Genomic DNA, 72,089 nt, shown 5'->3' on the forward strand with positions numbered 1-72,089 from the left:
GGCCATCATCACCACACCAGGGCATGTGGTGCTGGATGATGCCATCAACATTACACGAGGGCCTGTGCTACTCGTTGATGCCATCCAGATTTCACCAGGGCCAGTGTTGTTTGCTCGGGCCATCCACATTACACCAATGCTAGTGCTTCCTGTGATGCCATCATTACCAAACCAGGGCCTGTGGTGCTGGCTGAGGCCATCCACATTACACCAGGGCCTGTGCTACTCGTTGATACCAACCACATTTCACCAGGGCTTGTGTTGCTGGCTGAGCGATCCACAATACACAAGGGCCTGTGCTTCAGGCTGAGGACATTCACATTACACCAGGGCCTGTGGTGCTCGCCAATACCATCCACATTACACCAGGGCTTGTGTTGCTGGCTGATGCGTTCCACAAAACACAAGGGCCTTTACTACTGGCTGAGGATATTCACATTACACCAGGGCCTGTGGTGCTGGCCAATACCATCCACATTTCACCAGGGCCACTGTTCTTGGCTGAGGCCATACACATTACACAAGGGACAGTGCTTCCTGTGAGGCCATCGTCACCACACCAGGGCCTCTGCTGCTCGTTGATGCCATCCACATTACACCTGGGCCTGTGGTGCTGACCGATATCATGCACATTTCACCAGAGTGTGTGGTGCTGACCAATACCATCCATATTTCACCTGCGACAGAGTTGTTAGATGAGGCCATCCACATTACAACAGGGCCTGTGCTACTGGCTGAGGACATTTACATTTCCCCAGGGCCTGTGGTCATGGCTGAGGACATTCACATTACACAAGGGCCTGTGGTGCTGGCCAATACCATCCACATTTCACCTGGGCCAGTGTTGGTAGATGAGGCCATCCACATTACAACAGGGCCTGTGGTGCTAGCCAATACCATCCACATTACACCAGGGACAATGGTGTTGGCTGAGGACATTCACATTACACCAGGGCCTGTGGTGCTGGCCAATGCCATCCACTTTACACCAGGGCCAGTGGTGTTGGCTGAGGACATTCACATTACACCAGGGCCTGTGGTGCTGGCTAATACCATCCACATTTCACTAGGGCCAGTGTTGTTGGATGAGGCCATCCAAATTACACCAGGGACAGTGCTTCCTGTGAGGCTATCATCAACACACCAGGGCCTTTGGTGCTGGCTGATACCATCCATATTACACAAGGGCCAGTGCTGCTAGCCTTCCACATTACCCAAGGGCCTGTATTGCTGGCCGAAACCATCCACATTTCACAAGGGCCAGTGGTGTTGCTGGCTGATGCCATTCACAATACTCAAGGGCCTGTGCTGCTGGCTGATGCCATCTACATTAAACCAGGGCCTGTGGTGCTGGCCAATACCACCGACATTTCACCAGGGCCAGTGTTGTTTGCTGAGGCCATCCACATTACACCAGGGACAGTGCTTCCTGTGAGGCCATCTTCACCACACCAGGGACTTTACTGTTGGCTGAAACCATCCACATTACATCAGGGCCATTGGTCCTTGCCGATGTCATCCACATTTTACCAGGGCCAGTGGTGTTGGCTAAGGCCATCCACATTACACCAAGGTCTGTGGTGCTGGCCATTACCATCCACATTTCACCTGGGCCAGTGTTGGTAGATGAGGCCATCCACATTACAACAGGGCCTGTGCTACTGGCTGAGGCCATCCACATTATACCACGGCATGTGCTCCTTGTGAGGCTATCGTCAACACACCATGGCCTGTATTGCTGGCTTAGGCCATCCACATTGCACCAGGGCTAGTGCTCCCTCTGAGGCCAACTTCATGACAGCAGGGCCTGCGCTGCTGTCTGAGGTCATCTACATTTCACAAGAGCCTGTGTTGCTGGCTGATGTGATCCACATTCGAAGGGAGACTCGGCTTCGCACCCTTCATTCACCCGTAGCTAGCCAGGCCCCTGTAACTGGTGCAGCCGAAGATAGCGTAGGCCCCGCTAGCTGTTCCCCGGCAGACCCCAAGCAGCTGGGGAAAGAGGGCGGCTGGGTGACGGTGAGGAGGAAGCATAGTCCTAAACAGAAGCCCCAGGTACACCACCAACCCGTTCATGTGTCTAACTGTTTTTCCCCACTCGGCGACACGCCCGCCGGGGGTCAAACTCTGGTAATTGGTGATTCTGTTCTCAGACATGTGAAGCTAGAGACACCGGCAACCATAGTCAATTGTTTTCCAGGGGCCAGAGCAGGCGACATTGAAGGAAATGCAAAACTGCTGGCTAAGGATAAACGTAAATTCAGTAAAATCATAATTCACGTCGGCAGTAATGACACCCGGTTACGCCAATCGGAGGTCACTAAAAGCAATATTGAATCGGTGTGCAACTTTGCCAAAACAATGTCAGATTCTGTAGTTTTCTCTGGTCCCCTCCCCAATCAGACCAGGAGTGACATGTTTAGCCGCATGTTCTCCTTAAATTGCTGGCTGTCTGAGTGGTGTCCCAGAAACGATGTGGAATTCATAGATAATTGGCAAACCTTCTGGAGGAAACCTGATCTTGTTAGGAGAGACGGCATCCATCCCACTTTGGATGGAGCAGCTCTCATTTCTAGAAATATGGACAAATTTATTAAACCCCCCAAAATATGACTATCCAGAGTTGGGACCAGGAAGCAGAGTTGCAGTCTTACACGCATCTCTGCAGCTTCTCTCCTCCTGCTACCCCCCCCCCCCCCCCCCCCCCCCATCTCCTTACACAGAGTTTCTGTCTGATTTCTCAGACTTTTTATCTGATTTAGTGCTCAGCTCAGATAAAATAATTATTGTGGGTGATTTTAACATCCATGTAGATGCTAAAAATGACAGCCTCAACATGGCATTTAATCTGTTATTAGACTCAATTGGCTTTTCATAAAAAGGAAAAGAACCCACCCACCACTTTAATAATCACACTCTAGATCTTGTTTTAACATATGGCATAGAAACTGAACATTTAACAGTGTTTCCTGAAAACCCTCTCCTGTCTGATCATTTCCTGATAACATTTACATTTAAAATAATTGATTACACAGCAGTGGAAAGTAGACTTTATCAAAGTAGATGTCTTTCTGAAAGTGCTGTAACTAAGTTTAAGAATATAATCCAACCACTGTTATCATCTTCAATGCCCTGTACCAACATAGAGCAGAGCAGCTATCTGAATACTACTCCAACAGAGGTCGATTATCTTGTTAATAATTTCACCTCCTCAATACATACGACTCTGGATACTGTAGCTCCTGTGAAAACTAAGGTCTCAAATCAGAAGTACCTGACTCCGTGGTATAATTCTCAAACACATAGCCTAAAGCAGATGACTCATAAGCTGGAGAGGAAATGGCGTGTCACAAATTTAGAGGATCATCATTTAGCCTTGAGAAATAGTGTGTTGCTTTATAAGAAAGTCCTCTGCAAAGCCAGAACATCTTACTATTCGTCACTGATTGAAGAAAATAAGAATAACCCCCGGTTTCTCTTCAGCACTGTAGCCAGGCTGACAAAAAGTCAGAGCTCTTTTGAGCCAACCATCCCTTTAACGTTAACTAGTAATGACTTCATGAACTTCTTCACAAATAAAATTTTTATCATTAGAGAAAAAATTACCAATAATCATCCCACAGATGTAATATTATCTACAGCTACTCTTAGTACCATTGATGTTATATTAGACTCTTTTTCTCCAATTGATCTTTCTGAGTTAACTTCAATAATTACTTCCTCCAAACCATCAACGTGTCTTTTAGACCCCATTCCTACAAAACTGCTCAAAGAAGTCCTGCCATTAATTAATTCTTCAATCTTAAATATGATCAACCTATCTCTAATAATCGGCTATGTACCACAGGCCTTCAAGCTGGCTGTAGTTAAACCTTTACTCAAAAAGCATCTCTAGACCCAGCAGTCTTAGCTAATTATAGGCCAATCTCCAATGTTCCTTTCATATCAAACATCCTTGAAAGAGTAGCTGTCAAACAGCTAACAGATCATCTGCAGAGGAATGGCTTATTTGAAGAGTTTCAGTCACGTTTCAGAGCTCATCACAGCACAGAAACAGCTTTAGTGAAGGTTACAAATGATCTTCTTATGGCCTCTGACAGTGGACTCATCTCTGTGCTTGTCCTGCTAGACCTTAGTGCAGCATTCAATACTGTCGACCATAATATCCTATTAGAGCGATTAGAACTGTCACGGTCGGGCGGATCACACACAGTAATTCGGCGTGCCCGTGTGGCGTGCTGGCTAGACCCAAGCGCGGCGAAGGCTAGCGGTGGGTTTGGAGCAGACACGCAGTTATTCTAGTAATGATCAGTGCACGAAGCGTGGCTTCGGAACTGTCGTTACAGACAGAGAGCGAGCGGAGCCGGGAAGAGACAAAGGATTGAAAGGGATTGTCACTCACGGTTGCTGAATCAGGCGGAGACTGACGTCGGCAGAGTTTCGGAGCTCCTGACACGAAGAGACTGATGTCTGAGCGGCGAACAGGTGGGTGGCGTCTCTCTTTAACCCCGGCCCCGTGATCAGCTGATCACAGCCGATCACCGGCTGACAAGAACATGCTGTAGGTATTACAGGTACTGCAGTGGTTTGTATCATATCTATCTAATAGACTCCAATGGAGAGTCCTCTTCACACACTGAGGTTAATTATGGAGTTCCACAGGGTTCAGTGCTAGGACCAATTCTGTTTACACTATACATGCATCCCCTAGGCAGCATCATTAAAAGACATAGCATACAATTTCACTGCCATGCAGATGACACCCAGCTCTATCTGTCCATGAAGCCAGATAACACACACCAATTAGTTAAACTGCAGGAATGTCTTAAAGACATAAAGACCTGGATGGCCGCTAACTTTCTGCTTCTTAATTCAGATAAAACTGAGGTTATTGTACTTGGCCGTGAAAAGCCTAGAAATATGGTATCTAACCAGATTCTTACTCTGGATGGCATTACCTTGGCCTCCAGTAACGCTGTGAGGAACCTTGGAGTAATTTTTGACCAGGATATGTCCTTCAACGCACGTATTAAACAAATATGTAAGACTGCGTTCTTCCATTTGCGCAACATCTCTAAAGTTAGAAAGATCCTGTCTCAGAGTGACGCTGAAAAACTAGTTCATGCTTTTATTACTTCCAGGCTGGACTACTGCAATTCATTATTATCAGAATGTCCAAAAAACTCGCTGAAAAGCCTTCAGCTAATCCAAAATGCTGCAGCAAGAGTCCTGACAGGGACTAGAAAGAGAGAGCATATTTCTCCTGTTTTGGCTTCCCTTCAAACCCAGAATTGAATTCAAAATCCTGCTCCTCACATACAAGGTCTTGAATAATCAGGCCCCATCTTATCTTAATGACCTTGTAGTACCATATCACCCCATTAGAGCACTTAGAGCACTGATCCTGAATCCTCCCGTAGTTATGCTGCGATAGACGTAGGCTGCCGGGGATTCCCATGATGCATTGAGTTTTTCCTTTCCAGTCACCTTTCTCACTCACTATGTATTAATACAGCGGTCCCCAACCCCCGGGCTTCGGTACCGGTCCGTGAGTCGTTTGGTACCGGGCCACGAGAGTTGAGAGTTGAGAGTTGAGGCTCAGGTGTGAAATGTATGGTTTTCAGGATTTTTATCGTTTTTTTAGCGTTATTTTGTTATCGTTTTTATCGTTAACTCTGTTTTCCTGGGTCTTTTCACGTGTGTTATGAATAAATCTTCTTTTTTACGGTACTAGGCCGGTCCGTAAAAATATTGTCGGGCATGAACCGGTCCGTGGCGCTTAGGGACCGCTGTGTTAATAGACCTCTCTGCATTGAATCATATCTGTTATTAACCTCTGGCTCTCTTCCACAGCATGTCTTTTATCCTGTCTTCCTTCTCTCACCCCAACCGGTCGCAGCAGATGGCCCCGCCCCTCCCTGAGCCTGATTCTGCTGGAGGTTTCTTCCTGTTAAAAGGGAGTTTTTCCTTCCCACTGTTACCAAAGTGCTTGCTCATAGGGGGTCATATGATTGTTGGGTTTTTCTCTGTATCTATGAAGCACCTTGAGGCGACGTTTGTTGTGATTTGGCGCTATATAAATAAAATTGAATTGAATTGAATTACGGACTAAACCTGGGACATTTGTGGCCCCAGTGCATGTGCCCTATCTGCCTTGTTGGTGTCCTTGATTTTTAAAAGTAAAATGTCTTATTATGCTATAAATAATGCCAGAGAGTGAAATCTGTGCTGATCCTAATACAAATACCTGAAGATAAAGTGCCTTGGTTGTTTTCGATTGTTCTTTTCATCAGACATAATAACTACTCAGATCTCCTGGACTTCTTTCTTTCTTTCTTTCTTTCTTTCTTTCTTTCTTTCTTTCTTTCTTTCTTTCTTTCTTTCTTTCTTTCTTTCTTTCTTTCTTTCTTTCTTTCTTTTCATTCCTGAAGACATGCACATCTTCAGGAACAAAGCTACAACCCAGATGACATTGTCAAAAGTGTCTTTAACTGAGCTTTGAGAAAAGGTGGACTGCTGAATGAAAGTAAGATTTGCATTTGGTTTGGAAATCAAACTCCTCGACCAATACTTAATATTCCTTTTCCATATTTTCTAACACACACACACACACACACACACACACACACCAACAGATATTGTGTATATATAAATGGTGAATGCTCATATCGAACATGGGCCAAGTTTCAAATAATGAGGTCAGTATATGTACAAGTAATCCCTGCTCCAAGCACAGAAGTACCACCCACCTGCTATTCAAAACTTCTGAGGAGCAGCCAATAAGACAAAGGTTGGCTCAAAGAGAGGACAGCTAAACTGGCATATTTCAAATGGAAGATAAATTGAAGGACTGCACCAAGACTCAGTATAGGATAAATAAGCATATTTTCAGCAATGAATCACACAAATTTGCTGTAGTGCACAAATTAAAGTATGGAGCTGGAAATAAACATAATTAGCTCTCTTTAAGGGACTAAAACATCTCTAGATTGTATTTTGAATAGATCATGAGTGGTCCATTTTTTTTGTCATTTGCTATAATAAAATCCCCCTCATAATGTAGTGAAGAGTTGCCAAGGCCATCTATCTGCAGCCGTGGTTTTTAAGATGCGGTACTTTTTAAAATACACACAGTGGGACACTGCCATAGACTGGTGACCTGTACAGGGTGTACCTTGCTCAGTCTGTGACAGCTGCTCCAGCCCTTCATGACCCTGAATCAGATACACCATTAAAAAGGGGGTGGATGGATTGACAGGGGATCAGAGGTATGGTGGACTGTAACTAAATAATTAAATAGAAAAAAATTAACTGTAAAAATAAATCTGTTAGGGTGCCTGGGTTCGTTGACCCAAAATTTTGAGTTTTACATTATTATTGAACTTTGATTTTGCCATTATTTATCATTTCTAGTCTTTTGGTTTCTTAGAGTTCTGTCTTCTGGTTTCTGTCTCTGTGTTACATAGTTGTTCTGTCTCCCCCTGTCTGCTGTATCCCAGTCGTCAAGTCCGCGTTGTCTGTGTTATGTTTCCTGTTTTACTTTGAAAGTCCATGTCTCATGTTAATGTATCTGGATTTGCTTCCCTTGTCTCGCTACCCTTATTTGTCCCAGCTGTGTTTCTCTGTTGTCTCCCATTCCCTGATGGCTCTCTCTGGGTATGTAAGCCCTGAGTTTTCTTTGGTCTTTGTTGCGATCTCCCTCATCCTATGCTGTGTGTTCTGTTTGGCTGCCTGTGTAAGTTTCTTTTGGTATTCTTGCTTTTGTTATATTTGTGTTTAGCGTTAAAGCTGTTTTGAGTTCACACTTTTACCTCCAAGTGTCTGCACATTGGGTCCGCAGTTCCTGCCTGCACACAGCACATGACAAAATCATTGTGTAAAAACAAAACAAAATGCTGTCTTCTTTATTGACCATTTACCGTCAAACACATTTCAACTATAAGCTTTCATCAGTGCAAACCAAAGCCACATCCCCAGATATAGAACCATGGGAGGTTTAAACACTAATTAGTGTGAATGCTTGAAAAGTTAAATCAGAAGAGCAGGCTGTCTTTACACTGTTACCACATCCATATAATAAACTCCACAGGCATGAAAAATGAGAATTCAGTAGACATGACATATGTGAGTGAAGTTGGCCCCCCCACCTTCTTCAAATCCAACAAAAGTGGTATCAAACGTTTGTGCTGGTTTGTGCTGCAAAAATTGTCGTTTGTGCTGCTATCATTTTAAAGATATTAATCAAAATTTCTAGAGGTCATCAGAGGTCAACCAGCCCCCCCACATTAATTAAATCAAACAAAATGGGTGTCAATCAACTGTGCTACGTTTGTGCTGGTTTGTGTGGCTTCTGTTTTAAAGATATTAATGAAAATGTAAAGGTCAACCAGCCCCCCCCCCCACACACACACACATTAATGGAATCGAACAAAATTGATGTCATACATTTGTGCTACGTTTGTGCTGGTTTGTTCTGCAAAAATTGTCGTTTGTGCTGCTATCATTTTAAAGATATTCAAGAAAATTTGTAGAGGTCATCAGAGGTCAACCAGCCCCCCCACATTAATGGAATCAAGCAAAACTGGTGTCAATCAACTGTGCTACGTTTGTGCTGGTTTGTGCTGCTAAAATTGTCGTTTGTGCTGCCTCTGTTTTAAAGATATTAATGAAAATGTAAAGGTCAAAAGGTCAACCAGCCCCCCCACATTAATGGAATCGAACAAAATTGATGTCAAACGTTTGTGCTGGTTTGTGCTGCTATCATTTTAAAGATATTCAAGAAAATTTATAGAGGTCATCAGAGGTCAACCAGCCCCCCCACATTAATGGAATCAAACAAAACTGGTGTCAATCAACTGTGCTACGTTTGTGCTGGTTTGTGCTGCAAAAATTTACGTTTGTGCTGCTATCATTTTAAAGAAATCCATACAAATTTCTAGAGGTTATCAGAGGTCAACCAGCCCCCCACATTAATGGAATCAAACAAAACTGGTGTCAATCAACTGTGCTACGTTTGTGCTGGTTTGTGCTGCCTCTGTTTTAAAGATATTAATGAAAATGTAAAGGTCAAAAGGTCAACCAGCCCCCCCACATTAATGGAATCAAACAAAACTGGTGTCAATCAACTGTGCTACGTTTGTGCTGGTTTGTGCTGCCTCTGTTTTAAAGATATTAATGAAAATGTAAAGGTCAAAACTTCAACCAGCCCCCCCACATTAATGGGATCGAACAAAATTGATGTCAAACATTTGTGCTACGTTTGTGCTGCTAAAATTGTCGTTTGTGCTGCCTCTGTTTTAAAGATATTAATGAAAATGTAAAGGTCAAAAGGTCAACCAGCCCCCCCACATTAATGGAATCGAACAAAACTGGTGTCAATCAACTGTGCTACGTTTGTGCTGGTATGTGCTGCAAAAATTTACGTTTGTGCTGCTATCATTTTAAAGAAATCCATACAAATTTCTAGAGGTCATCAGAGGTCAACCAGCCCCCCCACATTAATGGAATCAAACAAAACTGGTGTCAATCAACTGTGCTACGTTTGTGCTGGTTTGTGCTGCCTCTGTTTTAAAGATATTAATGAAAATGTAAAGGTCAAAAGGTCAACCAGCCCCCCCACATTAATGGGATCGAACAAAATTGATGTCAAACATTTGTGCTACGTTTGTGCTGCTAAAATTGTCGTTTGTGCTGCCTCTGTTTTAAAGATATTAATGAAAATGTAAAGGTCAAAAGGTCAACCAGCCCCCCCACATTAATGGAATCGAACAAAACTGGTGTCAATCAACTGTGCTACGTTTGTGCTGGTATGTGCTGCAAAAATTTACGTTTGTGCTGCTATCATTTTAAAGAAATCCATACAAATTTCTAGAGGTCATCAGAGGTCAACCAGCCCCCCCACATTAATGGAATCGAACAAAACTGGTGTCAATCAACTGTGCTACGTTTGTGCTGGTTTGTGCTGCATCTGTTTTAAAGATATTAATGAAAATGTAAAGGTCAAAAGGTCAACCAGCCCCCCCACAGTAATGGAATCGAATAAAAGCCTTCAGTTTTCAGGCCCCTCTTCTGTGGAACCAGCTTCCAGTTTGGATTCAGGAGACGGACACTATCTCTACTTTCAAGATTAGGCTTCAAACTTTCCTTTTTGCTAAAGCATATAGTTAGGGCTGGACCAGGTGACCCTGAATCCTCCCTTAGTTATGCTGCAATAGACGTAGGCTGCCGGGGGATTCCCATGATGCATTGAGTTTTTCCTTTCCAGTCACCTTTCTCACTCACTATGTGTTAACAGACCTCTCTGCATTGAATTATATCTGTTATTAACCTCTGGCTCTCTTCCACAGCATGTCTTTTATCCTGTCTTCCTTCTCTCACCCCAACCGGTCGCAGCAGATGGCCGCCCCTCCCTGAGCCTGGTTCTGCCGGAGGTTTCTTCCTGTTAAAAGGGAGTTTTTCCTTCCCACTGTTGCCAAAGTGCTTGCTCATAGGGGGTCATATGATTGTTGGGTTTTTCTCTGTATCTATGAAGCGCCTTGAGGCGACTTATGTTGTGATTTGGCGCTATATAAATAAAATTGAATTGAATTGAATGTTTCATTAGAGTGGGTGTGGCACACTTAATCAAAATGATTTGCCAGTGGGACTGTTTGAGAAAAAAGCCTCATCGGGTGAGGGATTTCTACGTGCGATCAATGGCACAACTTGTCAAGTCCCAATCCTTGGAAGAAGCAAAGGTCCTAATACGTAGCATTGCTATTGTGGCATTAAGTGAGACAGAAGGCTGTGACAGTTTTGGAAACCCCATTATGTCAGAAGTGTCCAAATCAAATCTGAAAAGAAAAATTGCAGATGAGACTATGTTTCTGATGATAAGGAAGAAGAAGACATTAGATTGGATCCATGCACAGAAATAAACACCGACTTAAGGCAGAGGGTGGCAGATATTTGTGAGGGGAGCAGGTGCCATGCTGAAGATCATGGTGATCGAGACAATATGCACTATCTACCTGAGCTCGTCCCACACCTAATTAGATTGGGAGGATACCTACCACTCTGGACTGGAGAAATGGTTCCCCTATTTCAGAGCGAAAAACTCACTGCAACTTCAGCTAATGTTGAAGCAGAGTTCAAGAACATTAAACATGGTCTGTTCAAGCATGAAAATCTCCCTATAAGGATAGATAAATTCATTGCATGTCATCTTGGTTTTATTGAAGGGAACATGCGGATCTGTTCTGCAAAACAAATACGAAAAGAAGCAGAGGTTGCCAGACAGGATGGTACAGTGAAGCGTCAGTATCCACACAAAGCCTTTGTGGAGTAGGAAGTGGATGATAACCCCTCTCAGGAGCCCAAAAGTGACACAGACATAGACATACAGGAAGGGCACGAAGTACTGCAGTGCGTTTCACGTTGATATCAGGCACCTCCTAAAAAGGGAAAAGAAAAGTTCATTTAACGCAAAGTTTTCAGGTGTCATTCTTTGGGGAGAATACATGTTTATGAAACTGCATGACATCAGACTCTACCAAATTTTGGAGACTTTTCTTTTAAGATACAACCTTTCTGTCTCTTGTGACAGAGAGTCTGTTTCTTAATCATTTGACAAAAACCCTACACAGTATTTTAAAATAGTGTTCTCCAGATCAGAGCTGTAATCTATATAGAACATGGGGTTCAAAGCAAGGAAAAATTGTGTGTTCATCAGTGAAACCTTTAATTTGTGTTAATTTTATCATTATCAATATATGAAATCTTCACCTTAAGGGACTTAATGAATGGTTTCTTCTAAAAATTAGAAATGATTGAGTCATTTCACATCATATGAAAATATTAATTTTTAATACAAATTTGGCCCTACAAAAATGGAAACTCAGTAACAAAGATGATGGAGATTCTCTAAACACGAGCGAATATCACAGTAAAATTGTTGATTGTGATTTACACATTGGATGTATCCTCAGTGATTTGGTACAATTATACAACATTTTATAAGAACTGAACAACTGATGAAACTAATTATAGGCCAATCTCCAACCTTCCTTTCATATCAAAAATCCTTGAAAGAGTAGTTGTCAAACAGCTAACAGATCATCTGCAGAGGAATGGTTTATTTGAAGAGTTTCAGTCAGGTTTCAGAGCTCATCACGGCACAGAAACAGCTTTAGTGAAGGTTACAAATGATCTTCTTATGGCCTCTGACAGTGGACTCATCTCTGTGCTTGTCCTGCTAGACCTTAGTGCAGCATTCGATACTGTCGACCATAATATCCTATTAGAGCGATTAGAACATGCTGTAGGTATTACAGGTACCTACAGCAGGTGTTACAAATATAGAAAAATGTTGTCGTAGTGAAATGCAAAGCACGAGCAGAGCAATTTCAGTTAGATTAAAGAGAATGAAACGTGTCTACTGCAGTGGTTTGTATCATATCTATCTAATAGACTCCAGTTTGTTCATGTAAATGGAGAGTCCTCTTCACACACTGAGGTTAATTATGGAGTTCCACAGGGTTCAGTGCTAGGACCAATTCTGTTTACATTATACATGCTTCCCTTAGGCAGCATCATTAGAAGACATAGCATACATTTTCACTGCTATGCAGATGACACCCAGCTCTATCTGTCCAAGCCAGATAACACACACCAATTACTTAAACTGCAGGAATGTCTTAAAGACATAAAGACCTGGATGGCCGCTAACTTTCTGCTTCTTAATTCAGATAAAACTGAGGTTATTGTACTCGGCCCTGAAAAGCCTAGAAATATGGTATCTAACCAGATTCTTACTCTGGATGGCATTACCTTGGCCTCCAGTAATGCTGTGAGGAACCTTGGAGTAATTTTTGACCAGGACATGTCCTTCAATGCACATATTAAACAAATATGTAAGACTGCGTTCTTCCATTTGCGCAATATCTCTAAAATTAGAAATATCCTGTCTCAGAGTGACGCTGAGAAACTAGTTCACGCATTTATTACTTCCAGGCTGGACTACTGTAATTCATTATTATCAGGATGTCCAAAAAACTCACTGAAAAGCCTTCAGCTAATCCAAAATGCTGCAGCAAGAGTACTGACAGGGACTAGAAAGAGAGAGCATATTTCTCCTGTTTTGGCTTCCCTTCATTGGCTTCCTGTTAAATCCAGAATTGAATTCAAACTCCTGCTCCTCACATACAAGGTCTTAAATAATCAGGCCCCATCTTATCTTAATGACCTTGTAGTACCATATCACCCTATTAGAGCACTTCGCTCTCGCTCTGCAGGCCTACTTGTTGTTCCTAGAGTATTTAAAAGTAGAATGTGAGGGAGAGCCTTCAGTTTTCAGGCCCCTCTTCTGTGGAACCAGCTTCCAGTTTGGATTCAGGAGACAGACACTATCTCTACTTTCAAGATTAGGCTTCAAACTTTCCTTTTTGCTAAAGCATATAGTTAGGGCTGGACCAGGTGACCCTGAATCCTCCCTTAGTTATGCTGCAATAGACATAGGCTGCTGGGGGATTCCCATGATGCATTGAGTTTTTCCTTTCCAGTCACCTTTCTCACTCACTATGTATTAACAGACCTCTCTGCATTGAATCATATCTGTTGTTAACCTCTGTCTCTCTTCCACAGCATGTCTTTTATCCTGTCTTCCTTCTCTCACCCCAACCGGTCGCAGCAGATGGCCGCCCCTCCCTGAGCCCTGTTCTGTGCTTTTTAACACAACAGCGCATTCGAAATCGAAGTTCTTGCCTGCAACATATTAATATACTTGCTTTTTTACGGAAAAAATAAACATAACGAAGGTTCCGTTTTACTTACAAGTTTCTCCAAATGTGCTCTCCAGTCGCTCGAGAAGGGCAGCCATATTGAACAGAATTTTCTGTCAACGTCGTTCAGGTTAGAGAGAAAACGTCATGACGTAGTTGACATACACATGCGGAGCTCGGAAAAAAAACATTTACTCAAAAATCATAATTAAGAAAGCAGTATTTACTCTTAACTTCTAAGCCATGTACAATTATAACTGTTTGAATCGTTAACAGAACAAAAGTTTTAAGTTGTTTCAACTTTGAGGAATTTCAATTGTTATATCCACAAACTTTATAAGTCAGGTAGACTGTTGGGGTTTACAGTGCAGTAAAACTTGGCAAAGGACAATACTGTGTCATGAACACCTGTGCCTTTGATGCCTTCTGTCAAAGTCTGTGCTGCGTTTACTGTGACAGTCGTACTGCTCAAAACATGTTGAATAGTTCAGAGGAGAACAAAGTATTCCAGCTTGTGAAATCCCTTGCTTCAAAGGGTGTCACTCAACATGCCTATTCATTGAGGGCAGAGGTGCTGAGCTCAATATTCTGCCCTGTTCAGTTGAAGACTGGTGTTCATCGTGTTGATGCACAGTGCCATGTGTCCACAGTAATTCAAAAAACAATGACGGAAAATCCAAGTGTTCACTTCACAAGACAGTGTTCCTCCCAGTACTGCAAACTTTACACACCAAACACAAGGCAAATACCTTTTGTTTCCATTGATCTGTCAGTCCTCTCAGCTTCTGGCATAGCTCACCTTCAGTCTGCTGTTGAACAAGGGCTCAACCTTCCAGCATCGCCATGCCTAAGACCAATCGAAAGTCCTGATGCATCTCCAACAGCATTTAAAACAGATTCATCAGGAAAGCAACTTTGCACAGGGACTGTTTGTCACAGTTTCACCCTGAGAGAGCTTGTATGGATTGTGTTAATGGAAAATTGTATTTAGTAGTCAGTATAATCTTTTAGTGATATAAGTTTGCATATGGTAGAATACTGCATGTAGTTATTTGTATTAGGAAATATTCAACCATGTATACTTAGAGGCATATAATTAATTGTGTGTGATCTTTAACAGGCTGCAAAGGCTTGGTGTGTATTCCACACTAGAATGCACACCCACATCCTGGGAGCACGAGAGAGGTCATACCTTCTCTTATTGTTTTATGGTAGGATTGACGTAGTTACATCTGTTTTAGTCTAAGTGCTTTAACTGCTTGACTTCCTCACCAATGTTATCTAGGGTGAGGGAGGTCTACCCTCTTCCTGACCAAGGATCTGCCTTTTATGACCCTTTGATCAGCAGGACACACACACACACACACACACACACACACACACACACACACACACACACACACACACACACATACGGGTCTATGTGGTATGGAGGGACTATCCTACGTCAATCCGCCCGGTGGTGGTTTAAGTGGACTACCCTTTTCAATGGACTTAGAGCCAAGGGAGCGAGGTTAAAGTGTTCGAAAAAATCTGAAAAAAATTTGGGTCACTTCAGACCTCATACACTCCCTATAGAAGTCTAGATACACTGATACACACCAACCAGACTCTATTGTGTTTTCTGGAGACATTGTCCACTTGACAACAATGTGTTTTATGAGGTCCAAAAAAAACAATATTGGGTCTTTAAAGGGACAATGATGTAATATTTAAATAGCTCATCATTACCATGAATACACATCTGACAGGACACAGGATTACTGGAACATCATTTTATTAGTGTTCTTGGATCTGAACATTAATTTTAACCATAAATAAAAAAAGAAATCTATGGACAAAAATGCCCACGCTTCCCACAGAAATATAAAAATATAGAAAACAGAAAAATTAAAAACATTTAAAATGAATTTTAATAGTTTAAAGGTAAATATTAAGGGGAGAAAATATGCATTTATAATTTTTTATTTTAAATATAACCCGTCAAAAAAAAACCCTAAATAAATTAAATGTAAAAATTATGAAATACAAACTGCTTCTGTATTTAACAAGAACTTTTTTTTTTCTTTAAACAGAACATCAGTGTTAACAACAATTGGCAATCTGACCAAGATGTAAAACCACATCTGGCTAAACAGTTATTTTAATTCATTTTTTTCTGCCTTTTTGCAGTTAATCCTCTGTTTCTTACAAAATCTCTTATGTTTTGAACTGTTCTTCCTGCCAACACCGGATCTTCTACCAATTTGCAATGACTGCATTCATTTTTGGTGGCTAGTTTCCCTTCGTTTATGTGGTCTTTAAAATGCCTCATCACTGCAGCAACCTCAGCCTTGGACCACATGTTTTTGGGAGCTCTTCAGGAATTGTGGGATTGAGCAGCATTTTTCTCTGGAAGATATATAAAGTAGTAGTAGTTAAAACAAACAAAAAACCAAACAAAAAAAACAAAAAACATTTGCTTGTTAAAAGAATGGATGCTACCCTGTACTAACTTCTGAAATGTGTTGCTACCATCAATATCAAAACGAGCTAAAATTCTCTTTGAAAATTTATCAAATTTCTAAAATGAGACAACATTTAGTGTTCCGCTGTGAATAAAAGACTGAATAAAAAGTTGAATAAAAGTCTCTTGATGCATGCTCAATCATCCAGGTAAGTAAATCCCAAAACGTTGATTCTGTTAATCTGGACGTAGCGTTTTCAGTTGGAGAAACATTTTGTCACTCATCCAAGTGACTTTTTGCCACCACTCTGCAGTTTGCCATATGTTGCAAAGTGATGAAACAATAATAAGCTTAGAGAACCAACTGCACCCCTTACCTTCAGAGGGAGCAGCAGTCTCACTTGCTGCAGGCATTGTGAGTGGTCCTTCATCTGCTGATTACACAATTTGATTAAGTTTTAATATTTGTAACAAACATTTTATCCACAGAAACCAAGCTAGTGGTAACTTACCACAATCTACAGTGTCTTGGAGCTGCGCTGTGTTTGTGGAATCAGCTACTGCATGTACAGGCTCACTGGTGCCACACGCCGACATTGTGAGTGCTGTGTCATCATCATCTGATTCACTCTCACTGTCCTTTGTTTCAGCATCACTTAATGCAATTTCATCTGAGAAATTGTGGGGGGGGAAAAAACAAAACAAAAAAACAAACAAACACAACCCCCCCAAAAACCTCACATTAACAACGAGATATGACAAAATACAGAACAAATACTGGAAATTATAGTACATAGTTTTACTATTTAAGGCCACCACTCTGCAGTTTGCCAAATGTTGCAAAGTGATGAAACAATAGACTTCAAGAACCTTAAATCATGGACATTTAACAGAATGGTCTGTGCTTTTAGGTTTTAATTCTGTTGATAAAGCATAATATTCAACTACTGCCCTAATATTTGCTCCTTTCAATACAAACCTTCTATTTTGATCTCATCCAGTGATTTCCCCTGGATCTGGGAAAGATGTCCTTTTTCCAGTGTTAAAAGCAGTTTGGAAATCTTGGCCAGCTGTGTTGTGGGAACTGGTAATCTGTAGAATTCGCGGTGAACGTGGATATCATGACCCAGGAAATCTGCAACCTGATCAAGTTCGTTGTTTTTCAAATTAAGGACTTGTGAGAGTGTGGCAACATGTTTTCTGAGCTGTGTCGATCTTAGATACTCAGGCTGCTTTGCTCCACACTGGTGTGCATGAACACGCAAGGAGTCCATTCCTCTGTAATGACTCATTGATCGGGGTCTTGCAAAGAGGTAGATATTAGTGGCACAAATACCACAGTCAGGCCTCCTACTAACCAATAGTGACAGAGCATCCAGCATGCTTGGTGTTAGCAGAACTGGAACATTTCTGTCCCTTTTTCCCATTATTTCTATTCTACAGAAATAGTTACAGAGTCTCTGTTCCATTTCTGAGAGCCCCATGGCAACATCTGTGTGGAGTGCTGTTTTGTCTCTTTCAAGAAAACTTTTGAGGCGCATCTTTGAAACCCCTCCAGAACGTCTTCGGTTGAACACAATGATTTGTGAGAGTGTAACTTGTGCAAGTTGGGCATAATTCTGAGCTGTGGCTTCGTTCTCCAAGCTGCAAAAGGCACTTTCTGCAGATTTTTGAAGGTAGTGATGGAGAATCCGAACATCTTCTGTAAAGGGCAATGTTGATGGCTTGTTAAACTTTGCCTCACTCAATGTGTTCAAGGCACGGTGAGACACCATCTCGGACCATTTGGAGACATACAACTTCTTGAACGCATCAGTGGACTTGATTAGGGCTTCATCCTCTGTCATGAGGGCACGACAATGGATAATGTCAGACATTTTATGCAGTGTATGTCCCAGTTTCAGCGCAAGGCTTGGAGTTTTGTATGACAGTGTCTCTTCATCAAAACCTGAAACTTTCTTTACTGCTTGCACAACTCTCTGGAAATTAGCAGGCTTAATAGCTTCTTCCATGTTATGCACTGAGAATTCTGTGCGCAGACACAACAACAAACGTCCCGCTTCACGAAGCTTCTGTCGTATATAATCATACTTTGTAGGGTCTTGTCCATGTTTATTGTAGAGGGACTGGGCAAACTGAATAACAGTAAAGTCATTTCGCACAGCTGAGGCAATCTCATCTTGTTTCATAACAGCAAGAACCTTCCAGACTCCACTTGACACCTGCGGATAACACTGAGACTCCAGAGTTAAAGCCAGGCCGAGTACTTTGGTTCTTCCAGGTTCTTTATCCGTGTCATCTTTTGGTTTGTTCGGACATCTGCGGACATGTCTCCAAAGATCCTTGCGAACATACATCCCTTGACAATAAAAGCAATGAGCGAACTTTCCCTCTACTGCTTTAATCTTGGGTCTTCTCTTCACTTTCAGTGGTCCCACTCCACCATGCAAAACTGCAGCATTATGCTTAAAATTTCCCTTATTTCTCAATTTCTCTAACAGACTTTTACGCTCGTTTGAGTCTCTAGGCAGGGAAAATGCATGCACAACATCAGGAGCCGTTTTGTGCGTTTTCAGGTGGCGGGAAATTTTAGCTTGTGGTTTGCCACAAAAATAGCAGTAATTTCTTTTACTTAAAGTCATTTTTTCTGATTCAGTTTCGCAAAGCTCATTTTTATCTTGTGGCTTGTCCTTTGTCAAGTTGTGGATTAAATTCATTGAATCTGATTGTTCATGCGCTTTGGAGATGTCATTTTGGCATAGCAGACCTTTTGATGTGCTTGGCAATAATGAGATGTCTTCATCTGAATCTTCATCATATGACTCTGAATCTGGCACATATTCTTCTTCTGATATGCTGTGGTTGCCATCATCATCGCTTGATATTTGATCCAGAACTGAATGTGGCAATCCATCCTCCCCTGAATATTCAGAAATTTCTTCTTTCTGGAATGTAAGAACAAAAGTTATTTTAATTGATCAATACTTTAGACAGGTAAAAAATAAACTGAAAAACAAAGTCAAGCCAAATATGAATGGGATACACACCTGTGTTGACTGGTGGCAATTCTGATTTGCCAATTTTGTAAGGCAAGATTTGTGCCAGACCCCTAAACAAACTGAAACACATTTTGATAGACTTAATTTAGCTTTGCAGTTCTATTTAAGTGAAGTAGTTTTTTGTCAAAGCATTGCAGTAATGTCAAATGCTGAAAAAAAAAAAAAAAAACCAAACTGTTCACACTTAAGGATATTTTAATGACTACACATACACTGCTAATCCCCCCCCCCCCCCCCCCCCCCCCCAAAAAAAGGACATCCCAGATGTGAATGAAGGAATTATTCTTATTAAATACTTTGTTCTTTAGGTAGTTGAATGGCATGAAAGTGTGTAGTTGAATGTGTGTGGCCTCCAGATGCCTGTATGACTTCCCTACAATGCCTGGGCATGCACGGGATGAGGTGGCGGATGGTCTCCTGAAGGATCTCCTCCAAGACCTGGACTAAAGCATCTGCCAACCCCTGGACAGTTTGTGGTGGATGGAGTGAGACATGATTTAGGTCTGGGGAACAGGCGGGCCAGTCCATAGCATCAATGCCTTTGTCATGGAGGAACTGCTGACATACTCCAGCCACATGAGGTCCAGTGTCGTCTCGCATTAGGTGGACCCCAGGGTCAAACGCACCAGCATGTGGTCTCACAAAGGGTCCGAGGACCTCATCTTGTTACCCAATGACAGTCAGGCTCTCTGGCAGGTACAGAAATGCCACCCCTCACCATTACTGACCCACTGCCAATATGATCATGCTGGAGGATGTTGCAGGCAGCAGAACGTTCCCCACGGCATCTCCAGACTGTCACGTGCTCAGTTTGAACCTCCTTTCAGCTGTGAGGAGCATAGGGTGCCCGTGCCGAAGTTGCCAAACTTTGTGTTTTCTGGCAAATGCCAAGCATCCTGCATGGTGTTGGGCTGCAAGCTCAATCCCCACCTGTGGACGCTGGACCCTCAAGCCACCCTCATGAAGTCAGTTTCTGACCATTTGAGCAGACAGATGCACATTTGTGGCCTGTTTGAGGTCATTTTGCAGGGCTCCTCTTGTTCCTCCTTGCACAAAGGTGGAGGTAGCGGTCCTGCTGCTGGGTTGTTGCCCTCCTATGGCCTACTCCACATCCAGGTAGCACCTCCATGCTCTGGACACTACACTAACAGACACAGCAAACCTTCTTGCCACAGCTCACATTGATGTGCTACGCTAGATGAGCTGCACTACCTGAGCCACTTGTGTGGGTTGTAGACCGTCTCATGCTACCACTAAAATGAAATCACCGCCAGCATTCAAAAGTGACCATAACATCAGCCAGAAAGCATAGGTGCTGAGAAGTGGTCTGTGGTCACCACCTGCAGAACCAGTCCTTTATTATGGTGAATTGACTATAATTTCCACTTGTTGTCTACTCTATTTGCAAAACAGCATGTGAAACTGGTTGTCAGTGTTACTTCCTAAGTGAACAGTTTGATTTCACAGAAGTGTGTTCTGACTTGGAGTAACATCGCATTGTTTAAGTGTTCCCTTTATTATTTTGAGCAGTTTATGTTATGGAATGGGGAATTGAGGACAATCCCAAGTATACCATTTTTACAAGGTCCTGCACCAATGAGGTAATACTACATTTCTTTAATTAGACGTGACCACCCATTAATTAAAAAGGGAGCAGTGTTCATTTCAGCTAGTCTTAACTTGTTGAACTCTATTAATGCTTTTTACTATACACTGTACCTATTCACTAAATGTCTCACCTTTGCACTTATACCCAAGCCACTTGAGGGAGGAAACCGGTCCCACACACTGAATGCACTTGTCCAAAGATGATATTGTTGTGCACACCAGACGATGATTGTGAAACTGTTAGCAAAATATTGCAACATTTATTTGTTTTGGACAGTTGGAAAGGTGAGGTGTTTTCAATTCAGTTGCAGATATCAACTAATAAACTTCGTCCATGTAAATCACATCACACCCAGGTGACTGCCAAACACACACACACACACAGCATCCATAAAGAATGATGTGTGTGTGTGTGTTGGGGGGGGGGGGGGTATTTTTTCTTCTGAAAAAAATACTGGCTACAATAATTAACAACTGATTCCTTTGCAATCATCCATCCTCTTCCACTTATCCTTATCAGGATTGTGGGGTAGCAAGCAGGTTTGGGGCCTATACCAGCTACCATAGGGCAGTACAACCTGGACAGATCACCAGTCTAACATGGAAGGACAAGCATTTGCATTCACACCAAAGGGCAGTTTTGAATCACCAGTTAACCTAACCCCATAAGCTACATCTTTGGACTGTGCACTGTAATCCCTAACAGTTGTTCTAGCTCATAACTAATAAGCTCATAACACTCAAATGTTGTTTTGTAGTTGAGCAAACTATAAAGTATTGAGCTCTGTTGGCTTTTATGCAGCTTTAATTGAATAGGGCTCAATATTTTTTAGCTAAATTTTTTGGAACGCTCAAAAAGTTTAAGAAGCATATATTAGTGACGTTCTGGTGGGTGGAGTCTTGTCGCTCCCTCAGGAAAGCTTAGTCAGCCATCTTGAATTTACCTTGATACGGGGAAGTTTTGGCCAGCCCGTGTGGATTAAGAGTCCCCAACTTCAACCCACCACGACCACCACCTTATTTTTTTTCATCAACTGCCCTAAATTTGGTAAGTCTAACGTGTTTTTGTTTTGTTTAAATTTAATTTCGATAAACATTCTTTTTTATTTTTTACTGGAAATATATTCGTACTTTGTGCACAGTGAATGTTTGTTATAAATGAATTCGAATCCAAGTAATTGTAATTTTAGAAGTTTTCTAATGTGACAAATACGTAATGTTATTTCAAATTAGAATGATGTAACGTTTTGGCGGTTTTCCGTGGGGGACAACATTTCCCATAATGCATTGTATTCTTGCCCGGGAAGTTGACGGTGGCAGTTCTAGCTCCATGCATTTGAACTTTCTACTAAAACTTTCCACTGGTTGTCGTATTCGCCGGTAACGTACGTGCGTATTGTGAGTATACTTATTTCAATAAGTGTCCGTGTTACACAGTCAGTAGTTTACGCTGTTGAGCTGTGTGTGTGTGCTAGCATGAAGCGAACAATAATAAACAACATGAGTGTGTTATCATGATGGTAATTAGACACGTTTGTATTTTTTCGTAGTCTCAAATGTGTGGTTGTGAGATAATCTCGAAATCCTTTTAACAGTTTAGAGGGGTATTCCACTAAGCGAGCTCTACAAGTCAAGGCTTGCGGAAAAATGCATCGCCTGATTCAGCCTAACATTATACACTGGTCGAACTCGGTGCTACGAACGAAGTTCAGCTAAATTGTTCGCGCTAATTCGACAAGGCTCAACCAGCCAGACTGAGGCGCCTCCTTGACACCTTTAAGCCAGACCCTATCGATCTTTGCTAGATAAATTGAAATGAAATGAAAATAAAGAGCCGCGTTCTGCTCCCAGGCTAAGAAAGAATCATTGATGCAGACTGTGCGGATCACAAATACTCCCTAACCTGTAAGGCTGGGGTGTCCAAACTTTTTTCACTGAGGGCTACTTACTAGAAATTAGGTAAATAACCTTAACTTTAGTGTATTAAAGTGTATTAAAGATCACAAAATCACTTAAAAGTGGTCGAATATGTTATATTGTTGAATATAATTAAAGACAAAACTGCTTTCATCACAGCTTTCCATAAATGGATCTTTATTGATTCATTCAGAAAAAGCTTTGGTAGCTTATTTTCAGAACAGCAGCCTCAAATTTCTTCTTAGACAGAAGATTTACAGCACAGAGAAAAAACAATAAAAGGGAAAATAGGACGGGTAAATTTCAAGTTTGTTATTTAAGTTATTAAGCTTAGCAACACACCTATCAACATTAGTTTGAAACGGTTAACATTAACAGACTGAACTGGACTTAATAACAGGAGTGCATATAATCTTAGTAAATTATTGTGGTGAGTATCAGCTGCGCTGGGTATGTAAATCGGGCCATCCAGCTGCGGTGCTGATTCGACGTCACTCGTGCCAAAAATCCGGACAAATGTCACTTGATCAAGGAGCAGATCTGCATCAGATGAGATCAGCTGACTACTTGTGTGTGTGTGCTGTGCAAGAAATGTTTTTGAACATTAATAAGTCGTCTTTGTGCACATATTGTTTACAGATATCAGACTGCAAAGAGCGCTACAGAGAGTCAACATTTCACCAGTTGTCAGTGGGTGAGTTTTATAATTTGTGTCCCAATTTAAATAAAAAATAAATACAAAGAAACTAGAGAATTTTGCCTTGAATTATTCAAAATTTTTAGATTTTTTTTGGGTTACCCTTCTAGATTGACAGGTTTAGCCCGTTACACAAAAAGTTTGGACACCCCTGATCTATAACAATGACAATCAGAACATGGCTATCCAACACTTTGTTTTTACTCTGCATTTGTGTAAATACTATTCTAATAGATATTGTGTGTTCATCTAGGAACAGCATGATGTAAATACAAGACGGGCCCTCGTCCTTCGTGCACTTCCTGTGTACCTGCGTGAAGATGCCTCCACGTTATTCAGGACTTGTGATGTAAGTGTACTGGCCTCAGCATCAACCATATGACATTGCTCAGAACTCAAGGAGAACCAGGGTGTACAGTGGGGCAAAAAAGTATTTAGTCAGCCACCGATTGTGCAAGTTCCCCCACTTAAAAAAATGACAGAGGTCAGTAATTTGCACCAGAGGTACACTTCAACTGTGAGAGACAGAATGTGAAAAAAAATCCATGAATTCACATGGTAGGATTTGTAAAGAATTTATTCGTAAATTAGGGTGGAAAATAAGTATTTGGTCACCTCAAACAAGGAAAATCTCTGGCTCACACAGACCTGTAAGGTCTTCTGTAAGAAGCTTTTCTGTCCCCCACTCGTTACCTGTATGAATGGCACCTGTTTGAACTCATCATCTGTATAAAAGAGACCTGTCCACAGCCTCAAACAGTCAGACTCCAAACTCCGCCATGGCCAAGACCAAAGAGCTTTCGAAGGACACCAGGAAAAGTATTGTAGACCTGCACCAGACTGGGAAGAGTGAATCTACAATAGGCAAGCAGCTTGGTGTGCAAAAATCAACTGTGGGAGCAATCATCAGAAAATGGAAGACATACAAGACCACTGATAATCTCCCTCGATCTGGGGCTCCACGCAAGATCTCATCCCGTGGGATCAAAATGATCATGAGAACGGGGAGCAAAGATCCCAGAACCACACAGGGGGACCTGGTGAATGACCTGCAGAGAGCTGGGACCAAAGTAACAAAGGTCACCATCAGTAACACACTACAACGGCAGGGAATCAAATCCCGCAGTGCCAGACGTGTTCCGCTGCTGAAGCCAGTGCATGTCCAGGCCCGTCTGAAGTTTGCCAGAGAGCACATGGATGATACAGCAGAGGATTGGGAGACTGTCATGTGGTCAGATGAAACCAAAGTAGAACTTTTGGGTATAAACTCAACTCGTCGTGTTTGGAGGAAGAAGAATACTGAGTTGCATCCCAAGAACACCATACCTACTGTGAAGCATGGGGGTGGAAACATCATGTTATGGGGCTGTTTTTCTGCCAAGGGGACAGGACGACTGATCTGTGTTAAGGACAGAATGAATGGGGCCATGTATCGTGAGATTTTGAGCCAAAACCTCCTTCCATCAGTGAGAACTTTGAAGATGAAACGAGGCTGGGTCTTCCAACATGACAATGATCCAAAACACACCGCCCGGGCAACAAAGGAGTGGCTCCGTAAGAAGCATTTGAAAGTCCTGGAGTGGCCTAGCCAGTCTCCAGACCTCAACCCCATAGAAAATCTGTGGCGGGAGTTGAAAGTCCGTGTTGCTCGGCGACAGCCCCAAAACATCACTGCTCTCGAGAAGATCTGCATGGAGGAATGGGCCAAAATACCAGCTACTGTGTGTGCAAACCTGGTAAAGACCTATAGTAAACGTTTGACCTCTGTTATTGCCAACAAAGGTTATGTTACAAAGTATTGAGTTGTATTTTTGTTATTGACCAAATACTTATTTTCCACCCTGATTTACGAATAAATTCTTTACAAATCCTACCATGTGGATTCATGGATTTTTTTTTCACATTCTGTCTCTCACAGTTAAAGTGTACCTCTGGTGCAAATTACTGACCTCTGTCATCATTTTAGGTGGGGGAACTTGCACAATCGGTGGCTGACTAAGGCTACGTTCACACTGCAGGCGAAAGCGCATCAAATCCGATTTTTTTTTTACCCTATGCGACCCATATCCGATCATGCTATGACAGTGTGAACGGCGCAAATCCGATATTTTCAAATCCGATCTGGGTCACTTTCGTATGTGGTACTGAATCCGATACATATCCGATGTTTTAGAAAGCGACTGCTGTTTGAACGGTCAAGTCGCATTAAATCCGCCTTTTACGTCACCGACACACTGAAGCCAATTATCAGCGCCAGAGAAGCGCCCGAGAAGACATCGCGAACGCTTCCTGGCCATCCAGTGTAGATGTTAGTGAAACTGTTGGGAAGACAACGTAAACATTTTATTTGTACTGTATAATCTGCAGATTCTGACAGAAATCTGCAACTATCCTTTGAAGCACCGCTCCTCTCTTAAACAGCAATAAGGATCATTATTAGGTTAATTACATTATTATGTAAATAACAAAATAACTTAAAGCAAAAACTGGGAAACGTGAAGTCCGAAGTCTTTATATTAAGGGCCATCAGTCAAACAATACTGTTGCTCTGGGTCTAAACAGAGCGCGTTGTGTGTGACATCTTCTTTTGCGCATGCGGGCCGCTTTGAGCGTTCACACTAGAGCGCGTTTGCTGTCGCATTTTATTTGTAGTGTGAACGAGCAGACAAAAAAATCGGATTTGATCAAAAAATCGGAATTGAGCATTAAGACCTGCAGTGTGAACGTAGCCTAAATACTTTTTTGCCCCACTGTATATCAGGAAGGATGTTCAACACAGTCCTCATCTGACTTGTTTTCTCCCATATATCAACTATTGTTGAATAAGATTGCAAGAAGATTGTTACGCATAAACCAGAAAACATGAAAATAGTTGAAAGATTATTATACAAAAAAAATCTGCAGATAAAAACTATCTCCCTTTTTAAAATTCAAGTGTTCTATTTTTTTGGAGGTGCCATGTTGTGGTCAGAGAAATGTTTGGTAAATAACAAAAACAAATATCTTGGCATATATTTATTATTGAAAACATTTATTTGCACATATGTTTTGAAACCAAACCCAAATTAAGATTATTGTAATGCATCATGATGTATCGCAATATCAAATTAAATCGTTGACATTATAATCCTAAAAGAAACGTGCGACTTATGAAGATTCACACCTCTAATCAATAGCATGATTTGTGTCCTTGTGGGGCTGAACTCATTCTTGTATTATTTTTGTTTTGCAGTCAGCAGATGGTCCAGACCTCACTGACACTCCTGTGGCTCTGCTGACAGTTGTCACGGATGACACAACTGATTCGGCCCTCTTCAGTCCCGAAAGCATCTGCATTGTCGTTGAGGATGAAATACTTGTGAATGGTCCCACAAATCTGGCTGAGTCATTTCTCCTGCTCTTTGGGTACATCTATGCATTAGACCTACAATACCCAAAGAAACTTGAGCTTACATTCACATTTATCCAAAAGGTTGTGATGTGCCTTGAGGACAACAAACCACTGAAAGGGCGTCTACTGATGCTGAAGAATGATTTGTTCAATGAGTGAATCACTCAGAATGGACTACTTGTTAAGCTGAGTATTGAGGAAGCTTTTTTGTTTGTTTTTTTCCTAATCATTTGCCTCTTCTACCTCACATTTAAGATGAATGACTGTTCAGTTCACTATTCATGTTTAATGTTCTGTTGCCTAATACGTAAATGCACTGCCTTGATGTTTGTTCCCTATAAGTACAGCAGTGGAAACCAGTACTGTTTTTTTTATGTATTTTTAAAAAAGAAAGTGAGCTGCAGCTGTCAAGGTACAGTAAGTGTTAAATGCATCAATGTTCTAATAGCTGCAATTGCTGTTAATACTGAAAATGTTATTGAATTTTAGAATTGAGATGGAGACCCTTGGAGTCTTTTTCTCTTGTTTTATTTATGAAGCACTTTTTTATGAGTGAGCTCTGTTGTTTGTGCCTTTTTAAAAGCACATTGTGTTTAATAAAAAGTTGTTAAATTGTTAGTGTTGTTACTTTCATGTTTTCTAACACTTTTAGCTGATTATAATTTACTGGGTAAACAGTTTAGAATTATTTGTAAGTGTATTTCCCACAGTATTTTAAAAAATATTGAAGATTTTAAGTGTTATTTCCCATATTATAAGTTAGAAAATATGAAAAAGTTTGAGTTTATTTCCCACATCGTATGAGTTGCAATATGTAAAATATTTTGAGTGTCTTTCCCACCTTAATTAAGTTGAAAAAATTGAACATTTTGAGTTTATTACTCCCTAATTATAAGTTGAGGAATATCAACATTTATGAGTTAACATTGAGGTAATTTAAGGCAACTGCAACTATAATTTTTATTGTAGTTAAACTTAAAACTTTTAAAAACATCACTAAAAAATTGTTGTGTAATCTGTTACACAACAATTTTTGAGTTCTGTGAACTTATTAGGTTTTACAGTGTGGGAAGAAGCCAGAGTACACAGCCAGAGAGAACCCATGCACTACAGCAGTAAAAAGTGCCTAAAACAAGTTAAGAAGTTGTATAGTACTATCTGAAGGAAACGGTTTCCAGGGCCTACTCCGTGGATCGGCTTCCTCCGAGGCGTGGACGTCTATCAGCAGAGAATGTACCTTCACCTATCAGCAGAGAATGTCCCTTAGTCTGTAACACAGTCAAATATATTCTCAAGTAATATTCAAGCATGCCATTCAGCGTGTTAGTACGAGCTCGGGAGCAGCTTGGGAGAACAAGAAAACAGAGACTGCTTTAGATTGTCTTCCCAAAGTGACTCAACTTTATTCACAAGTACAACAGTTTATATAGAGGGTAAAAATTCATGAGACAGCAGATTTATCAGTTTAAACCAGTACAGACCAAGATAAGGCAGCGTCTTCCTGCCCTTGGGTGAAGAAGCATCCTTTGTGTAGTTTATCAGTTCAGCTACAATTGTGATTATCTCAGCGACATATTTTCAAGGCACAAAACGAAGAGTTCTTTCATTAGTGAAATCTGAAACAAACCATTTGGCCTTCAACAGGCGTCTAAAAGATTAAGAAACTAATGTAGCTGAGGGAGTGATCTCTGTGGTATTTCAACCTTGTACCAGCCTGTGATTCTCACACATCAATTCTTGGGTCAAAGAGAAAAACACTGAAACAAAGGGGCCTTATTGAATGACAGAGTTTTCCTGCATAATGTCACTATAAAACAATATCCAGTAAATGCTACCATGGTACTAAAATACCTAACACTATCTATCTTAATGTTCAAGCCTGAGTTTCAAACCATTTCAACATAGAAACAAAGCACATGTAGTCAGTTCTGCATGCTGTAGGTCAAACTGTCAAAAAATACAAGAAGACCCCTCCTAAAACCAGAGTGATGTCACCATGAAGCAAACTTTGACGGAGTCTCCCAATAACAGTGTGGTCCTCCTAAGTCACATTTGGGTGGTTAACACACACACACACACACACACACACACACACACACACACACTCAGATGTTATCCAGACTTGCACTTTGAAACAATGAAAAGGACCTACAAGCCACGGTCCATGTAAATCACATCACACCCAGGTGACTGCCAAACACACACACACAGCATCCATAAAGAATGATGATAGATTAAATTATTAGTTCATTAAGTGGTACACTGGATTATATTTACCCTTTCAGGCTCTGGATGTTTCAGGTCCAGATCATTGTTTGGAAAGCTGTTTGGTTGCGGCTTTAGGCAGCTCACAGTCTTCTGAATCTGGCTGGTCTCAGTCTTCGTGTGTAACAGATAGAAAATGAATATACAGTGCATTTTTGAAGAGGCTTTTGAAACATTAAATAAACTGTATGAGAAAGATAAGTTTCAAGCTAATGTCTTTAAAATATTCACTGTCATGTATAGAGAATTTAAGTCCCTATGATTAAGAGACAAATAGTCAGTGTGATTTCTTTATTTTTTAAGCCATTGCTAAAGGAGTAAAACAATCACCTGTAGCAGCAACGAACTGTCACTAGGGCCCATTTATCTTCGAGGGCCAAAATTTAAAATGAATCTAACTAAAGAGGCTACACAGCAAAATCTCCAGTGTTAAATTAACACTAGAGAGTGTCTATATGGGTCCACACAACACTGTTGAGTGTTAAATTAACACTTTTAACAGTGTTATATGTTTAAAAGTAACCTAGTCAGTTTTGAAGATTAACAGTGGCTAACACTGAGCAGTGCTGATTTTCTAACACTGGAATATTTCTAACATTTTGAGTTATTTTCCAGTGTTAGAAAATCAGCACTGCTCAGTGTTAGCCATTGTTAATCTTCAAAACTGACTAGGTTACTTTTAAACATATAACACTGTCAAAAGTGTTAATTTAACACTCAACAGTGTTGTATTTAACACTGTCTATAAGGGTCCACACAGTGGACCCTTATAGACACTCTCCAGTGTTAATTTAACACTGGAGATTTTGCTGTGTAGAATCACATTAAACATCAATCACTGTTAAAATTTAGAAACCGAAAGCCATTTTTTTTATTTCTGCATACCTGCTGATATTTTTTTAGTGCTTTTAGAGGGCTTTGATGTGGCAGCCATCACAATTGCCTGTTTTCCATTAGTACCTACCCCTGTTTTTCCAGTAGGTTATAGTACCATGTAGTTTTCAGTAACTACTGCACCAAGGTTCCAAGTGATCCAAAGTGATCAGAAAATTTGACATAGACTGAATGCCACCAGGTGGCTGGTCAATGGTGTCACTCGATAAGTTATGAGTGCGCCTCCTTCGTGAAAATCCAAGCCATCATTTTTGAAACTCTGAAATGTTTGAAATAGCGACCAAAATTAACAGCGTGATCCCTGAATTGAACACTAAAGTATAGACTGAGCAGCAGGCATTTTGTCACCTTGACGTCCATGCTTGCTGTGGCATTTATATCACTGGATGCTCGGCTGCATTGCTATAGTGACCCCAGGCACAGTAGGTGATACTCAATTTCAGTGAAAAACTAGATGCCCTAAGTCACGTTAAGCCAATTTGAGTAGGTACAAATGTAAAAATGGCTTACGGTATGCAATTTATCAGTTCCAAAAAGTACAATTGTAGAAATACCTTGCATCTCCAGAGCCAATCCGAGTCACCATAATTATAGTCTATTTCTTCGCCTGGACTTATGTCTCTGCTTGCAAATAAGCATAGATGGGGCTTTCCATTGATATTTAATATTTTCATCTTAGCACTTGGACTGATGTGGTTGTCGTTGACAAGTCTGCCTAATGACCCATCTTCTTGAGATGCATCCACACTGTGGGGTTAGGCAAAAAAGTATTAGCTTAACTAGTTAGTTAGGAAGCTTTTTTTTTTCATAAATCAAAAGCAATGTGTCATTTAATCTTAATCAAACTACACTGATATAATATGCACCACCAGAGTTTTCCATCAAACTTGAATTCAAACATGAACACCTTCAGGCTGTCATGATAAACTCTGTGTCTCCGCTCACATTCTTCTTTTGTTATGAGTTTACCTCTGTATTCCAAAAGGAAGTCTCCTTTTTGGAATGGAACAGTCGTGAAAATGCCCCGACCTGAATTGCAGAGGCATACCAAGTGAGTGACAAAAGACAAAGTGACAAACTCCAAATCTAATCCAAACTAAAGACCAACTTACCTTTGAAGGCATTTATGTAGTGGATATCAAGTCCCAGTTTGTCCCTTCCAGCAGAAACATGACAGACTGCATCCTCCCGTGGAGGAATGCGTCTCCTTCGCATGTTCTCCTGTACGTTTTGATTGGCTGTATTACCAAAGCATATAAAGTATTACGATTAACGTCATCATTGTCATCATCATCAGTAGTAGCAAAACTAGCAGTAGTGTAGTTTACAGCATAAACACAGCTGACTTATTCATAGTCCTAATTTATGCCTTCTTTTAAAATGTTAAAGGCCTAGTACTCAAAATGGCGACATGTGACATTTCTGTAATGGCGACTGCAGAGAGTGATACAAGTACTGAGAAAGCTTAGGCATCAAAACTGTAAGAAGTTTTTTCTTCAGGCATATAAATAAATACACGACTAAATACACTTATACCCTTGCTTTTATTTTAGGGCTGTCAGCAGAATGGACAGACATTGGACAAACTGCCCGAAATTAGCTAACAGCGACATCAGGGATTTTGACTCAGACTGCGCTGGTTTAATTGTTAATCGCGTTAGTCGCGATGTCGGCATTAACACGTTTAAGCCACAATAATGCTTTAACACCGAGTAAATCCTAACACGGGTTAGCCCGCTTTATCGCGTTGACGCGGTTAGTCGTCAGCCCTATTTTATTTACTCAATGACAAACGCTGGGGCCGTTTTACTTCTTCAAAGACTCACTAACAGTCCATAAAGCATAAATTAAACCAGTTTAATATAGGCCTGTGCACCTATAATTTCATATAGTATTAAAGTCATGGTGCATTTTACATTAAAAAAGGCTTACCTTTGTGTTTTTAATCCGTCTTCGTATTGCCGTCGACATACACTTGTTAAAGGGCACATTTACAAGTCATGTTTTAGGGGGACACATGAATACACAGCAAAAAGTCGAAATGTCCCCGGAGCCCAGGTACAGCGCAGGTCAAATGTCAATCCATACCACATAGACGCACTCTCACACACACACACACACACACACACACACACACACACACACACACACACACACACACACACACACACACACATACGTTCAATGGAGTATAAAATAAAGACCAGGGCAGTTCCTCACCTGAGTCTCTCAGTAGGGAGCTGCCCTTGCTAGCAAGAACTCTGTGTGTTTCTCTTCTCTGAGTCTTTACTGAAGAAGTGTTTTAGAATATTTTCCCTAACAGATTGACACAGACCTTGGAAAATGCTCTACAGAAACTCTGGAGCACAGTTTTCACAGTCCAAAAAGGTTTTTGCTTACTGAATTCCCATCCACTCTGCTACTTCAAGGAGAGAAATTCACACTGAAAGCAGTCATTACATTTCAGGAGGGCCCAACACCAGAAACACTCGGGCATTATATGACATTCTGTAACAGGACCCCGTACATCTGGGAGATGTATGATGACCTAAGAAAGGATGTAACCATAGCATCTGAAAACACCAGCGTATGTCCGCACGCTGTGCTCTACACAAAGAAATGATGGCAAGATCTCATGAAAGAAAGTCCTTTTCTAGTTTGTGAGTTAGATGATGGAAATAGCTGTTATTTTTCAGTTATTGTATTAGACTTGTGAGGCTCAGACAGTTCAATGTATTTACCTTTTCTAACAGGAAACATATATACTACATTGTTCTCGTAGTTTTGTATTTTGTTACCAGCAAATAAAGTTTTTTCTCTAACCGAATGCATTAATTATTTTAAATGCTATATTTAACCTAGTTTTTAAATAAGTTATTGCAGTTTGATTACTAGGTTTAAGAGTGTGATCATAAGAAAAAAATATCCAATGCTGGTTAATATCTCTCAATTTCTTTACGGTAAAGAAAGTGGCTGGTTGAGCTTTAGAAACTTTTGGTAATATCTTTAAAATGAAAGCGGCACAAACGACAATTTTAGCAGCACAAACCAGCACAAACGTAGCACAAACGTTTGACACCAGTTTTGTTTGATTCCATTACTGTGGGGGGGCTGGTTGACCTCTGATGACCTCTAGAAATTTTTATCAATATCTTTAAAATGAAAGCGGCACAAATGACAATTTTAGCAGCACAAACCAGCACAAACGTAGCACAAACATTTGACATCAATTTTGTTCGATTCCATTAATGTGGGGGGGCTGGTTGACCTTTTGACCTTTACATTTTCATTAATATCTTTAAAATGAAAGCGGCACAAACGACAATTTTAGCAGCACAAACGTAGCACAAACGTTTGATACCACTTTTGTTGGATTTGGGTAATGTGGGGGGGGCTGGTTGACCTCTGATGACCTCTAGAAATTTTGATTAATATCTTTAAAATGATAGTAGCAGAAATGAAAATTTTTGCAGCACAAACCAGCACAAACGTAGCACAAACGTTTGATACCACTTTTGTTGGATTTGAAGAAGGTGGGGGGCCAACTTCACTCACATGACTTTTCTGTTCATTTTAAGCAGCAGAAGTGAGGCGCATGTCTGTGTGCGTGTGTATGGAGCCATTGGGTGCAGTCACTATAGCAACCAGGCTCACACCTGCCTGCTTAACTAGCTCTGTCTCTCACTCTGCCAAGATTCATCTTAAACACTTCTCTTTCAACTGCTGCTGTGTCCTCAGTGTTTGCTCTACAGGTATGATTTTACCCTCAAAACATTGCCATCGTTGTTCTCTTTCCAGCACCTTGTCTTTCAAAGCTCAGACATTTAAAATTTTTAAACTGTGTGGATCCAAGTGGAGGGATCACATTTTAGTCATTCAGTGACTCAAAGAATATGAACTTTTAATATTCATTCAGAGGTTTTCTGACTCTAAATTTTCTTTTCTCATTTCTAAGGTTTTTCTAATTTACAATTAAAACATTTTCAGCTTTTTTCCAACTTCTTCTTCTGTGTAAACGTCAGCTTTTAGCACTTCAGCACTTTTGTTTTCAGATTAAATTCTTTTTCTTTTTTTCTCATTCAAACTTTTTAACTTAAAATTCAGCAATTAATTCATTTCAATGCATACATTCAGATTCAAGCATTCACACTGCAGTTTCTTCAGAAAATGCACTTTCTAGTTGACAACTAGAATACATACTTACATCATGTATGGACCAATGAAGAGGAAGCCATGAATCAAGCCAAAGTTAGAAACTTAAGAAAACTTTTTTTTTCCTTTTCTTTTTTTTTTTTTTACCAATGTTTGTAATTAGGGTGTAGATAGGTACACAAAGCTACATCATCTGGGGCTGGAAAAGAAAAGCAGCACTGAGGTGCTGAAAGATGCAGTTCCAATAGTGGCCACTTGAGGCTGGGAATCATGGGTGTCCCATGTTAAAATGTCCAACTTTAAACATGGATAGTTTCTGTCTATGATAACTGAACTCTTTCTCAGAATCAAACTGCTTCAGTTTTGCTGAGGCTTAAAGTTTGGGTGCATGTCCTCTTTGATGAACTCTTTGGCTTCCACTAATACACTGTGGCTGAACTGAACCTCTCAACTGTGTTTGTGCTCATGGTGCCTTTTGGAGTATTTTTTTTTAATGACAAATAGTCTGGCCTGCTAACTGCTACAAACCATCCACAAACCATCCACTTCAGTTTTGCTGAGTAAAATGCTAGTATTTTATTCATCTGTTTCTTTGCTTTAAAAGAGTCTTCACGTTACATCAGAGCTACTGGGACATGCACACATGAAAGTCAAAACAGTAGTGCAGTCCTTTGCTCTCCAGTCATCTTATGAACGTCTTTGAGTTTAGCCAAAATGCCGGATAGCTGCTGCCTTTTCGTGTTTCTTTACAGCAGCCAGAAGGGCGTAGAATATGGCACCAACATGTGAACACACCCCTCCTGACCCTGCCTTACAGGTCAAATCACGCCAATCCCTGCATTTCCACAGTAACCTAGTCTGTCAATGGAGGCTCATTTAAACTGTAGGACTGATTCACTGTAAAATTCCAAGTCAACAAAATATAAGATTTACACGTGATCATTCATTTCAGCAAACAACAATTTCTTGTTCTTCACCTCTCTGATGACAACCATATTTACCCATCCAGATCGAAAACGCATGTAGATGTCCGTACTTTGAAAGCTTTGACCTTGGTACCAGTGTAAGGTGATCGAGCCATATAAGACGCCACCGAACTGGAGCTCTGGGAGAGACATTGATTTAATTTAAATGTAGATAAAGCTGCCAGCGAAAAGTATGGCTCACAAGTCCCAAAATCCATAGTTTCTCTGAATGCAGCTTGCTAACGTTAGCCCAGATTTGTGACTCCAAAAATCCAACATGGTGGCTGTTAGATATTTTGATACCACGGTAAGCATTTACAGGATATTGTTTTATACAGGAAAACTGTTACTCAATAAGGCCAATCTACTAGTTGTTTTTCTCTTTCTCTGTGACCCAAGAATTAATGTGAGACTCACAAGCTGGTACCTCAAGGTCGAAAACACCACAGAGATGAGACCACTTCCTTACTCCCATCCTCCCTTTTTCTTTATCTCCTGGAAAAGGCTCGTTAAAGGCTAGGTGGTTTGTATGTATTTTGCTGGGATGATCATAAATTGTAGCTGAACTGATAAACTACACAAGGGATACTTTGCTCAGAAGGCAGGAAGACGTTTCCTTATTTGGTCTGTACCGGTTTGAACTGGGAAAGCTGACACACGAACCTTTTTTCATCTATATAAACTGCTGTGTATCAAATAAACCTTTGAGTCGATTTGGGAAGACAACCTGAAGCAGTCTGTGTTTCCTTGTTCTCCCAAGCTGCTCCCGACGTCGTAACTAACCCAGCTGAATGGCATACCTGAGTGTTACTTTAAATAATTAGGAATCTTATAAGGAAAGGACAGAACTCTGCTTATCGCTCACGCCACGGAGGAAACCCGGGAAGGCAATTTCCTTCAGTGGCCATGTTGTTTTCTTTGCAGGGTCCTGAAATCAGTGTGGGATGTCCATGTGGCTACAAACACATCATAGTCTATGAATGATAGAAAATAAAATCTAAACCATAGCAACATTACATTACACCTGTGATATCTTTAGCATTGAAGGTGTCTTTATTTGGTATTCAGTAAATGTATCTCCTCATCTTTGTTAATGCTACATTTTTTTTAACTACCATTTGTTGTTACCATGGCAATGATTCCCTTCAATAAAGATTGTTGTTGTTGTTGATGTTGTTGGCATCATCCAGCACCACAGGCCCTGGTGTGCTGATGATGGCCTAACAGGAAGCACTGTCCCTGATGTAAAGTATATGGCCTCAGCCAACAACAGTGGCCCTGCTGAAATGTGGATGGTATCATCGAGTAGCACAGGCCCTGGTGTAATGTGGATGGAATCATCCAACAGTACAGTCCCTGGTGTGGTGAAGATCGCCTCACAGGAAGCAGTGTCCCTGATGTAAAGTGTATGGCCTTAGCCAACCACAATGGCCCTGGTGAAATGTGGATGGTATAGGCCAGCACAACAGGGCATGTTGTAATGTGAATGTCCTCACCAGTAGACCAGGCCCTTGTGTACTGTGGATGGCATCAGCCAGCAACACAAGCCCTGGTGAAATGTGGATGGTATCAACGAGTAGCACAGGCCTTGGTATAATGTGGATGGCCTCATCCAGCAACACCACAGGCCCTGGTGAAATGTGGTTGTTTTCGGCCAGCAACACAGGCCTTTGGGTAATTTGGATGGCAAGCAGCACAGGCCCTGGTCTGGTGAAGATGGCCTCACAGGAATCACTGGACCTGGTGTATTTTCGATGTCATCAGCAAGCAGCACAGACCCTGTTCTAGTGAAGATGGCCTCACAGAAATCTTTGGCCCTGGTGTATTGTGGATGGCATCAGCCATCAACACAGGCCCTCGTGAAATATAGGTGGCCTCAGCCAGCAACACAGTCCCTGGTCTAATGTTAATGTCCTCAGCCAACACCATTGGCCCTGGTGTAATGTGGATGGTATTGGCTAGCACCACAGGCCCTTGTATAACGTGAATGGCCTCATCCAAAAACACTGGCCCTGGTGAAATGTGGATGGTATCGGCCAGCACCACAGGCCCTGGTGTAATGTGAATGTCCTCAGCCAGTAGCACAGGCCCTGGTGTAATGTAAATGTCCTCAGCCAGTAGCACAGGCCCTGTTGTGATGTGGATGGCCTCATCTAACAACTCTGTCGCTGGTGAAATATGGATGGTATTGGTCAGCACCACACACCCTGGTGAAATGTGCATGATATCGGTCAGCACCACAGGCCCAGGTGTAATGTGGATGGCATCAACGAGCAGCAGAGGCCCTGGTGTGGTGAAGATGGCCTCACAGGAAGCACTGTCCCTTGTGTAATGTGTATGGCCTCAGCCAACAACAGTGGCCCTGGTGAAATGTGGATTATATTGGCCTGCACCACAGGCCCTGGTGTAATGTGAATATCCTCAGCCAGTAGTAAAGGCCCTTGTGTTTTGTGGAACGCATCAGCCAGCAACACAATCCCTGGTGAAATGTGAATGGCCTAATCCAGCACCACAGGCCCTGGTTTGGTGATGATTGCCACACAGGAAGAACTGTACCTGGTGTAATGAGGATGGCCTCATCCAACAGTACAGGCCCTAGTGTTGTGAAGATGGCCTCACAGGAAGCACAGGCCATGGTGTAATGTGGATGGCCTCAGACAGCAGCCAGGCCCTGGTGAAATGTAGATGGCCACAGCCGGCAACATGCGCTCTGGTGAAATGTAGTCTGCCTCAGCCAGTAGCACAGGCCCTGTTGTGGTGAAGATGGCCTCACAGGAAGCACTGTCCCTGGTGTAATGTGTATTTCCTCAGGCAACAACACTGGCCCTGGTGAAATGTGGATGGTATTGACCAACACCACAGGCCCTGGCGTAATGTGAATGTCCTCTGCCAACACCACTGGCCCTGGTGTAATGGGGATGGCATCAGCCAGTAGCACAGGCCCTTGTGTATTGTGGATCGCATCAGCCAGCAACACAAGCCCTCGTGAAATATAGGTGGCCTCAGACAGCAGCTGCTGTCGTGAAGTGGGCCTCAGAGGGAGCACTAGCTATGGTATAATGTGGATGGCCTCATTCAGTCGCACAGGCCCTGTTGTAATGTGGATGGCCTTATCTAACAACACTGTCCCACGTGAAATGTGGATGGTAATGGCCAGCACCACAGACCTTGGTGTAATGTGGATGGCCTTAGCCAACACCACTGGCCCTGGTGAAATGTGGATGACATCGGCAAGGACCAATGGCCCTGATGTAATGTGGATGGTTTCAGCCAAAAGCACAGTCCCTGGTGTGGTGAGGATGGCCTCACAGGAAGCACAGGCCCTGGTGTAATGTGGATGGCCTCAGCCAACAACAGTGGCCCTGGTGAAATGTGGATGGTATTGGCCAGCACCACAGGCCCTGGTGTGGTGATGATGGAATCACAGGAAGCACTGTCCCTGGTGTAATGTGGATGGCCTCAGCCAACACCACTGGCCCTGGTGAATTGTGCATGATATTGGTCAGCACCACAGGTCCAGGTGTAATGTGGATGGCATCAGCAAGTAGCACAGGCCCTGATGTGGTGATGATGGCCTCACAGGAAGAACTGTCCCTGATATAATGTGGATGTCCTCATCCAACAGTACAGGCCCTGGTGTGGTGAAAATGGCCTCACAGGAAGCACTGTCGCTGGTATAAAGTGTATGGCCTCAGCCAAAAACAGTGGCCCTGGTTTAATGTGGATGGCCTCAGCCAGCACCACAGGCCCTGGTGTAATGTGGATAGCCTCATCCAGCACCACAGGTCCTGGTGTGGTGATGATGGCCTCACAGGAAGCACTGGTAGTGGTGTAATGTGGATGGCATCAGCCAGTATCACAGGCCTCTGTGTTTTGTGCATGTCATCAGGCAGAAACACAAGCCCTGGTGAAATGTGGATGGTTTCGGACAACAACACAGGCCCGGGTGTAATGTGGATGGCCTCTGCCACTAACACAGTGGTGTGGCGAAGATGGCCTCACAGGAAGCACTGTCCATGGTGTAATGTGTATGGCCTCAGTCAACAACAGTGGCCCTGGTGAAATGTGGATGGTATTGGCCAGCACCACAGGCCCTGGTGTGGTGATGATGGAATCACAGGAAGCACTGTCCCTGGTGTAATGTGGATGGCCTCAGCCAACACCACTGGCCCTGGTGAATTGTGCATGATATTGGTCAGCACCACAGGCCCAGGTGTAATGTGGATGGCATCAGCAAGTAGCACAGGCCCTGATGTGGTGATGATGGCCTCACAGGAAGAACTGTCCCTGGTATAATGTGGATGTCCTCATCCAACAGTACAGGCCCTGGTGTGGTGAAAATGGCCTCACAGGAAGCACTGTCGCTGGTATAAAGTGTATGGCCTCAGCCAACAACAGTGGCCCTGGTGAAATGTGGATGGTATTGGCCAGCACCACAGGCCCTGGTGTGGTGATGATGGCCTCACAGGAAGCACTGTCCCTGGTGTAAAGTGTATGGCCTCAGCCAACAACACTGGCCCTGGTGAAATGTGGATGTTATTGGCCAGCACCACAGGCCCTGGTGTGGTGATGAATGAATCAAAGGAAGCACTGGCAATGGTGTAATGTGGATGGCCTCAGCCAACAACACTGGCCCTGGTGAAATGTGGATGGTATTGGCCAGCACCACAGGCCCTGGTGTAATGTGGATGGCCTCATCCAGCACCAGACGCCCTGGTGTGGTGATGATGGCCTCACAGGAAGCACTGGTAGTGGTGTAATGTGGATGGCATCAGCCAGTATCACAGGCCCCTGTGTTTTGTGGATGTCATCACGCAGAAACACAATCCCTGGTGAAATTTGGATGGCCTCATCCAGCACCACAGGCCCTGGTGTGGTGATGATGGCCTCACAGGAAGCACTGTCCCTGGTGAAATTTGGATGGCCTCATCCAACAACACTGGCCCAGGTGAAATGTGGATGGTATTGACCAGCACCACAGGCCTTGGTGTAATGTGAATGTCCTCAGCCATGACCACAGGCCCTGATGAAATGTAGTTGTCCTCAGCCATGACCACAGGCCCTGGTGAAATGTAAATGTCCTCAGCCAGTAGCACAGGTCCTGTTGTAATGTGGATGGCCTCATCTAACAACTCTGTCCCTGGTGAAATATGGATGGTATTGGTCAGCACCACACACCCTGGTGTAATGTGAATGGCCTTAGCCAACACCACTGGCCATGGTGAAATGTGCATGATATCGGTCAGCACAAGAGGCCCAGGTGTAATGTGGATGGCATCAACGAGCAGCAGAGGCCCTGGTGGGGTGAAGATGGCCACACAGCAATCACTGTCCCTCGTGTAATGTTGATGGTAGTAGCCGGCATCACAGGCCGTGATGTAATGTGGATCGCCTCAGCCAAAAGCACAGGCCGTTGTGTCGTGAAGATGGCCTCACAGGAGGCACTGTCCCTTGTGGAATGTGGATTATATTGGCCAGCTACAGAGGCCCTAGTGTAATGTGAATATCCTCAGCCAGTAGTAAACACCCTTGCGTTTTCTGGAACGCATCAGCCGGCAACACAATCCCTGGTGAAATGTGGATAGTATCATCGAGTAGCACAGGCCCTGGTGTAATGTGAATGTCCTCAGCCAGAAGCACAGGCCCTTGTGTATTGTGGATCGCATCAGGAAGCAACACAATCCCTGGTGAAATGTGGTTGGTATCATCGAGTAGCACAGGCCCTGGTGTAATGTGGATGGCCTAGGCCAGCACCACAGGCCCTGATTTGGTGATGATGGCATCAAAGGAAGCACTGGCGGTGGTGTAATGTGGATGGCCTCAGCCAACAACACTGGCCCTGGTGAAATGTGGATGGTATTGGCCAGCACAACAGGCCTTGGTGTAATGTGGATGGCATCATCCAGCATCACAGGCCCTGGTGTGGTGATGATGGCCTGACAGGAAGCACTGTCCCTGGTGTAATGCGGATGGTATTGGCCAGCACAACAGGCCATGTTGTAATGTGAATGTCCTCAACCAACACCATTGGCCCTGGTGTAATTGGGATGGCATCAGCCAGTAGCACAGGCCCTTGTGTAATGTGGATGGTTTCGGCCTGCACCACCGGCCCTGGTTTAATGTGGATGGCATCAACGAATAGCACAGGCCCTTGTGTAATGTGGATCACATCAGCCAGCAACACAGGCTTTGCTGAAATGAAGATGACCTCAGACAGCAGTGCAAGCCCTGCTGTCGTGAAGATGGCCTCAGAGGGAGCACTAGCTCTGGTGCAATGTGGAAGGCCTAAGCCAGCAATACAGGCCGTGGTGTGGTGATGATAGCCTCACAGGCAGCACATGCCGTGGTATAATGTGGATGGCCTCATCTACCAACACTGGCCCAGGTGAAATGTGGATGGTAATGGCCAGCACCACAGACCTTGGTGTAATGTGGATGGCCTTAGTCAACACCACTGGCCCTGATGTAATGTGGATGGTTTCAGCCAACAGCACAGTCCCTGGTGTGGTGAAGATGGCCTCACAGGAAGCACTGTCCCTGGTGTAATGTGGATGGCCTCAGCATACAACACTGGCCCCGGTGAAATGTCGGTGGTATCGACCAGCACCACAGGCCCTGGTGTAATGTAGATGGCATCAGCCAGTAGCACAGGCCCTTGAGTATTGTGAATGAGATCAGCCAGCAACACCACTGGCACTTGTGAAATGTGGATGGTTTCGGCCAGCAACACAGGCCCTTGGGTAATGTGGAAGGCTAGCAGCACTGGCCCTTGTGTAATGTGGATGGTATCAGCAAGCACCACAGGCCCTGGTGTGGTGATGATGGCCTCAATGGAAACACTGTCCCTGGTGTAATTTGGATGGCCTCATCCAACAACACTGGCCCTAGTGAAATGTGGATGGTCGTAGCCTGCAACACAGGCCCTGGTGTAATGTGAATGGCCTCAGCCAAAACCACTGGCCCTGGTGTAATGTGGATGGTATTGGCCAGCACCACAGGCCCTGGTGTAATGTGAATGGCCTCATCAAACAACACTGGCCCAGGTGAAATGTTGATGGTATTGGCCAACACCACAGGCCCTGGCGTAATGTGAATGTCCTCAGCCAACACCACTGGCCCTGGTGTAATGGGGATGGCATCAGCCAGTAGCACAGGCCCTGGTGTAATGTGGATGTTCTCAGCAAACAACACTGGCCTTGGTGAAATGTCGATGGTATTGGCCAGCACAACAGGCCCTGGTTTAATGTGGATGGCATCAACGAGTAGCACAGGCCCTTGTGTAATGTGGATCACATCAGCCAGCAACACAGGCTCTGGTGAAATGTGGATGGTCTCATCCAGCACCATAGGCCCTGGTGAAATATGGATGGTATTGGTCAGCACCACACACCCAGTGTAATGTGAATGGCTATACCCAACACCACTTGATCTTGTGAAATGTTCATGATATCGTTCATCACCACAGGCCCAGGTGTAATGTGAATGTCCTCAGCCAACACCACTGGCCATGGTGTAATGTGGATGGCATCAGCCAGCAGCACAGGCCCTTGTGTATTGTGGATGGCATCAGCCAGTAGCACAGGCCCTGGTGTAATGTGGATGGTATTGGTCAGCACCACACACCCAGTGTAATGTGAATGGCTATACCCAACACCACTTGATCTTGTGAAATGTTCATGATATCGTTCATCACCACAGGCCCAGGTGTAATGTGAATGTCCTCAGCCAACACCACTGGCCATGGTGTAATGTGGATGGCATCAGCCAGCAGCACAGGCCCTTGTGTATTGTGGATGGCATCAACAAGCAGCAGAGGCCCTGGTCGGGTGAAGATGTCCTCACAGGAAGCACCGTCCCTGGTGTTATGTGGATGGTAGAAGCCAACAACATTTGCCCTGGTGAAATGTGGATGCATCAACAAGCAGCAGAGGCCCTGGTTGGGTGAAGATGGCCTCACAGGAAGCACCGTCCCTGGTGTTATGTGGATGGTAGAAGCCAACAACATTTGCCCTGGTGAAATGTGGATGGTATTGGCCAGCACCAAAGTCCCTGGAGTAATGTGGATGGCCTCAGCCAACAGTACAGGCCCTGTTGTGATGAAGATGGCCTCATAGGAAGCACTGTCTGTGATGTAAAGTGTATGGCCTATGCCAACAACAGTGGTCCTGGTGAAATGTGGATGGGATCAGCCACCAACACAGGCCCTGATGAAATGTGGTTGGCCTCAACCATGACCACAGGCCCTGGTGAAATGTAAATGTCCTCAGCCAGTATCACAGGCCCTGTTGTAATGTGGATGGCCTCATCTAACAACACTGTCCCTGAAGAAATATGGATGGTATTGGTGAGCACCACAGGACCTGGTGTAATGTGGATGGCCTCATCCAACAGTACAGGCCCTTGTGTGGTGATGATGGCCTCACAGGAAGCACTGTCCCTGGTGTAAAGTGTATGGCCTCAGCCAACAACAGTGGCCCTGGTGAAATGTGGATGGTATTGGCTAGCACCACAGGCCCTGGTGTGGTGATGAATGAATCAAAGGAAGCACTGGCAGTGGAGTAATATGGATGGCCTCAGCCAACAACACTGGCCCTGGAGAAATGTGGATGGTATAATCCAGCACCACAGGCCCTACTGTAGTGATGATGGCCTCACAGGAAGCACTGGTGTAATGTGGATGGCATCAGCCAGTATCACAGGCCCCTGTGTTTTGTGGATGTGATGAGGCAGAAACACAAGCCCTGGTGAAATGTGGATGGCCTCAGCCAACAACACTGAGCCTGGAGAAATGTGGATGGTATTGGCCAGCACCAATGGCCCTGTTGTAATGTGGATGGCCTCATCTATCAACACTGTCCCTGAAGAAATATGGATGGTATTGGTCAGCACCACAGGACCTGGTGTAATGTGGATGGCCTCATCCAACAGTACAGGCCCTGGTGTGGTGAAGATGGCCTCACAGGAAGCACTGTCCCTGGTGTAATGTCGATGTCCTCATCCAACAGTACAGGCCCTGGTGTGGTGAAGATGGCCTCACAGGAAGCACTGTCCCTGGTGTAAAGTGTATGGCCTCTGCCAACAACAGTGGCCCTGGTGAAATGTGGATGGTATTGGCCAGCACCACAGGCCCTTGTGTGGTGATGAATGAATCAAAGGAAGCACTGGCAGTGGAGTAATGTGGATGGCCTCAGCCAACAACACTGGCCCTGGAGAAATGTGGATGGTATAATCCAGCACCACAGGCCCTGCTGTAGTGTGATGGCCTCACAGGAAGCACTGGTAGTGGTGTAATGTGGATGGCATCAGCCAGTATCACAGGCCCCTGTGTTTTGTGGATGTCATCACGCAGAAACACAATCCCTGGTGAAATGTGGATGGCCTCATCCAGCACCACAGGCCCTGGTTTGGTGATGATTGCCACACACGAAGAACTGTACCTGGTGTAATGTGGATGGCCTCATCCAACAGTACAGGCCCTGGTGAAATGTGGATGACCTCGGCGAGGACCAATAGCCCCGATGTAATGTGGATGGTTTTAGCCAACAGCACAGTCCCTGTTGTGGTGAAGATGGCCTCACAGGAAGCACTGTCCCTGGTGTAATGTGGATGGCCTCAGCAAACAACACTGGCCCTGGTGAAATGTGGATGGTATTAGCCAGCACCACAGGCCCTGGTGTAATGTGAATGTCCTTAGCCAACACCACTGGCCCTGGTGTAATGTGGATGGTATTGGCGAGCACCACAGGCCCTGGTGTAATGTGAATGGCCTCATCCAACAACACTGGCCCTGGTGAAATGTGGATGGTATTGGCCAACAACTCTGGCCCTGATGTAATGGGGATGGTGTCAGCCAGTAGCACAGGCCCTGGTGTAATGTGGATGGCCTCAGCAAACAACAGTGGCCTTGGTGAAATGTCGATGGTATTGGCCAGCACCACAGGCCCTGGTTTAATGTGGATCACATCAGCCAGCAACACAGGCTCTGGTGAAATGTAGATGACCTCAGACAGCAGCTCAAGCCCTGCTGTCGTGAAGTTGGCCTCAGAGGGAGCGCTAGCCTTGGTGCAATGTGGATGGCCTAAACCAGCAATACAGGGCTTGGTGTGGTGAAGATGGCCTCACAGGAAGCACTCTCCCTGGTGTAAAATGTATGGCCTCAGCCAACAACAGTGGCCCTGGTGATATGTGGATGGTATTGGCCAGCACCACAGGCCCTGGTGTAATGTGGATGGCCTTATCCAGCACCATAGGCCCTGGTGAAATATGGATGGTATTGGTCAGCACCAGAGGCCCTGGTGTAATGTGAATGTCTTCAGCCAGTAGCACAGGCCTTTGTGTATTGTGGATTGCATCAGACAGCAACACAAACCGTGGTGAAATGTGGATGGTATTGGCCAGCTCCACAGGCCCTGGTGTGGTTATGATGACCTCACAGGAAGCACTGTCCCTGGTGTAATTTGGATGGCCTCATCCAACAACACTGGCCCTGGTGAAATATGGATGGTATTAGCCAGCACCACAGGCCCTGGTGTAATGTGAATATCCTTAGCCAACACCACAGGCCCTGGTGTAATGTGAATGGCCTCATCCAACTTCACTGGCCCTGGTGAAATGTGGATGGTATTGGCCAACACCACTGGCCCTGGTGTAATGTGGATGGCCTCAGCAAACAACAGTGGCCTTGGTGAAATGTCGATGGTATTGGCCAGCACCACAGGCCCTGGTTTAATGTGGATGGCATCAACTAGTAGCACAGGCCCTTGTGTAATGTGGATCACATCAGCCAGCAACACAGGCTCTGGTGAAATGTAGATGACCTCAGACAGTAGCTCAAGCCCTGCTGTCGTGAAGTTGGCCTCAGAGGGAGCACTAGCCTTGGTGTAATGTGGATGGCCTAAACCAGCAATAAAGGCCCTGGTGTGGTGACGATAGCCTCACAGGGAGCACATGCCGTGGCACAGGCATGTGCTCCATGTTCTTATGTTTCAGGTACATGGGCCAGACGTGGCCGTCAAAAAGGCCAGGTGGTACCAGGTAGTTTCTTGGGCCCTGGTGTAATGTGGATGGCCTCATCCAGCACCACAAGCCCTGGTGTGGTGATGATGGCCTCACAGGAAGCACTGGTAGTGGTGTAATGTGGATGGCATCAGCCAGTATCACAGGCCCCTGTGTTTTGTGGATGTCATCAGGTAGAAACACAAGCCCTGGTGAAATGTGGATGGTATTCAAGGTTCAAGTTTCTTTATTTGTCACATGCATAGTTATACAAGTATAACACACAGTGAAATGTAGCCTGACACGCTCCTCAACATGTGCAAAAATTGGGGGGGGGGGGGGGGGGGGGGGGGGTAGAGGAAGAACATTATATATATATATATATATATATATATATATATATATAGTATATACACTGGGTGAATGTGCAGCAGTAGCAGCAAGCAGGTGAATTCTGTACATTAATATGAATAGACATCTGACTATTTTACAGGATAGACAATATAAACATATTTAAAATTAAAGGAATTGAAATGTACATTGTGCCTTGGTTTAGAGTGTCTGGAAGAGAGTCCTGTCTCAGTCAATTATAGATGATGTGAGAGGGCGGGTGTGTGTGTTTAGGGCACGGATGGCTTGGGGATAGAAGCTCCTCTTGAGTCTCTCTGTCCTTGCCCGGAAGATGCGGAACCTTCTACCAGATTGCAGAAGTTGGAACAGTTTGTTGCCTGGATGGGACGGGTCCTTCAGTCTCTGCGCTGCTCTAGTCCGGCATCTCCTGGTGTAGGTGTCCTGAAGCGGGGGGAGAGCAATCCTGCAGCAGCGTTCTGCTGTACGGATCACTCTCTGGAGAGCTTTTTGGTCCTTCACACAGCTGTTCCCAAACCACGATGTCATGTTCTGTGTGAGGATGCTCTCCACAGCGCCTGTATAGAAAATCCTGAGGATCTTTGGAGAGACCCTGAACTTCCTCAGTTGTCGTAGGTGATACAGGCGCTGCCTAGCCTTTTTGGTCTGGACCAAAAAGGCAGCCCATGTCAGGTCTGAGGAGATGTGGACACCAAGATACTTGAAGGACTGCACCCTCTCCACTGGAGCTCCATTGATGATAATGGGCTTGTAGTCTCTGTGCTGACCCCTTCTGAAGTCCACCACCAGCTCCTTGGTCTTGCTGACGTTCAGCTGGAGGTGGTTGTCCTGGCACCACGATGCCAGATTCTTCACTTCATCCATGTAGGCCGCCTCATCGTTGTTGGAGATGGCACCCAACACCACTGTGTCGTCAGCAAACTTCACAATGGCAATGGTGTTGGAGCCATGGGTGGCCACACAGTCTGAAGTGTAGAGGGAGTAGAGCAGTGGCGAGAGGACACATCCCTGAGGTGCTCCTGTGTTGATGGTGATGCTGTTGGAGAAGCACCTGCCCACCCTCACCACCTGAGTTCTGCCAGTGAGGAAGTCCAACACCCATGCACACAGACGGCTGTTAAGTCACAGATCCCTCAGCTTTGTGAACAGTCTGCAGGGCACTATTGTGTTAAACGCTGAACTGTAATCAACAAACAGCATTCGCACATAGTTACCCTGTTTCTTGTCCACGTGGCTGAGAGTGGTGTGTAGGACGTGGGCGATGGCATCCTCTGTGGATCTGTTGGATCTGTAGGCGAACTGCAGCGGATCTGTGGTGTCTGGGATGGAGGAGGAGATGATGTTCTTCAGCAGCCTCTCAAACACCTTCATTACTACCGAGGTCAGTGCAACTGGCCGGTAATCGTTCAGGGATGAGGGTTTGCTGTTCTTGGGCACAGGGATGATGGTGGATCTTTTGAAGCATGTGGGGACCACAGACTTCGCCAGGGACTCGTTGAAGATGTAAGTGAACACACCTGCTAGCTGGTCAGCACAGCAGCGCAGCAGACGGCCGGTGATGCCGTCTGGCCCCGCCGCTTTCCTTGTGTTCACTCTCCTCAGTGCCGCTCGGACGTCATGCTCCGCGATGCTGGTCACCGGACTCTCGCTGATGACGTCACTGTCCTCGGTAGTCAGGCGGTAGATAGCATTATCCGCCTGGCTAACCTCGAAACGGGCGTAGAACCGATTCAGCTCATTGGTGAATGCAGAGTCGGCGTTGATCGGCGCAGTGTCCCTGGCTTTGTAGTCCGTAATGGTGCGTAGTCCGTGCCACATACTCCGTGTGTCGCCCTGGTGGAAGCAGAACTCCACACGTTCCCGGTACCGGCGTTTGGCATCTCTCACCGCGCGCCGCAAGCCGTATGAGGCCGCTTTGTAGGCGCTCATATCGATAGTGGCGAGACCCGCATTGTAGGAGGCGGTCCTGGCGTTTACTGCAGTGCGGATCGATCTGTCCATCCACGGTTTCTGGTTTGGGAATGTGGTGACTCTCGCAGTGGGAATAATCTCCTCCGAGTGCTACTTCCGTAAACTCGTTGATGTCGACTGCGCATGCTCTGAACATGTCCCAGTCTACGTACTGGCTAGCAGCACAGGCCCTGGTGTAACGTGAACGGCCTCATCCAACAACACTGGCCCTGCTGAAATGTGGATGGTATTGGCCAGCACCACAGGCCCTGGTGTAATGTGAATGTCCTCAGCCATGACCACAGGCCCTGATGAAATGTAGTTGGCCTCAGCCATGACCACAGGCCCTGGTGAAATGTAAATTTCCTAAGCCAGTAGCACAGGCCCTTTGTAATGTGGATGGCCTCATCTAACAACTCTGTCACTGGTGAAATATGGATGGTATTGGTCAGCACCACACACCCTGGTGAAATGTGCATGATATCGGTCAGCACCACAGGCCCTGGTGTAATGTGGATGACATCAACGAGCAGCAGGGGCCCTGGTGTGTTGAAAATGGCCTCACAGGAAGCACAGGCCAAGGTGTAATGTGGATGGCCTCAGACAGCAGCCAGGCCCTGGTCAAATGTAGATGGCCTCATCTACCAACACTGGCCCAGGTGAAATGTGGATGGTAATGGCCAGCACCACAGACCTTGGTGTAATGTGGATGGCCTTAGCCAACACCACTGGCCCTGGTGAAATGTGGATGACATCGGCAAGGACCAATGGCCCCGATGTAATGTGGATGGTTTTAGCCAACAACACAGTCCCTGTTGTGGTGAAGATGGCCTCACAGGAAGCACTGTCCCTGGTGTAATGTGGATGGCCTCAGCAAACAACACTGGCCCTGGTGAAATGTCGGTGGTATTGGCCAGCACCACAGGCCCTGGTTTAATGGAGATGGCATCAGCCAGTAGCACAGGCCCTTGAGTGTTGTGAATGGCATCAGCCAGCAACACCACTGGCCCTTGTGAAATGTGGAAGGCTAGCAGCACTGGCCCTTGTGTAATGTGGATGGTATCAGCCAGCACCACAGGCCCTGGTGTGGTGATGATGGCCTCACAGGAAGCACTGTCCCAGGTGTAATTTGGATGGCCTCATCCAACAACACTGGCCCTGGTGAAATGTGGATGGTATTAGTCAGCACCACAGGCCCTGGTGTAATGTGAATGTCCTTAGCAAACACCACTGGCCCTGGTGTAATGTGGATGGTATTGGCGAGCACCACAGGCCCTGGTGTAATGTGAATGGCCTCATCCAACAACACTGGCCCTGGTGAAATGTGGATGGTATTGGCCAACACCACTGGCCATGGTGTAATGGGGATGGCATCAGCCAGTAGCACAGGCCCTGGTGTAATGTGGATGGCCTCAGCAAACAACAGTGGCCTTGGTGAAATGTCGATCGTATTGGCCAGCACCACAGGCCCTGGTTTAATGTGGATGGCATCAACGAGTAGCACAGGCCCTTGTGTAATGTGGATCACATCAGCCAGCAACACAGGCTCTGGTGAAATGTAGATGACCTCAGACAGCAGCTCAAGCCCTGCTGTCGTGAAGTTGGCCTCAGAGGGAGCACTAGCCTTGGTGTAATGTGGATGGCCTCAGCCATCCACATTATACCATTGTAATGGCACAGGCCCTGTGTTGTAATGGCACAGGGCCTGTGTCCTTACAACAGGCACAGGCCCTGTTGTAATGTGGATGGCCTCATCTAACAACACTTCCCCTTGTGAAATATGGATGGTATTGGTCAGCACCACACACCCTAGTGTAATGTGAATGGCCTTATCCAACACCACTGGCCCTGGTAAAATGTGGATGATATTGGTCAGCACCAGAGCTCCAGGTGTAATGTGGATGGCCTCATCCAGCACCATAGGCCCTGGTGAAATATGGATGGTATTGGTCAGCACCACAGGCCCTGGTGTAATGTGAATGTCTTCAGCCAGTAGCACAGGCCTTTGTGTATTGTGGATCGCATCAGACAGCAACACAAACCGTGGTGAAATGTTGATGGTATTGGTCTGCACCACACACCCTGGTGTAATGTGAATAGCCTTAGCCAACACCACTGGCCCTGGTGAAATGTGCATGATATTGGTCAGCACCACAGGCCCAGGTGTAATGTGAATGACATCAACGAGCATAAGAGGCCCTGTTTGGGTGAACATGGCCTCACAGGAAGCACTGTCCCTGGTGTAATGTGTATGGCCTCAGCTAAGAACAGTGGCCCTGGTGAAATGTGGATGATATTAGCCAGCACCACTGTCCCTGGTATAAAGTGTATGGCCTCAGCCAACAACACTGGCCCTGGTGAAATGTGGATGGTATTGGCCAGCACCACAGGCCCTGGTGTGGTGATGAATGAATCAAAGGAAGCAATGGCAGTGGTGTAATGTGGATGGCCTCAGCCAACAACACTGGCCCTGGTGAAATGTGGATGGTATTGGCCAGCACCACAGGCCCTGGTGAAATTTGGATGGCCTCATCCAGCACCACAGGCCCTAGTGTGGTGATGATGGCCTCACAGGAAGCACTGGTAGTGGTGTAATGTGTATGGCATCAGCCAGTATCACAGGCCCTTGTTTTTTGTGGATGTCATCAGGCAGAAACACAAGCCTTGGTGAAATCTGAATGGTTTCGGAAAACACCACAGGCCCGGGTGAAATGTGGATGGCATCAACAAGTAACACAGGCCCTAGTGTAATGTGGATGGTATTGGTCAGCACCACATGCCCTGGTGTGGTGATGATGGTGTAGCCCAGCTAGAAAAAAAGAGCAGTGGAAAGTAGTTTTTTTTTCATGTATAATGTAAACAATTTAGTCATTTCTTTTTTTTTATGTTTAAAGGAAGATGTGGACCAATAAGATTATCTGTTGTCATTTAACTTGGCCAATCAGCAATTAGCTCCCAGTGACCCTTGCTGTTGACCTTGATCACATGATTTCCTGTGTTGCCATTTCGTTCCTGTTCATATAATGCCATGTGCCAGAGAAACTAATGTTCCCGAAGTCGAATCGCTAGGAGTTAAAAGCAAGTCTGCTGCAGTTGTTTTTGGTTGTTCAGAGTTTCACCCTGTCAACGGTCAGGTTTTTTTGTTATCTGGTAAAAGGATGACTCGACAGACGGACCCAGTCTGAAGCAAGCCCCATCGAGGAGCAGTGATTCCACAGTTCCAGTTAACTGGATGGCGAGCCAACCCGAAATTGAAAAGGATTTGCCAAGGTTTTATTGAAGCCAAAGTTTCGTTCCCATTGAAGCTTCAGATACCTGCAGGACTACGAATTTTCTTCCTTCATCGGAGTGTGGTAGGACAAACATTAAACAAACTGAACGGGCCCCAACGATCCATCAGTTACCAGACATTGTCCATTCATACAATTGACTCAGAGAAAGCTGTATGCGCGCACTTTTATTTAGTTTGCTATTTTGGGGGAAATATTTTGTATTTTATTTTATTGTTTTTTTCATTACATTGTTGCAGCTGCTGTGTGTCAAATATAACAAATTTGTGAACAGTCTATTGTGGTGTGGTCTCTCCTTATTGGTGTTTATACCTTGGGCTCCTGCCGATCCTAGATCTCCTGCTACTGGCTAGTGGAGTTCGGTCATTCTTAATGATAAGTCGTAAGTCCGGTTACAATGGCCTCACAGGAAGAACTGTCCCTGGTGTAATGTGGATGTCCTCATCAGGACAGGCCCTGGTGTGGTGAAGATGGCCTCACAGGAAGCACTGTCCCTGGTGTAAAGTGAATGTCCTCAGCCCGTAGCAAAGGCCCTTGTGTATTGTGGATGGCATCAGCCAGTAGCACTGTCCCTGGTGTAAAGTGTATGGCCTCAGCCAACAACAGTGGCCCTGGTGAAATGTGGATGGTATTGGCAAGCACCACAGGCCCTGGTGTAATGTGGATGGCATCAAAGAGTAACACAGGCCCTGGTGTAATGTGGATGGCCTCATCCAGCACCACACGCCCTGATGTAGTGATGATGGCCTCAGCCAAAAGCACTGTCCCTGGTGTTATGTGTAAGGCCTCAGCCAACATTTCGATTGTATTGGTCAGCACCACACACCCTGGTTTAATTTGAATGGCCTTAGCCAGTAGCACAGCCCCTTGTGAATTGTGGATCACATCAGCCAGAAACGCAGGCCCTGGTGTGGTAAAGATGGCCTCACAGGGAGCACTGGCCCTGATGTAATGTGGATGGCATCAGCCAGTAGCACAGGCCTTTGTATATTGTGGATGGGATCAGCCACCAACACAGGCCCTGGTGAAATGTAGTTGGCCTCAGCCATGACCACAGGCCCTGGTAAATGTAAATGTAAATGTCCTCAGACAGTATCACAGGCCCTGTTGTAATGTGGATGGCCTGATCTAACAACACTGTCCCTGGTGAAATATGGATGGTATTGGTCAGCACCACACACCCTGGTGTAATGTGAATGGCCATAGCCAACACCACTTGATCTGGTGAAATGTGCATGATATTGTTCAGCACCAGAAGCCCAGGTGTAATGTGAATGTCCTCAGCCAACACCACTGGCCCTGGTGAAATGTGGATGGTATTGGCCAGCACCACAGGCCCTGGTGTAATGTGAATGTCTTCAGCCAGTAGCACAGGCCTTTGTGTATTGTGGATCGCATCAGACAGCAACACAAACTGTGGTGAAATGTGGATGGTATTGGTCAGCACCATACACCCTGGTGTAATGTGAATAGCCTTAGCCAACACCACTGGCCCTGGTGAATTGTGCATGATATTGGTCAGCACCACAGGCCAAGGTGTAATGTGGATGGTATCAGCAAGTTGCACAGGCCCTGGTGTAGTGATGATGGCCTCACAGGAAGAACTGTCCCTGGTGTAATGTGGATGTCCTCATCCATCAGTACAGGCCCTGGTGTGGTGAAGATGGCCTCACAGGAAGCACTGTCCCTGGTGTAAAGTGTATGGCCTCAGCCAACAAGAGTGGCCCTGGTGATATGTGGATGGTATTGGCCAGCACCACAGGACCTGGTGTAATGTGGATGGCCTGATCGAGCACCAAAGGCCCTGGTGAAATATGGATGGTATTGGTCAGCACCACACACCCTGGTGTAATGTGAATGGCTATAGCCAACACCAGTTGATCTGGTGAAATGTGAATGATATTGTTCAGCACCACAGGCCCAGGTGTAATGTGGATGGCATCAACGAGCAGCAGAGGCCCTGATTGGGTGAAGATGGCCTCAAGGGAAGCACTGTCCCTGGTGTAATGTGTATAGCCTCAGCTAAGAACAGTGGCCCTGGTGTAATGTGGATGGTAATGGCCAGCACCACAGGCCCTGGTGTAATGTGGATGGTCTCATCCAACAGTACAGGCCCTGGTGTGGTGAAGATGGCCTCACAGGAAGCAATGTACCTGGTGTAAAGTGTATGGCCTCAGCCAACAACAGTGGCCCTGGAGAAATGTGGATGGTAATGGCCAGCAGCACAGGCCATGGTGTGGTGATGATGGAATCACAGGAAGCACTGTCCCTGGTGTAATGTGGATGGCATCAGCCAACAACACTGGCCCTGGTGAAATGTGGATGGTATTGGTCATCACCACACACCGTGGTGAAATGTGAATAGCCTTAGCCAACACCACTGGCCCTGGTGAATTGTGCATGATATTGGTCAGCACCAAAGGCCCAGGTGTAATGTGGATGGAATCAGCAAGTAGCACAGGCCCTGGTGTGGTGAAGATGGCCTCACAGGAAGCACTGGCAGTGGAGTAATGTGGATGGCCTCAGCCAACAACACTGGCCCTGGAGAAATGTGGATGGTATAATCCAGCACCACAGGCCCTGGTGTGGTGAAGACGGCCTCACAGGAAGCACTATCCGTGATGTAAAGTGTATGACCTCAGCCAGCAACAGTGGTCCTGATGAAATGTGGATGGTATTGGCCAGCACCACTGGCCCTGGTCTAATGTGAATATCTTCACCCAGTAGCACAGGCCCTTGTGTATTGTGGATCGCATCAGCCAGCAACACAAACCCTGGTGAAATGTGGATGGTATCAACGAGTAGCACAGGCCCTGGTGAAATGTGGATGGTATTGGCCAGCACAACAGGCCCTGGTGTGGTGAAGATGGCCTCACAGGAAGCACTGTCCCTGGTGCAATGTGTTTGGCTTCAGCCAACAACAGTGGCCCTGGTGAAATGTGGATGATATATGGCCAGCACCACAGGCCCTGGTGTAATGTGGATGGCATCAACGAGTAGCACAGGCCCTGGTGAAATGTAGTTGGTCTCAGCCAGTAGCACAGGCCCTGGTGTAATGTGGATGGCATGACCCAGCAACGCAGGCCCTGGTAAATTGTGGATGGTATCAGCCAGCATCACAGGCCCTGGTGTGGTGAATATGGCCTCACAGGGAGCACTGCCCCTGGTGTAATGTGGATGGCATAAGGCAGTAGCACAGTCCTTTGTATATTGTGGATGGGATCAGCCACCAACACAGGCCCTGGTGAAATGTGGTTGGCCTCAGCCATGACCACAGGCCCTGGTGAAATGTAAATGTCCTCAGCCAGTATCACAGGCCCTGTTGTAATGTGGATGGCCTCATCTAACAACACTGTCCCTGGTGAAATATGGAAGGTATTGGTCAGCACCACACACCCTGGTGTAATGTGAAAGGCCATAGCCAACACCACTTGATCTGGTGAAATGTGCATGAAATGGTTCTCCAAGATTATCTGTTGTCATTTAACTTGGCCAATCAGCAATGAGCTCCCAGTGACCCTTGCTGTTGACCTTGATCACATGATTTCCTGTGTTGCCATTTCGTTCCTGTTCATATAATGCCATGTGCCAGAGAAACTAATGTTCCCGAAGTCGAATCGCTAGGAGTTAAAAGCAAGTCTGCTGCAGTTGTTTTTGGTTGTTCAGAGTTTCACCCTGTCAACGGTCAGGTTTTTTTGTTATCTGGTAAAAGGATGACTCGACAGACGGACCCAGTCTGAAGCAAGCCCCATCGAGGAGCAGTGATTCCACAGTTCCAGTTAACTGGATGGCGAGCCAACCCGAAATTGAAAAGGATTTGCCAAGGTTTTATTGAAGCCAAAGTCCTCATCAGGACAGGCCCTGGTGTGGTGAAGATGGCCTCACAGGAAGCACTGTCCCTGGTGTAAAGTGAATGTCCTCAGCCCGTAGCAAAGGCCCTTGTGTATTGTGGATGGCATCAGCCAGTAGCACTGTCCCTGGTGTAAAGTGTATGGCCTCAGCCAACAACAGGTGCCCTGGTGAAATGTGGATGGTATTGGCCAGCACCAAAGGCCCTGGTGTAATGTGGATGGCCTCAGCCAACAGTACTGGCCCTGGTGTGGTGAAGACGGCCTCACAGGAAGCACTGTCCCTGGTGTTATGTGGATGGCCTCAGCCAACAACACTGGCCCTGGTGAAATGTGGATGGTATCAACGAGTAGCACACACCCTGGTGTAATGTAAAAGGCAATAGCCAACACCACTTGATCTGGTGAAATGTGGATGGTATTGGCCAGCACCACAGGCCCTGGTGTGGTGATGAATGAATCAAAGGAAGCACTGGCAGTGGAGTAATGTGGATGGCCTCAGCCAACAACACTGGCCCTGGAGAAATGTGGATGGTATTGGCCAGCACCACAGGCCCTGCTGTAATGTGGATAGCCTCATCCAGCACCACAGGCCCTGGTGTGGTGATGATGGCCTCACAGGAAGCACTTTTCGTGGTGTAATGTGGATGGCCTCATCCAACAACAGTGGCCCTGGAGAAATGTGGATGGTTTCGGACAGCAAAACAGGCCCGGGTGTAATGTGGATGCAATCAACGAGTAGCACAGTCCCTGGTCAAATGTAGTTGGCCTCAGCCAGCAACGCAGGCCCTGGTGAAAGGAGAATGGTATTAACCCAGCAGCACAGGCCCTGGTGTGGTGAATATGGTCTCACAGGGAGCACTGGCCCAGGTGTAATGTGGATGGGATCAGCCAGTAGCACAGGCCTTTGTATATTGTGGATGGGATCAGCCACCAAGACAGGCACTGGTGAAATGTAGTTGGTCTCAGCCAGTAGAAAAGGCCCTGTTGTAATGTTGACTGCCTCATCTAACAACACTGTCCTTGGTGAAATAGGGATGGTATTGGTCAGCATCACACACCCTTATGTAGTGTGAATCGCCTTTGCCAACACCACTGGCCCTGGTGAAATGTGCATGATATCCAGCACCACACGCCCAGGTTTAATGTCGTTGGCATCAACGAGAAGGAGAGGCCCTGGTGGCGTGAAGATTGCCTCAAGGGAAGCACTGTCCCTGGTGTAACTTATCCACATTAGACCAGGATACATTACACCAGGCTTCTACCAGCCTGTGATACCGGTAGAAGCCGGCATCAAAGGCCCAGGTGTAATGTGGATGGCATCAACGAGCACCAGAGGCCCTGGTTGGGTAAAGATGGCCTCACAGGAAGCACTGTCCCTGGTGTAATGTGGATAGTAGAAGCCGGCATCACAAGCCCTGGTGTAATGTGGATGGCCTCAGCCCACAGCAAAGGCCCTGGTGTGGTGAAGATGGCCTCACTGTCCGTGGTGTAATGTGGATGGCCTCATCCAACAACACTCGCCCTGGTGAAATGTGGATGGTATTGGCCAGAACCACAGGACCTGGTGTAATGTGAAAGACCTCGACCAACACCACTGTTGGATGGCCCTGGTGAAATGTGGATGGTATTAACAAGTAGCACAGGCCCTGGTTTAATGTGGATGACCTCATCCAGCACCAGAGGCCCTGGTGTGTTGATGATGGCCTCAATGGAAGCACTGGCAGTGGTGTAATGTGGATGGCCTCATCCAACAACACTGGCCCTGGTGAAATGTTGTTGGCCTCAGCCAGTAGCGCAGGCCCTGTTGTTATGTGGATGGCATGAGCCAGCAATGCAGGCCCTTGTGAAATGTGGATGGCCTCATCTAACAACACTGTCCCTGGTGAAATATGGATGGTATTGGTCAGCACCACAGGCCCTGGTGTAATGTGAATGGCCGTAGCCAACACCACTGCCCCTGGTGTAATGTGGATGGCATCAGCCAGTATCACATGCCCTTGGGTATTGTGGATGTCGTCAGCCAGCAACACAAGCCCTGGGGAAATGTAGTTGGCCTCACCCAGTAGCACAGGCCCAAGTGTAATGTGGATGGCCTCAGCCAGCAACAAAGGCCCTGGTGTGGTGAAGATGGCCTCACAGGGAGCACTGGCCCTGGTGTAATGTGGATGGCATCAGCCAGTAGCACAGGCCTTTGTATATTGTGGATGGGATCAGCCACCAATACAGGCCCTGGTGATAAGTAGTTGGCCTCAGCCATGACCACACCCTGGTGTAATGTAAATGTCTTAAGCCAGTAGCAAAGGCCCTGGTGTAATGTGAATGACCTTAGCCAACACCACTGGCCCTCGTGAAATGTGCATGATATCGGTCAGCACCACAGGCACATCAACGAGCAGCAGAGGCCCTGGTGGGGTGAAGATGGCCTCACAGGAAGCACTGTCCCTGGTGTAATGTAGATGGTAGAAGCCGGCATCACAGGCCCTGATGTAATGTGGATGGCCTCTGCCAAAAACAGTGGCCCTGGTGAAATGTGGATGGCATCAACGAGCAGCAGTGGCCCTGGTGTGGTGAAGATGGCCTCACAGGAAGCCCTGTCCCTGGTGTAATGTGGATGGCCTCAGCCAACAACACTGGCCCTGGTGAAATATGGATGGTATTGGTCAACACCACCAATACCCTGGTGTAATGTGAATGGCCTTAGCCAGTAGCACAGGCCCTTGTGTATTGTGGATCGCATCAGACAGCAACGCAGGCCCTGGTGAAACGAGGATGGCCTCAGCCAGGAACGCAGTCCCTGTTGTTGTGAGTATGGCTTCACAGGGAGCACTGGACCTGGTGTAATGTGGATGGCATGAGTCAGCAACGCAGACCCTGGTGAAATGAGGATGGTATCAGCCAGCAGCACACGCCCTTGTGTGTTGAATATGGCCTCACAGTGAGCAGTGGCCCTGGTGCAATGTGGATGGCCTCAGCCAGCAACGCAGGCCCTGGTGTGGTGAAGATGGCATCACAGGGAGCACTGGCCCTGGTATAATTTGGATGGCATCAGCCATGACCACAGGTCCTGGTGAAATGTAGTTGGCGTCAGCCATGACCACAGGTCCTGGTGAAATGTGAATGTCCTCAGCCAGTAGCACAGTCCCGTTTGTGTGTTGGATCGCATCAGCCATGAACACAAGCCCTCTTGAAATGTGGATGGCATGAGCCAGCAACGCAGGCCCTGGTGAAATGAAGATGGTATCAGCCAGCCAGCCTTTGTTTCGGGCGAGTTCCCCATTCGAATGAATGTAATAGTCAGAAACGAACTGTGTTGGCGAAATAAAGCGTTTTTGTACAACTTCATATAATTCGCTTTAACTTTTGATAGAAGATTCAGACACACATGTTTATGGCTTTATCTTATAGAATTCAATATCCCCGTGCTGGGCAAACAGGCTTTGCAGCTGTTTGAGCTAAGATGTTAAAGTTATTCACATAATGAAAACCTATACTTTGTTTCGGGCGAGTTCCCCATTCAAATGCATGTAATCGTCAGAAAAGCACTGTCTTGGCGAAAGAAAGCGTTTTTGTACAACTTCATATAAATAGCTGTAACTTTTGATAGAAGACTCAGAAATACATATTCATGGCTTTATCTTATAGAATTCAATATCCCCGTGCTGGGCAAACAGGTTTTGCAGCTGTGTGAGCTAAGATTTTCAAGTTATTCACATAATGAAAACCTATACTTTGTGTCGGGCGAGAACTCCATTCAAATGCATGTAATAGTCAGAAACGCACTAACGTGGTGAAATAAAGCGTGTTTCATGGTCTTCATAAAGACAGCTGTAACTGTTGATAGAAGACTCAGAAATACATATTCATGGCTTTATCTTATAGAATTCAATATCCCCGTGCTGGGCAAACAGGTTTTGCAGCTGTTTGAGCTAAGATTTTCAAGTTATTCACAAAATGAAAACTACTTTGTGTCTGGCGAGAACTCCATTCAAATGCATGTAATCGTCAGAAACGCACTTGTTACGGACCCAGTTCCAGGGATTCGGGGTCCGTGAGCAGTCTGATACGGTGGCTGGGAAGTGCAAAGCGCAACAAATTAAAAAACGGCAACAAATTTAAAATCCGCAACAAATTAAAAATCCACAACAAATTAAAAATCCACAACAAATTAAAAAACCGCAACAAATTAAAAATCCACAACAAATTAAAAAACCGCAACAAATTAAAAAACCGCAACAAATTAAAAAACCGCAACAAATTAAAAATCCACAACAAATTAAAAATCCACAACAAATTAAAAAACAGCAACAAATTAAAAATCCACAACAAATTAAAAAACCGCAACAAATTAAAAAACCGCAACAAATTAAAAATCCACAACAAATTTAAAAATTGCAACAAATTAAAAATCCACAACAAATTAAAAAACCGCAACAAATTAAAAATCCACAACAAATTAAAAATCCACAACAAATTAAAAAACCGCAACAAATTAAAAATCCACAACAAATTAAAAAACCCGCAACAAATCAAAAATCCACAACAAATTAAAAAACCGCAACAAATCAAAAATCCACAACAAATTAAAAAACCGCAACAAATTAAAAATCCACAACAAATTAAAAATCCTTGATGGAAAGGGATTGTCTGAAATACCGGAAGTGGCACAACGATTAGGCTTACTCCATATTTGTAGCTCAGAAAAGTGATTCGGGATGTCAACAAACGTTGAGAAACTCACGCCTCACAGCGCTTCCTTATCACCCTGACGGTGCTTGCTGCACTACACAGAGAACCGGAAAATGTTTTGCCTGTTTTGTTAGCTTCAGCCTCTTCACCCCTTTTTGTGCTTCCTGTGGACGGTCTCTGGAGCTTTTGCGGGACACATACCAGGCTGAAGGATCAGACACCCTACAGTACTGCATTAAATATTTCAACGAAGGTCACTCATATAGTGTTATCGTGGACATGATGTTAAGTTTGCATGGTGTAAAGATAAGTTTAAGGAGTCTTAAAAGCAAACTTAATAATGCTGGACTTTACCGAAGAAAATATTTTCACTCCAGAACAACGATCATTAACGCAATCAGAGCGGAGCTTCAAGGACCTGGGCGATTGTTTGGGTATCGAACAATGTGGCTGGTACTTAAACAAAAGCATCATCTTAAAGTGAAGAGGGATGATGTGATGAAAATACTCCGGGAGCTTAATCCTCATGGATGCCAGATGAGAACACGCAGAAGATTCATTAGGAGAACCTATCATTCGCTGGGACCCAACTACATGTGGCATGCTGATGGTTATGACAAGCTCAAACCATTCGGTTTGGCCATTTCAGGGTGCATTGATGGATTTTCATGCAAGGTTTTGTGGCTAGAATGTGGACCAACCAATAATAACCCAGTGGTTATAGCTTGTCATGTGTTGGGAGCCTTGGTGTTGTACCGATGAGACTGAGAACTGACTGTGGGACAGAAAATGGCATTATGGCTGCAGTTCAGTGCGCACTACGTCACCATCATGATGACCACTTCAGCGGAGAGTCCAGTCACATGTTTGGTTCATCAACGAATAACCAGCGAATTGAGTCCTGGTGGTCAATATATCGAAAAGGAAGGTAAATATAACATTTAATTTTGCCTGATATTTAAAGGCGTAACAAATTTGAATGTCGTGCAAAAGTTGATTTATTGTCAGTCTGCCCCAGGGCAGCTGTGGCTACAACTGTAGCTGCCTCCACCAGTGTGTGAATGTGAGAGTGAATGAACAGTGGAATTGTAAAGCGCTTTGAGGGCCTCGAAAAGCGCTATATAAATGCAATCCATTATTATTATTACTGTTGTTATTATTATTATTATTATTATTTCAGTAATTCACATTAAAAAGTAAAACCGATATTAAATACTCATTGTATGCCAAACTATACATTTTTAGCCCATTTAGTAATTATGATGATTATGCTTTGGAACTTAAGAAAAACCCAACTTCAAAACCATAATATTGTGAAAAGGTTAAATATTTTAGACTTAAAGTGCCACTCTACTATGAGCTAATTAATTCAAATCATCTGCAAAGGGTTCCTGAGCCTCTAAATGGTCTTTCTAATTCAGGAGGACTCACAGGATGGACATGACTGCTGTCCTGACAGCTGTGGGAAAAAAAACATAATTGACACCCTCCATAAAGAACACCTTAAAAGAATTTGAATGTTCACAGAGACTATCAAAGCACATTAATAGAAAGTTTTGTCTAATGTAAGTGTGGATGAAAGGGGTGTAACATAGTGTAGTGGCTAAGACCTCAAGGCTGCTACTGAAGCATCCTGGTCTTCCATAACACCTCAACAGATCCACAGACTGATAGCATCCATACCACGCTGCATGGAGGCAGTAATTTATGCAAAAATGACCCAAACAAATAGAACATACAAATTGTTAGAGACATTGAATTTGGGTTTTTCATAAGTTCTACGTCTTAATCATTAACATTGTAAGAAATACTTGAAATACCTCACTTTGTATGTAATGACTCAGTATCGCTAATTTCACATTTAATTAGAATTCCTAAAATAAATTAACTTTTGCACATTACTGAAATGTTTTAGAGTTTTGCCTGTATGCAATCCCTTTCGATAGAAAACATTTAAACTGACTGGAGTCTATATATGATTCAGTTAAAATGAACTGTAAAGTGCCATGCGATGACGTGTTGTGAAACGATGCCATGTAAACAAACTAAACTATCTCTAAACAATTTTTTTAGGGCTCAGTTTTGGTTGGAGCTGTTTGCGGATCTTCGAGATGCTGGACACTTCAATGGAAGTCACGAGCATCAGTGCCTTTTGAGATTTTGCTTCACTGTCATTGTTCAGAAGGATCTTGATGAATGTGTGAAGCTGTGGAACACTCATCGGATTCGTCCCTCAAGAACAGCTTCATGTCCAGGAGGTGTGCCAAATGAACTGTACTACCTACCCCACAGGTAACGGATAATAATGATCAAATAATTACTTTATGTGTAAACCTATATTAATGCAATTGTCTTCCATTGATCACAGATACGGCTCCAGAGACTGTGGATTCCTGATTCAACAATCTGAACTGGACGCTTTTCCTGAGTCTAGGCTGTCAGTAGTTGTATGTGGGGACTCAAACATACAGGAGTATCTGAATTTTGTAATGGAGCAAAATCATTTTCAAAAGCCTGTCTGCTGGGAGTCTGCCACTGAACTTTACATGAAGTTAATAGAAATTGCAAATTTCTAAAAAAAACAAAAACCTGGCTTTTTGTTGTTTTCACCAAAACCTATAGCATATGCTGCTTTTTTGAACTAGGCTACATGAGTTGGCTGAAGACGCCAAAAGTTTAAGTTTGTGTTTGTAAAAGCATATTCTTACTGAATGTCTTGATAATTCTGGTCCTTGTTTAGCTGATGGAAGTTGAGATACAGTCCTGAACATTTATATAAATAATAAATCAAATCAAAATCACATCTTGCACTGTATTGTGTGTTTATTACAACTTTTAAGAGTAGAACACAGTACACCTTTAAATGCCTTTACTTTTAGTAGCACTGTTAAAACTTTGAACAAATCAAGTCTAGCGATTGCATTTTAAATCTCCTTTGAACAGATGTACCTACATTTTAGAATAAAAAAAACATGCTCAAATACATAACAGATTTCTGGATAAGTCCCGTAGCAAAAAACCTACAGAATTTACAATGTAATGCCAAGAAGAAGCAGCTGTAAGTAACTGGGTTATCTAATAAAACTACAATAAACCTGGTAAACTATAATGGATTTGTGCTGTACCGCCAGTATGTCCCACCTTCTCCTATTCATAACATATTTTAAAAAAAATTTGACTTAAAAACTTGAGGAATAAATCAACAGCAGGTTTGAACTACAAGGCCAGACATTCTAGAAACATCCAAATCCTGGGGAGTTTTGAATTCCAAAATCCATGTTGGATTTAAACAAGGAATATGAAGTTATCATTGGTAGTTTCAATAAGTTTAAGCATGTATTTGCCATCGGGAATAAAGAGTCATCCAGGAACTGTAGGCTTGGTAGTGGATCTAATCCAGAAGGTGGCAGTGATGTTAGCCCAGTTGCAAACATCAGAACATCGCCCAACGACACAGCAGTTTGTGATTCTGCAAAAAATTAAAAAAAAAATTAAAAAATTATATATGTATATGTGAATTCAACACATTGTCTTGTAATGAGTACTAAAAGAAATACTGGTATAAACCTTCACAGTCCAGCAGATAGTCTGACCAGTAGCCCACAGTTTGACTTTCCAGACGTCTCCTGTTACTTCCAGATGGGCTGAAGTCAGGTTTGAAAAGTCTCTCAAGTTCAAGGGCTGTGAGTTTCTTTTCCATGTGACACAGGACCGGGGAAAGCAAAGTAGGGTGTTGCTGGAGCGCACTCAGGAAATTAAGTGCTGAAAGACCCTCTTTAAATCTAAAGAATGAGGAGAACTTTGTGTCATTTACCAGTTCATAGTACATGCACAAACTATGGACAAACTGTGAACTTTGGAAACCTTGGAGAATGTAAAATATTTCAGTCGGAAATTATGAACAACACTGTCATAACAATAATTCACCTGTCTCACCTGTCAATTACAGATGAGTTTCGAGCAATTATATACCACCGGAGATAGTCAGACACAATGTCTTTCTTTTCCTCAACTGTGGAAACATGCCTTAGACAACCAGCCACCGGTAGCATAGTACTGTGTTTTATGACACAGTCACGCAGGACATCCACTGAACCAGCACTGTCGATCTGAAAAACCCATAAAAATGGACATACACAATGTAAGCTTACGTGTCTGATTTTCATTCCTGTTTTTTCCCTACACAAAGAAAGAATTTTTTAATGTCATACAGATGAAGAAGCTGTAGTTCTATCTGCATTCAAATCCTGCGCTGTCCTCACCTCTTGTAAAGCTTTCCCTATGTCGTCATCTGTGACTGAGGCAACTGTTGCTTTTACTGAAGTCTGGCCTGCAAGATAATGTACCAGCTCTTCTGACAGGAAATGGGGCCCTGGACCACCATGCACAACTGACACGGCTATCATCTTTCCTGCTAGGTAGTATTCATCCTGCCTTACAGCTGTGAATGAATACAGTAAATGATAAACTCTCTCACACACACACCTCTCTCTACCGATCGATCAGATCCGATCGATGTCAGATAGATCGATCAGATAGACAGACTAATGCTGTTTTGAAATAATCCAAGAAATTATTATGAGTTGCTTCTGATAATAATTAAAAACAAATTGATTTACAAGTCCAAAAAAGTCTTTAAATTAAGTTGATCAAACATCTGATCATTGCATACCCTTCTATAAGGGTTCTATAAGATAAAGCCATAAACATGTTTGTCTGAGTCTTCTATCAAAAGTTACAGCGATTTATATGAAGTGGTTGAAAAACGCTTTATTTCGCCAAGACAATGCGTTTCTCACTGTTACATGCATTTGAATGGGAAACTCGCCTGAAACAAAGTATAGGTTTTCATTATGTGAATAATTTTAAAATCTTAGCTCAAACGGCTGCAAAACCTGTTTGCCCAGCACGGGGACATTGAGTTCTATAAGATAAAGCCATAAACATGTGTGTCTGAGTCTTCCATCAAAAGTTACAGCGATTTATATGAAGTTGTTCAAAAACGCTTTATTTCGCCAAGACAATGCGTTTCTCACTGTTACATGCATTTGAATGGGAAACTCGCCTGAAACAAAGTATAGGTTTTCATTATGTGAATAATTTTAAAATCTTAGCTCAAACGGCTGCAAAACCTGTTTGCCCAGCACGGGGATATTGAGTTCTATAAGATAAAGCCATAAACATGTTTGTCTGAGTCTTCTATCAAAAGTTACAGCGATTTATATGAAGTTGTTCAAAAACGCTTTATTTCGCCAAGACAATGCGTTTCTCACTGTTACATGCATTTGAATGGGAAACTCGCCTGAAACAAAGTATAGGTTTTCATTATGTGAATAATTTTAAAATCTTAGCTCAAACGGCTGCAAAACCTGTTTTGTTTGCCCAGCACGGGGACATTGAGTTCTATAAGATAAAGCCATAAACATGCGTGTCTGAGTCTTCCATCAACAGTTACAGCGATTTATATGAAGTTGTTCAAAAACGCTTTATTTCGCCAAGACAATGCGTTTCTCACTGTTACATGCATTTGAATGGGAAACTCGCCTGAAACAAAGTATAGGTTTTCATTATGTGAATAATTTTAAAATCTTAGCTCAAACGGCTGCAAAACCTGTTTTGTTTGCCCAGCACGGGGACATTGAGTTCTATAAGATAAAGCCATAAACATGCGTGTCTGAGTCTTCCATCAACAGTTACAGCGATTTATATGAAGTTGTTCAAAAACGCTTTATTTCGCCAAGACAATGCGTTTCTCACTGTTACATGCATTTGAATGGGAAACTCGCCTGAAACAAAGTATAGGTTTTCATTATGTGAATAATTTTAAAATCTTAGCTCAAACGGCTGCAAAACCTGTTTGCCCAGCACGGGGATATTGAGTTCTATAAGATAAAGCCATAAACATGTTTGTCTGAGTCTTCTATCAAAAGTTACAGCGATTTTAATGAAGTTGTACAAAAACGCTTTATTTCGCCAAGACAATGCGTTTCTCACTGTTACATGCATTTGAATGGGAAACTTGCCTGAAACAAAGTATAGGTTTTCATTATGTGAATAATTTTAAAATCTTAGCTCAAACGGCTGAAAAACCTGTTCTGTTTGCCCAGCACGGGGATATTGAGTTCTATAAGATAAAGCCATAAACATGTTTGTCTGAGTCTTCTATCAAAAGTTACAGCGATTTATATGAAGTTGTTCAAAAACGCTTTATTTCGCCAAGACAATGCGTTTCTCACTGTTACATGCATTTGAATGGGAAACTCGCCTGAAACAAAGTATAGGTTTTCATTATGTGAATAATTTTAAAATCTTAGCTCAAATGGCTGCAAAACCTGTTTGCCCAGCACGGGGACATTGAGTTCTATAAGATAAAGCCATAAACATGTGTGTCTGAGTCTTCCATCAAAAGTTACAGCGATTTATATGAAGTTGTTCAAAAACGCTTTATTTCGCCAAGACAATGCGTTTCTCACTGTTACATGCATTTGAATGGGAAACTCGCCTGAAACAAAGTATAGGTTTTCATTATGTGAATAATTTTAAAATCTTAGCTCAAACGGCTGCAAAACCTGTTTTGTTTGCCCAGCACGGGGACATTGAGTTCTATAAGATAAAGCCATAAACATGCGTGTCTGAGTCTTCCATCAACAGTTACAGCGATTTATATGAAGTTGTTCAAAAACGCTTTATTTCGCCAAGACAATGCGTTTCTCACTGTTACATGCATTTGAATGGGAAACTCGCCTGAAACAAAGTATAGGTTTTCATTATGTGAATAATTTTAAAATCTTAGCTCAAACGGCTGAAAAACCTGTTCTTTTTGCCCAGCACGGGGATATTGAGTTCTATAAGATAAAGCCATAAACATGTTTGTCTGAGTCTTCTATCAAAAGTTACAGCGATTTATATGAAGTTGTTCAAAAACGCTTTATTTCGCCAAGACAATGCGTTTCTCACTGTTACATGCATTTGAATGGGAAACTCGCCTGAAACAAAGTATAGGTTTTCATTATGTGAATAATTTTAAAATCTTAGCTCAAACGGCTGCAAAACCTGTTTGCCCAGCACGGGGATATTGAGTTCTATAAGATAAAGCCATAAACATGTTTGTCTGAGTCTTCTATCAAAAGTTACAGCGATTTATATGAAGTTGTTCAAAAACGCTTTATTTCGCCAAGACAATGCGTTTCTCACTGTTACATGCATTTGAATGGGAAACTCGCCTGAAACAAAGTATAGGTTTTCATTATGTGAATAATTTTAAAATCTTAGCTCAAACGGCTGCAAAACCTGTTTGCCCAGCACGGGGACATTGAGTTCTATAAGATAAAGCCATAAACATGTGTGTCTGAGTCTTCCATCAAAAGTTACAGCGATTTATATGAAGTTGTTCAAAAACGCTTTATTTCGCCAAGACAATGCGTTTCTCACTGTTACATGCATTTGAATGGGAAACTCGCCTGAAACAAAGTATAGGTTTTCATTATGTGAATAATTTTAAAATCTTAGCTCAAACGGCTGCAAAACCTGTTTGCCCAGCACGGGGATATTGAGTTCTATAAGATAAAGCCATAAACATGTTTGTCTGAGTCTTCTATCAAAAGTTACAGCGATTTATATGAAGTTGTTCAAAAACGCTTTATTTCGCCAAGACAATGCGTTTCTCACTGTTACATGCATTTGAATGGGAAACTCGCCTGAAACAAAGTATAGGTTTTCATTATGTGAATAATTTTAAAATCTTAGCTCAAACGGCTGCAAAACCTGTTTTGTTTGCCCAGCACGGGGACATTGAGTTCTATAAGATAAAGCCATAAACATGCGTGTCTGAGTCTTCCATCAACAGTTACAGCGATTTATATGAAGTTGTTCAAAAACGCTTTATTTCGCCAAGACAATGCGTTTCTCACTGTTACATGCATTTGAATGGGAAACTCGCCTGAAACAAAGTATAGGTTTTCATTATGTGAATAATTTTAAAATCTTAGCTCAAACGGCTGCAAAACCTGTTTTGTTTGCCCAGCACGGGGACATTGAGTTCTATAAGATAAAGCCATAAACATGCGTGTCTGAGTCTTCCATCAACAGTTACAGCGATTTATATGAAGTTGTTCAAAAACGCTTTATTTCGCCAAGACAATGCGTTTCTCACTGTTACATGCATTTGAATGGGAAACTCGCCTGAAACAAAGTATAGGTTTTCATTATGTGAATAATTTTAAAATCTTAGCTCAAACGGCTGCAAAACCTGTTTGCCCAGCACGGGGATATTGAGTTCTATAAGATAAAGCCATAAACATGTTTGTCTGAGTCTTCTATCAAAAGTTACAGCGATTTTAATGAAGTTGTACAAAAACGCTTTATTTCGCCAAGACAATGCGTTTCTCACTGTTACATGCATTTGAATGGGAAACTTGCCTGAAACAAAGTATAGGTTTTCATTATGTGAATAATTTTAAAATCTTAGCTCAAACGGCTGAAAAACCTGTTCTGTTTGCCCAGCACGGGGATATTGAGTTCTATAAGATAAAGCCATAAACATGTTTGTCTGAGTCTTCTATCAAAAGTTACAGCGATTTATATGAAGTTGTTCAAAAACGCTTTATTTCGCCAAGACAATGCGTTTCTCACTGTTACATGCATTTGAATGGGAAACTCGCCTGAAACAAAGTATAGGTTTTCATTATGTGAATAATTTTAAAATCTTAGCTCAAATGGCTGCAAAACCTGTTTGCCCAGCACGGGGACATTGAGTTCTATAAGATAAAGCCATAAACATGTGTGTCTGAGTCTTCCATCAAAAGTTACAGCGATTTATATGAAGTTGTTCAAAAACGCTTTATTTCGCCAAGACAATGCGTTTCTCACTGTTACATGCATTTGAATGGGAAACTCGCCTGAAACAAAGTATAGGTTTTCATTATGTGAATAATTTTAAAATCTTAGCTCAAACGGCTGCAAAACCTGTTTTGTTTGCCCAGCACGGGGACATTGAGTTCTATAAGATAAAGCCATAAACATGCGTGTCTGAGTCTTCCATCAACAGTTACAGCGATTTATATGAAGTTGTTCAAAAACGCTTTATTTCGCCAAGACAATGCGTTTCTCACTGTTACATGCATTTGAATGGGAAACTCGCCTGAAACAAAGTATAGGTTTTCATTATGTGAATAATTTTAAAATCTTAGCTCAAACGGCTGAAAAACCTGTTCTTTTTGCCCAGCACGGGGATATTGAGTTCTATAAGATAAAGCCATAAACATGTTTGTCTGAGTCTTCTATCAAAAGTTACAGCGATTTATATGAAGTTGTTCAAAAACGCTTTATTTCGCCAAGACAATGCGTTTCTCACTGTTACATGCATTTGAATGGGAAACTCGCCTGAAACAAAGTATAGGTTTTCATTATGTGAATAATTTTAAAATCTTAGCTCAAACGGCTGCAAAACCTGTTTGCCCAGCACGGGGATATTGAGTTCTATAAGATAAAGCCATAAACATGTTTGTCTGAGTCTTCTATCAAAAGTTACAGCGATTTATATGAAGTTGTTCAAAAACGCTTTATTTCGCCAAGACAATGCGTTTCTCACTGTTACATGCATTTGAATGGGAAACTCGCCTGAAACAAAGTATAGGTTTTCATTATGTGAATAATTTTAAAATCTTAGCTCAAACGGCTGCAAAACCTGTTTGCCCAGCACGGGGACATTGAGTTCTATAAGATAAAGCCATAAACATGTGTGTCTGAGTCTTCCATCAAAAGTTACAGCGATTTATATGAAGTTGTTCAAAAACGCTTTATTTCGCCAAGACAATGCGTTTCTCACTGTTACATGCATTTGAATGGGAAACTCGCCTGAAACAAAGTATAGGTTTTCATTATGTGAATAATTTTAAAATCTTAGCTCAAACGGCTGCAAAACCTGTTTGCCCAGCACGGGGATATTGAGTTCTATAAGATAAAGCCATAAACATGTTTGTCTGAGTCTTCTATCAAAAGTTACAGCGATTTATATGAAGTTGTTCAAAAACGCTTTATTTCGCCAAGACAATGCGTTTCTCACTGTTACATGCATTTGAATGGGAAACTCGCCTGAAACAAAGTATAGGTTTTCATTATGTGAATAATTTTAAAATCTTAGCTCAAACGGCTGCAAAACCTGTTTTGTTTGCCCAGCACGGGGACATTGAGTTCTATAAGATAAAGCCATAAACATGCGTGTCTGAGTCTTCCATCAACAGTTACAGCGATTTATATGAAGTTGTTCAAAAACGCTTTATTTCGCCAAGACAATGCGTTTCTCACTGTTACATGCATTTGAATGGGAAACTCGCCTGAAACAAAGTATAGGTTTTCATTATGTGAATAATTTTAAAATCTTAGCTCAAACGGCTGCAAAACCTGTTTTGTTTGCCCAGCACGGGGACATTGAGTTCTATAAGATAAAGCCATAAACATGCGTGTCTGAGTCTTCCATCAACAGTTACAGCGATTTATATGAAGTTGTTCAAAAACGCTTTATTTCGCCAAGACAATGCGTTTCTCACTGTTACATGCATTTGAATGGGAAACTCGCCTGAAACAAAGTATAGGTTTTCATTATGTGAATAATTTTAAAATCTTAGCTCAAACGGCTGCAAAACCTGTTTTGTTTGCCCAGCACGGGGACATTGAGTTCTATAAGATAAAGCCATAAACATGCGTGTCTGAGTCTTCCATCAACAGTTACAGCGATTTATATGAAGTTGTTCAAAAACGCTTTATTTCGCCAAGACAATGCGTTTCTCACTGTTACATGCATTTGAATGGGAAACTCGCCTGAAACAAAGTATAGGTTTTCATTATGTGAATAATTTTAAAATCTTAGCTCAAACGGCTGCAAAACCTGTTTGCCCAGCACGGGGATATTGAGTTCTATAAGATAAAGCCATAAACATGTTTGTCTGAGTCTTCTATCAAAAGTTACAGCGATTTTAATGAAGTTGTACAAAAACGCTTTATTTCGCCAAGACAATGCGTTTCTCACTGTTACATGCATTTGAATGGGAAACTTGCCTGAAACAAAGTATAGGTTTTCATTATGTGAATAATTTTAAAATCTTAGCTCAAACGGCTGAAAAACCTGTTCTGTTTGCCCAGCACGGGGATATTGAGTTCTATAAGATAAAGCCATAAACATGTTTGTCTGAGTCTTCTATCAAAAGTTACAGCGATTTATATGAAGTTGTTCAAAAACGCTTTATTTCGCCAAGACAATGCGTTTCTCACTGTTACATGCATTTGAATGGGAAACTCGCCTGAAACAAAGTATAGGTTTTCATTATGTGAATAATTTTAAAATCTTAGCTCAAATGGCTGCAAAACCTGTTTGCCCAGCACGGGGACATTGAGTTCTATAAGATAAAGCCATAAACATGTTTGTCTGAGTCTTCTATCAAAAGTTACAGCGATTTATATGAAGTTGTTCAAAAACGCTTTATTTCGCCAAGACAATGCGTTTCTCACTGTTACATGCATTTGAATGGGAAACTCGCCTGAAACAAAGTATAGGTTTTCATTATGTGAATAATTTTAAAATCTTAGCTCAAATGGCTGCAAAACCTGTTTGCCCAGCACGGGGACATTGAGTTCTATAAGATAAAGCCATAAACATGTGTGTCTGAGTCTTCCATCAAAAGTTACAGCGATTTATATGAAGTTGTTCAAAAACGCTTTATTTCGCCAAGACAATGCGTTTCTCACTGTTACATGCATTTGAATGGGAAACTCGCCTGAAACAAAGTATAGGTTTTCATTA

The 72,089-nt window shown here is 43.6% G+C and overlaps 4 long non-coding RNA genes across 4 annotated transcripts; 1 reads left to right on the top strand and 3 right to left on the bottom strand.

Moving 5' to 3' along the window:
- Window positions 1–15,910: 15,910 nt before the first annotated feature.
- Window positions 15,911–17,555, bottom strand: LOC112432073 (uncharacterized). Its single transcript, XR_003022798.2, has 4 exons — window positions 17,183–17,555; window positions 16,716–16,874; window positions 16,581–16,637; window positions 15,911–16,148 (listed from the first exon to the last, which is right to left on the bottom strand). It is a non-coding gene; the product is annotated as an uncharacterized LOC112432073 (long non-coding RNA).
- Window positions 17,556–21,779: 4,224 nt separating this feature from the next.
- Window positions 21,780–27,493, top strand: LOC112432072 (uncharacterized). Its single transcript, XR_013096481.1, has 4 exons — window positions 21,780–21,918; window positions 23,427–23,481; window positions 23,738–23,833; window positions 26,717–27,493. It is a non-coding gene; the product is annotated as an uncharacterized LOC112432072 (long non-coding RNA).
- Window positions 27,494–29,157: 1,664 nt separating this feature from the next.
- LOC143416129 (uncharacterized) lies at window positions 29,158–31,279 on the bottom strand. The gene is made up of 4 exons (XR_013096482.1): window positions 31,147–31,279; window positions 30,901–31,063; window positions 30,589–30,781; window positions 29,158–29,254 (listed from the first exon to the last, which is right to left on the bottom strand). It is a non-coding gene; the product is annotated as an uncharacterized LOC143416129 (long non-coding RNA).
- Window positions 31,280–63,228: 31,949 nt separating this feature from the next.
- Window positions 63,229–64,335, bottom strand: LOC143416130 (uncharacterized). The gene is made up of 3 exons (XR_013096483.1): window positions 64,229–64,335; window positions 63,860–64,074; window positions 63,229–63,761 (listed from the first exon to the last, which is right to left on the bottom strand). It is a non-coding gene; the product is annotated as an uncharacterized LOC143416130 (long non-coding RNA).
- Window positions 64,336–72,089: the final 7,754 nt, after the last annotated feature.

The sequence above is a fragment of the Maylandia zebra genome, unplaced genomic scaffold, assembly GCF_041146795.1.
Source record: "Maylandia zebra isolate NMK-2024a unplaced genomic scaffold, Mzebra_GT3a scaffold16, whole genome shotgun sequence".
NCBI classification, from domain to species: Eukaryota; Metazoa; Chordata; class Actinopteri; order Cichliformes; family Cichlidae; genus Maylandia; species Maylandia zebra.